Source organism: Silurus meridionalis, chromosome 25 (assembly GCF_014805685.1).
Source record: "Silurus meridionalis isolate SWU-2019-XX chromosome 25, ASM1480568v1, whole genome shotgun sequence".
NCBI lineage: Eukaryota > Metazoa > Chordata > Actinopteri > Siluriformes > Siluridae > Silurus > Silurus meridionalis.
The window spans coordinates 3,396,723-3,468,811 of record NC_060908.1 but is presented as its reverse complement, the minus strand read 5'-3'; the positions used below and the strand labels follow the sequence as shown (position 1 = coordinate 3,468,811).

Here is a 72,089-nt window from a genome sequence, read left to right as displayed (position 1 = left end):
ATGGCAAGGAAAAACTCCCTGAGACAACATAAAGTTTGTCCCTCTGATCGTCATCACTGTACCCCGCAACTTTGTATATCTGCTTCAAATGGACATTTGGTGCAACCCAGATGAGGATGGGTTCCCTCTTTGGTCTGGTTCCTCTCAAGGTTTCTTCCTTATGCCATCTCGGGGAGTTTTTCCTTGCCACAGTTGCTCATCAGGGACAAACTTACTTACAAAGAACATATTTACGTTTAATCACCACATTATCTGTGTAAAGCTGCTTTGAGACAATGTTCATTGTTAAAAGCGCAATACAAATAAAAATGAATTGAATTGAATTGAATAAAGAAGAAATCCTAAGAGGAACCAGACTCCAAAGTGACCCCATTCTCATCCTCAACACCAAATATTCATTTTTATACTTCCATCATTCCATCGGCTGTGATGGACATTTGAATGCAAAAAAGTTTCAATTCAATTCAGTAAAAAACAAATTTGTATTGCAAACCTAACAATAGACACTTTGTCCAAAAGCCACTTTACAGAAAGAAAATACTCTACTTTGCTACACTTTGCACTGACAAGGGGCAGGATTGCTTTCTAATTACTGATTGATTTCAGCTGGTGTCTTGGCTTTCCATGCCTTTTTGGTTTCGTTGTATGTGTGGGTTGTTAACAACATCTGGTAGAAATTTCATGTCAATAGCACCCTAAAAATTATATTTACTGAGAAAAAATAGTGAAAAATGTTCAATATTATTTTACCGGCTGTATATACATATATGGGGCAGATATAAATTTGGCCCTAATGAGCAAGCCAGTGGTGACAATGGCACGGAAGATCTCCTTGAGGCAACATAAGGAAGATATTCTGAAAGGGAACCAGACCCAAAAGACAAATTCTTTATAGTTCCATCATTGTTAAAGTTATGAGCTGTTCACTAATAGACAATTGAGTAAAAATAGTACTTATTGTACTATTATTATTTACTTAGTATTAATTTCTGAGAAATTTAGCAAACTGTTTATAATATTTATAGTCCAAATCCATCTTTATGTTTATTAATTCCTAGTTAAACTTAACTATGCAGGCCTTTCGTTTGCGTTTATACCTAGTCAGGGTTTCTGAATGTTGATGTAGAAACACATGTAGGTTTCTCTCTCAGTTTGTGGAGATTGTGTTCAATATGTGTGAGGTCAGAGCTTTATAGCAGGCCACTCCAACCCATATCTTCATGGAGCTTGCTTTGTGCACGGCAGCATTGTCACGCTGGAAGAGTTTTGGGTCTCCTAGTTAAAGTGAACTCAAAATTTCATGCATCCAAAACGTGTGCCTTTAAGTGTGTGGTACTTGTTTGGGGAAGAACCACATATGGCAGGAAAAAGACAGGTTTCCTTATACTTTTGTCCATGTATTGTATGTATGACAAAAAGTAAATGTGAGGTAATTTATATAGCAGGTTACTATTATACTGCTGAGCATTTAATTCACTATAAGAACTAAATTGTGCTACACTGAATGGTGTGTGACAAACAATTAGATGCAAAAAGAGTAAGCAACTAGTCCTGATATGAATGGGAAAATTGGGTGAAACTGTATCTTGTGTAGACTTGTGTACGTGTGTGTGTGTGTGTGTGTGTGTGTGTGTGTGTGTGTGTGTGTGTTCAATAACATGCAGAACCCTGTTAACTGCAAGTGTTTCTGAGGAGGTGAGATCAACCAGGACGGGCTGGAGTACATTAAAGAGATGTATGTGTCTAATCACACATGCACACACACACACACACACACACACACACACACACACACACACACACACACACACACACAACAGAACACAAATCTCACAAGGTCAGAAAACTAAAAGCTACCAAGATTTTCTTTCCCTTTTTGACCCGAAATTTGGCCTGTCGTTTCCATGTAGACTTTACACCAGCAGCTCAGAACAAACTGGAAGGGAAAAGCTGGCATCTTTTGGAAAGCGAGACCGGAAAACAGGATGGCAAGAGCCACGGAGACGGGGGAGCTTATTCACCCTGGAAACAAATGACTTCATCAGACGCTAATTCAATTTAGAAAGCTTAAATTTAGCACGTTCGTCATAGTGCATGACACTAGCCAAAAAAAATACAAAATAAAAAAAAAAAAACCCAGAAAGCAGGGCGGACAGGTCGAACATTTGGGATGTGTAGAAGATGAAATAGTTTGAAGGATTGAGAAAGGGTGTGAGAGTGTGAGAGAGGAGAAAAAAAAGGAGAACAAAGTGCTTTTCCCAGTAAACGTCACGAGTGGGTTGTGTGGGCGGGTCATTCTGCTCCGTCCGTATTGTCAGCATGACAGTTGGCAGGAGTCTTCTGTTGGAGGAAACGCTGCAAATCGAGACCAGCTTCTTCCCGTTTGCAAAGGCGTCAGTCTTATATCACTGTCAGATAAATTCTCACTTACAGACGCTGAAGGAAAAAAAACAGCGCTCACTTGTTGATGTGATTTCACTTGTTGATAGCAACAAGGAACCTCGAAGCCACAAGGGACAGAGAGATTACAAAGAGAGAAAGGGCTTTTTAATTGGCCAACATATGTTCACCTAAAATCAAACACACACACACACACACACACACACACATGATAATGTAATCTCAATGAATAATGAACAAAATGAAGGGCATGGCTATGAAACTCACGAATTGAAAAATCTCTTTAATGTCAACATAAACAGTCAACATGCTTCTTAGTATCAGCCTGCTCAGTTTCCTGATAGTAAAAATTATGCCGGAACATTTTGGCAAAAATGTTTCACAACCAGTAAGTTTGTTAGAAACAGAAGTAATAATTACATGAGAGCAATTATGAACTCGAGTGATGTAGCTGAGGTTGAGGAACTGTTCGGGTTCCTGGAGTTTCTACCTCTGGGGTTTTTTTCCCATTGTTTCAAATGTTTCCGTTTAGGCCACACCCACTGATTTATTTTTAATCATTATAATGAAATGGAAATTAACATTAGGAGCACTGAACAGTTACAGATACTGATTGTGACACACACACACATACATGCATATATTTATATATATATATATATATATATATATATATATATATATATATATATATATATATATATATATATATATACTATACACACACACACACACTCACAAAATCTTTCGCAACCAGATAAATTTTTTTTCCGAAAAAGTAGTAATAATTACATGAAAGCAACTAGAAACTTTAATGTTATAGCTGAGGTTGAGAAACTATTCAAATGATGGCTTTTTTACCTCTGGGGGTTTTTCCATTGTTTTGAAGGTTTCCGTTTAGGCCACACCCACTTAGAGTATTTTTTAAATCATAATACTGATATGGATATGAACATTTGGAGCACTGAACAGTTACAGATTCTGATAGTGATACACTCACACACACACACACACACACACACACACACACACACACACACAAAGTTGACTCTATTCCAAGGTGACCTTGTATAGGGAAGTTCATAAACACTGTAACAAGCTGAGTGAACAAGATGAGTCTCTACAGATATAGATTTTACACAATGCCATAATTCTCTGCTTTATTGATAGTTAGGAAAGAAACATTAGGCTTTAAAAGAAACCATGAACACATGCACCATGACAAAGCAAAGAACAAATGGCACAGAGGGACCTACAAATTTCAGATCTCCTCTGATCTTGACTCTTGAGACTTTCCCTCCCTTCATCAACCAGTTTTTTTCAGGCTTCATGGGATTTGGCTCGAGCTTTTCATGAGGGTGTGTTTGAGCTCATCGTGTTCCTGTGTGTTAAAGACTGTGAATATACGTATGGGTTTCACCCTGTAGGGTTCCTTAGGTTGTGTGTTCTCTCTGACCCACACATACACACAGTCACTGGGCATCTGCCTTGACTGTGTGGGCATCTTGGATTTCCAGACTTGAAAGAAACCCCACCCACCTCTTCATGCCAGATGGGTAGAAAAGGCATGAAAGAGTGAAGACAGACTTGATGACCAGACTTGGAGTGCCCAAGCTGGGCGGCACCGATGAAACCTTCGCCCACTCGCAGGCTCCCACGGACTCTAATGCCACAGCCATGAAGAAGACGGGCCAACAAGGTCTGGGGAGGACTGTTGCATTTTGCGTCAGACGCTTGGCTGTGACTGAGCGGGTTTTCTGTCGCAAGCGTGCTTCACTCAAAGTGCCTCCTTTCCCAGAAGTCAGTCAGAAATGTAGTGCCTCAGGATGATTTCAAATCCTGTGGCGTGTGATGCTTTATGATAAGATCACTCTGGCACTGGTGAAAGAAAACAAACTTGTTTGAATGCACTTGTGCAATTACTTACTGTGTCAGTGTACTAGCATGTCGGAGATTTCAACATGGCTTCCACGCACTACCCGTTTCCTGATTAGGGCGCGGACGATGTGTTTTTGAAAAGGAGCCTCATTATTTTAAACTAATTTCCTGTATCGTTTTCAATTTCACGAAATCACTGCTGATTCTTGCATCATTTATCTATCATTAGTATGAGCTTTTGTCCTCTGGGGAAAGCTTTTTAAAGCGTATAACTAGATATGACAGAACAGCGATGCAGTGGAGAACAAGTTGACATTTTATACCTTAAAGCTCTCAATCCTGAGTTTTACATGGTCTTTACATATTCATACAAACCCACATGATGTCCTATTCATGTGGGTTTGCTTTTTACTGTTCGAAAACAAAACAAACTATTGGCCAGAGTATCGGTGTGAAGTTGGAGTGGATTAGGGCTGTAGTTAATTGCATGATTGTCATGAGTCACCTTGTGATAATCGCAACTTAATCACTTAATCATACAATTGTATCTGTTCTGTACCTTAAATTGATACTCATAATCAACATGGGCATGGACGAATATGGATGATTTATGCAAATATATGTTAAATATTAGTGAAACCAAACTCAACATAGAGCATGAAAACTAGACACTAGAACTTCATGTCTATAAGACACATGACAAAAAGAACATACATTTCCCATTAAATTTCTCTTTTTGCACTGAGCAATGTATCTTCACAAGCCTGTTTACATTTTTAGATAAAAAAATAACTTGTTAATATTTTAATTATGGTGTTTTAAATTACATAAATCATCGGGACACCAAATAGAACTTTTGTTATGTTTCCACACGGACGGTTTCAATTGGCGGATGTGTGCACCAATTGGGGATTTTTGTTTATATATATATATATATATATATATATATATATATATATAGTATTTCTCTTTTTTATACAGAAACCAGGAAGTATCAGTTCATGATGCTTAAATCAAATCAAGCCAGAGAGATTTCCTAAGAATTTTTCATCTGCCTTTCAACAGACAAAGACAAAGAAAAGCAAAGAGATTTAAGAGGGAAATTAGAAAACAGAACGAGAGTGGAAAAGAGGAAAGGCAGGGTGAGAGAGGTCACATGCATACTGTACACACACACACACACACACACACACACACACACACACACACACATGCACAGACATGTATAACATAATGAACCCGTCACTATGCACATCCGATTGCAAACTAAAATGTCTTGGAGGAAGTCCATCACCTGAGGGACGAATTATAATAAAATAAAAACTAAGTAAAACATCATGCAGATACACGACAGCTCCGATTCAGCAAGAGACCAGCAGAAGATTCAGGAGTGAGTCAGGACCCAGTCATCTTCGAAGAATCCTGTGTGATCAGTGACATTTCCGATATTGTGTTATTCTATTGAATTTAACCCATCAGCAGTACAACATGATTGTCTGAATTTTTTGTAACAAAAATACATATAAATAAATATATTTCTTTCAAATAGTGTTGTCAGTTTTTTTTATATGATCTATGAGCATTCTCAAATATATATATATATATATATATATATATATTATATGAAAATAAAAGGTAAAATATGTAATATTTGAAAGCTCTTTAATAATCCGGGAATTATTTAAAAATAAGTAAATAAAAAAATCTAAATAACATTTTCTTTGTTGTGTTTATCTCTTTATTATAAATGCTATGCTATTACTAACCAGTGTAGATAATGACATCAACAGAGAAAGAGTTTTTAACAACAGCTGGGGGAAGATGCCTGTGTGTGTGTGTGTGTGTGTGTGTGTGTGTGTGTGTGAATTTCTCGATGGTTTGTGTGAAGTGTGACTAAACATCCATTTCCAGATGATGTGCTAGTTCCAGGAATTATTGTCAACAAAACAAGACGCGACACTCAACTTCCATTTTAATAGGACCACCTGGACACCGGCACGTGTGTAATCCAATGGCAGCAGGACATTGGTTGAAATCATCTGAGGTGAGAAATAAATTCTTCTCAAGTAAAAGTTACTGTTACATCCATGATATTGTACTTAGGTACAAATTAAGTTACTGGCTCAAATACCTAAACAAAAATTCAAAGTAAAAAGTAGCTCATTTAAAATTTAGTAAAATTGACTTTTAAAAATAAAAATAAAACCTACAGTCGATGACTTGAGTCTTATGTAAGTTATGCAAAATCTCAAACGCAGATTCAAAATTCAGACAGTGAGCACACGGGTAAAACAACTCCACGTTTTCCACAATAATGAATCAAAAACGCTTTTACTGGACACTGCATTCTCAAAAATGTAGATTTTTTTATTTATTTTTTTACTCATTAACAGCTATGATCTTCTTCTTCTTCTTCTTTCGGCTGGTCCCATTATGGGTCGCCACAGCGGATCATCCGTCCCCATACCACCCTGTCCTCTACATCCGCCTCTTTCACACCAACTACCTGCATGTCTTCCCTCACCACATCCATGAACCTCCTCCTTGGCCTTCCTCTTTTCCTCTTACCTGGTGGCTCCATCCTCAGCAGTCTCCTACCAATATAATTCATGTCCCTCCTCTGCACATGTCCAAACCATCTCATTCTCGCCTCCCTCACCTTGTCGCCAAAACATCCAACATGCGCTGTCCCTCTAATAAACTCATTAAGATAAAAAAAATTGTTAAGGGCAATACTCTACCCTTGAGAGGAATCAGGTCATTCACATCATACAGGTCAGACACAGGCCAAGAGCTTCAGTCAACATGAGAATTCCCTATGATTTTAACCAATGGTTTTTGAAGTCAGAAATGCTGCTTGGGAAAAGTACTTTTCCCAAGCAGTACTAATTTTCAACTGTGATAATCTGACATTTGTCCTCACAATGTATCATTATTGCAATAGCATTCTATATAAACACTAAGTGAAGCTCTTGATCTTTATCTGCATAATGTTATGCATTGTGCTGCTACATGATTGGCTGATTGGATAAATACATAAATGAGATTCTCTTATTCGCTCTTTGTAGGTTTCATATTAGAGAATCCACAACTTGTAATTTCCCATCTACAAGCCAGTAAAAGCCAGCAAAAACATCTCCTTCGATTGAATTTTTAACTTGGGAGTAGTCTGGTCAACTTCCAGCTTCTTTCCTGTTCATCGAATGGCACTGAATCAACAATGTAAAGTCTCCGCTCAGTAGTTTTCACTGGGTTTATGACAGTATTCGGCATATTTGACTAGAACAGTTGATATACAGAACACTGTACATAGTTAAATCTAGAACACTGACCACATATCAATTAAAGCTCTCAACATCAAGCCAGCTAACTTCATATCAAGCTACTTGCAATTCTTTGCTGTTTTTGCTGTGTTATTTCAGTCTAAAATGTTGAGTGAACATTTGATGTTCACTATAACAGCACCAGCACCAGGCCTGGAAAATTAGCTGTTTATGAACATAGCATAAGCACTTAGCAGGACAAATGACGCCTTTTCTGAAGAAAAATAAAAAGCGCTTTTGCTGCCACCTTTTGGTGGAATCTATGTAACACATTGCCACATCTACAGCTTGCTTTATCATTACATGTCATAGGATTGTTTTTTTTTTGCAAGTTTTTATTAAATCACATTCACTTCACTTCAGGACTGTAGAAATACACAGATCTGTCATAAGCATGTTATAAGTTTTCTTCCTCAAACACCTACGTGAGTTTTTCCTTCCCACAGTCACCCCCAGGCTGCTCATCAGGGATAAACACATCACTCATCTTAATTCTTAAATTCTGTAAAGCTGCTTTGAGACAATGTCCATTGTTAAAAGTGCTATAGAAATAAACTTGACTTGACAACGCTGTTATAAATCTTTATGACACCTATACTCAGTACAACAATCATGCTCTATCTCTTTTATAAGCATGTCACCAGACTCTTATAAGTCTGCAATAAACATTAATATCCAGTACACCAATCAACCTCTATTTCATAATCATGTCACAACACTGTTATAAGTCTTCACGAACCTCCTATACTCAGTACACCAGTAACACTATACCTCTGTCATAAGCATATCCCAACACTGTTATGTTTTCATGAAACTTGTATAATCAGTACACCAATCACAGTTCATTTGTCATAACCATGTCACAAGACTGTCATAAGTCTTAATAAAACGTCTACATTTATTAGACCAATCTCATGAAGACTCAAAATACGTATGCACATCTTTCTCATAATATCTCATAGCTCATAACTGTTCATTACAGTGACATACTGTAGCATTGGCATAATTAAAATGTATGTATGTCTTATAAGCAAAAATATAACAAAATTATATACAGAGGTACAAATTTGACTGTCATGAATTTCTAATATCATTCAGTCATAACATGTTATAATCTGTCATGAAAGATCAATGTCAGAGATGCTTAAACTGGGGCTCGGGGGTCACCTTTGATTTGGCCACCCATGCATTTATATGAGAAGTGAAAAAAAAAAAAAAAAGAAAATCTAAATGACACTGATCGTTTTAATAATTTAACATTCAACTTTCTTATGTCAACAGAAAGAAAATATTAAAAATGTAAATCAATTTTAATTTTTTTTATTTAATGAACAATAGCACACTTTCAAACCCTCATCGAGCAGCTTATTAAAGACAAGAATAGGAAAAAGTTTGTGCACCTCTGATCTATGCCAAATAACATCTTATCGTCGCCTTGACATAAAGCAGACTTTGGTCGTGTTCTACTGCACTGAATAATCTTTCCATGAGCTGATGCCTGCTTTAGTGTGTTATACTGAAGCTTTTAAAATATTCAGGTGGACACATGGGAGCACTTATGTGGGTGTATTTTAACCTTATGAACAGTGGGCATAAATACGCAAATGTTAACCACATCGTCGTGTTCGGATTTGACCTGGTAGAAAGTCAAAAAATCCCATAAACAACAAACACAAAACAGCTGCAAATTAGCGAAATATCAAAAAGGTGTTTCTAGATAGTTCTAGATGTTTTTAAAGGAAAATATTTTTTTTTTGGTCAACATCATTAAAAAAAGTATTTTTATATAGAAACTCACAGCTGGTCATGATTCTGGAAAATAAAATATTTCCTATACTGTTCTGGTTTTCCCCAAAGCTCACCCACGCATTTCACTCGAAATTTAGTCGCAAGCTTTCTGTGGAAGTTGAACTTTTCATTTCGATTCAGACGCTGATGGAAAATGCTCCGCCTACATGCTAATAGCTCACAGCTTTGCCTTTTACCCATATAAATAAATATACAGTCAACCCCCCGTTTATTAGCGGCTCGGAAAATTTGCGGGTTCTCGTTTGGAACCCGACTAACAGCAAGTTGCGGATTATCTTAAAATCCGCGGTGGGATCGAATCCTCAGGAACGTTAGGAATAAACGATGTATTTGCTCAAATACTGCACACTATTACGTTTATAAAGTGACATAATGTCTAGATGATTTCACTACAAAGGTTCTATAGGGGTTGCGGGGGAACGTCCAAAGTTTTTCAGAACTGATTACTGGGGACCACTGAATATTGCAAAATCAGATCAAGGCCCAGTTCCTGAAAAACTTCCATAGCCGAAGAGATAGCTATAGCACGCATGTACACATTAGATTTACTCAGTTCTCCTATGAAATGGGAAGATTGTATTTGCTTTAAACCCAATGTGTATGTGGGGACAAATTATATTTGGTTCGAGTCACTAGCAAAGTAACAAAATGTTGGATTGTAGTTTCATTCACAAAATACGATCATTGTACATTTTGTTCTTTCATATTATAAACAGTCATTTATTTCATTATTTATTTATTAAACAGACACTTGACCACCTGGTTATATTTTTTGGTATGTCCCCTTGTCATGTCCCCTTGACCTCCACCTTTCTGAGATGATGTTCCTCTAGATTTTGGACTGTGCTTGTGGAGATTTTGCTTATTCAGCTACATGTTAGTGTCATGTAGGTTAGGAGGCCTGGGGTGAAGTCAGCATTCGCATTCATCCCAAAGGTGTCCATTTAAAGCAGATCTTCATGAAGTTGGATTGTGCACAGGCTTTGGTCTACTAGTTTTAGGAGCAATGATTATAAGACTACCTAAAGCCTTGATTAATTCTTTTCAGGTACACTATATTTCCAAAAGTAATGGGACCCCTGCCCTTTCCCGCTCTATGTCGTTCTTTTGCGAACTGTTACCACAAAGCTGAAGGAACTCAGTTGTACAAGACGTCTTTAGATGTGCTGTAATAAAATTTTGCATTCGCTTGAACTTGGAAACCCAATACCTGTTCCAGCATGGCGATGCCCCTGTGCACAAAGTGAGCTACTTGAAGATCTGGTTCACATGGGTTGGAGAGGAAGATCTTGAGTGGCCTGCTATAGAGCTCTGAACTAAACTCAATTGAACACCGTTATGATGAATTGGAACGGTGACTGCACTGTAATTTATAATTAAATGATAATTTCATATTTTATTTATAATGTAATATTTTTTTAAGAAAAGGTTCAGAGGATTAGGAGGTTTTAGGACACATGATTAGGAGGTTTAGTTTTTGAAAAGAACTGAGGTAAATTTTTCGTTAAATTTAAAGATTTTATTTACGGAGATCTACTATATAAATCGTAAAAAAAAGTAATCTGTAATTGTCCGAAATGTTTCCAGACATAATAATCATACAGATACTAAGATACCTCAGTAAAACCTGGGGTTGTGATTCATTTGCAAGTGATCAATCAAGTGATCTGTGTGATCTAGGGCGCCCTCTGTGGGGCTTGAAAGAAACAACAAACTCTGGCAAATTTCTCAAAATTGTAACAATTTCGTTGTAGCACAACAGTTCGAAAGTTTTGGATCTTGCTTACAATCCCAATTTTTTAAATAAAAATAAATAATAAATAAAATGGCTTGGACCGATTCGGAAAAGCTCGACGATCGCAAAAAAATAATTCCTACTCGATTTTTTGTAATTTTTATTTTTTTAGTCACAGCTTGCTATTACAAAATACAATGTTTCTGTTTTAAACTTAAACGTGACTTCTATTTACAATTCGATCAGGAGCAAAGAATTTGTCAGATTCAAAGATGCTTTTCATTTTAAACATTTTTCTTTCATGCCAAGAAAAGTCAGCGAAGTCCCTTGTGTAGGTTTCATCACTTCAGAATTACAACAGCAAGTATTCGGCAATATCGATATATTAGATTTCTTGTATTTCTTTTTGTTTTTTAATTTTCTGGCTGTGAAATAAGCTCCGCCCCCAGCTAGAACAGTGCCATACTGTTCTGTTGCTTTTCCTTAAAAGGAACATTTTTGTAAAATGTCTCAAAAGATTACAAACTGCTACTTTAACTGAACGACTGACTTTTTACAATGAACATGTTATGAACTGTATTAACATTGTAGCTCCTGGAACTGGAGACTGGGGAATTCACATGCTGAGAGAAAAAGGCTGATTTTATTACGTTGTGTTTTAATGAATATAAATTCGACACAAGCCGAAAGGTACAGCGCGTCTCTGGATGCGGTAGCATGGTATTCCTTTTCCCCTCACTTGAACGACAGAGTTCCCAAATCTGTTTATGCCAATCTTCCTGTGTACAAAGTCAGCTCCATGAAGAAATGGGTTAAACTGGTTGGAGTGGAACATCTCCAGCTATAGAGCTCTGAATTCAACTCTACTGTACACCTTTGGGATGCTGATTGCACCTCAGGCCTCCTCATCTCACCGACATCAGTACCTCACAAGTAAGACCGATTTGAATTAGCGAGCTAGCTAGCGTTTATGTTTGATAACTACGGCAAATGTTTCAGTGACGCCAACGCCACACGCGGTGCTTTGCTAAATGTAGCTTAATCAAAGTTCACGAAGATCACCAGATTAAATGGTCATCAAGACAGCCAATCACAATAAATGCTCCTGAAACACACAAACAAGCTCAACCTCCTGCAGGCAGTATGTATTTTATATTATACAAGGACAGGAGCTCCACCTGACCTGTTATTAAAGCTAAATATTACATGACTCCACCTACACACACACACACACACACACACACTCTCATATACACACTCAGAGATAAAACTGTAAACCCGTTAGAAGTGGTTTTTTTTGGTGCTCAGCCGGCTAGCCTCTGCGTCACCACCTCCCTGTACATGATGGAGATGTAGATGAAGAGGAGGAGGATGACAAAGATGTCATCCATGAAGCCAAGCAGGCCGAAGAGAGCCTCTGGGATAAAGTCGAGCGGAGAGGCCAGATAGGTCAGCGCCCCCACCAGGCACAGCAGGATCCGGATGCGGAACATCCAGAAGAGTCCGCCGACAGAGAACATCTCCCTGAAGGCGTGGCGGAGAAGAGTGGGGACGTCACGCAAACGGTCCAGGAGCTACACCACACACACACACACACACACACACACACACACACACACACACACACACACAAAGCAGAATCAACACACATTATACTTATTCTAAATCATTAGGGGGCGCCACAGCGGATCATCCGTCTCCATACCCCCCTGTCTTCTACATCTGCCTCTACCCAACAACCTGCATGTCTTCCTATGCCACATCCATAAACCTCCTCCATGGCCTTTCTCTTTTCCTCCTTCCTGGTGGCTCCATCCTCAGCATTATTAAGTTATTTGGTTGTGTGGGACTTTTGAACAACCTGGATATAAAATAACTGATCAACCATCACCATCAGTGGTTTCATTCAACATTCTGGCTTCCCCCCTGAGAAGTTCATATGGATCACTACATGCTTTTCAAAAGCAACAAAACAGCAACAGGAAATGGTCCCACACTTGTCCTTTTCTTACAATGTTATGCCACATACAACATTTTTCATACACCCCAAACAACCCCGGCCCCACCCCACCCCATCCCATGTTCTACTAGATTGTCTGCGATCTCTAAATATGTTGTTCAGCAGAAACAGAGTGGTTGTTATCTATTCGCAGTGAGACAATGGACACAGTGTATAGGTTTCATATATTTATTTAATATAGTGAAGGAAGCTGAAGGAGACTCACGGATCTGGGCTGTCCTGAGAATCTGCGGTTGTAATCGTTGATGTCGTTGAGGATCAGGGTGGCGTCCTGCTGGCCATCTTGCATCTGAGCGTTCTGATGTGTGCCACGGAAAAGCGGGAGCAGCAGGGTCACCTGAGGAAGGGTGGGCGAGGGGGAAAAATGATACAGGGGGTATGAAGACCAAGCTTTCAGAGATTTTCATGTATTATCTTACAATAGAGCAGATTTAATACTCCATTATCTTCATTTATTTATTTTTTATTGTATTTCAATCTTTCATGGTATTTGAGACACAAGCATGTTTCTTTTATTTCTATACAACAAACTCAGTGAAAAGGCAAAAACACACAAAAATTGGACAGTGAAGGACTAGAAGGAAGCTGGACACGTTAGTCCAAATGTGACATCTAACAGAAGAACGTATAAGACTGAGAACGGGAGAGGAGATGTTATCAGACTACCTCACACCCACAGTCAAACCGAGATGGAAGGTTGGAGACTTGAACCAACATGGCCGCCATTTCAAACTTTACATTACCTGGTTTGTTGCATTAAAACTGGTAAAACATACATTTGTCTTACAAAAACTATAAAAGACTAGATGTTTCCACACTTTTTTTTTTACTGAGGGAGAACATGTATATATAGGAGGTAGTACCAAATGGTGCAGTGAAGATGGGGAGCCCCACTGGAGCAAAAGTATTGATTTTGTGGTTATAATTTTTTATATTAAAAGGGTATGTAATATGAAAAAAGCGCCAACATCGTAACTACTGAGTTTCATCTTCCCAAGAGGTGAACTTTCATCACTACACTCAGAAGCAGCTGTGAATCTCGGAGATGATTGTGCTTGTCCTCTTACTATTTGTCTGCAGATGGGACAGTTAATGGCTCCCAGCCACGTTCCGTAGCGCCAGTACGCAATAATACAGGAACCTGGATAATACAGGAACACACACTACATGGATCAGTACAAGATCTGAGCATGACTTGAAAAAAAAGTACTCCTTTTAACCTGATGTCGACCGATTCATCAGTTTTGCCGAATAATTGCCAGCGACTGCGATTATTACAGGATCTACTGGCAAAAACGTATACCAATACCGACAGCACAACAGCGGCCTCTAGAGGCGAATCACTGAATCACTGTCACTTTTTGCTTGAATGCATGTCTTTTATTTTCCTTAATAATTATTCATGCAAATAACACAATCAAGTCTATTTCATTTTGCGCATTTCCGTGATCCAGTACTGTCCTTTAATCTTTGTAATAAAGTTCAGTACTATTTTACATGAAGTCTTTTGTTTGTTTGTTCCAGTATTCATTTTAATCCAACATCGATATCGGTAAAATCCGCTATCGGTCGACCTCTAGTTCTAACACAGGACGCTATTCAAAAGGTTTTACCACAGAAAAGATGACCACAGTTACTCTCCACGGGAAGAACGGCCTGCTGGAGACACACCGGACAGGACATGTCTGAGTAGTACTGATGCCTCGGTGTTGCTGATGCTGCTTCCTGAAAGAATGAGAGAGAAATTTCAATTAAATTGCTCCATTAAAGAGCAAAACAAGTCACGTCTCTTAACTATATTTATGCCCCCCTCACCCTCCCCCAAGATACACATCACCCATTCTTTTGTTTAAAACTTAATTCAGTGTTTGATTGCAAGTGATTGACTTTTTAGGCAGCAGGGGGCAGTAAAAAGAACACTGTATCTTTAAGGTTACATAACTGAATAGGTGTGGGTAGGCAGACAGACAGACAGACAGACAGACAGACAGACAGAATTAGGTTTATTTTAGTTCCAGCCAACATTCAAATACTTATGCACTGTGTTTTAGACAGCTCCTGTATTTCTCACACACCTGCTCTGTCTGTAACTGCTGTCGAACTGCTCGCACGTGCTCCTGATTCTCCGGGTGGATCCTCTGCTGCTCATTCCTGAGACATGGAGAGCGAGAGAGCGAGAGAGAAGGAACACACAGAGAGAGAAAAGAGAGAGAGAGAGAGAGAGAGAGAGAGAGAGAGAGAGAGAGAGAGAGAGAGAGAGAGAGAGAGAGGAAGAGTGAGTAAATAAGAAAGAGAGAGAAAAGAGAGTGAAAGAGAGAGAGTGCGAGAGAGAGAGAGAGAAGGAAGAGTGAGTAAATGAGAGAAGGAAGAGTGAGAGAGAGAGAGAGAGAGAGAGAGACAGAGACAGAGACAGAGAGAGAGAAGGAAGAGTGAGTAAATGAGAGAGAAGGAAGAGTGAGTGAGCGAGAGAGAGAGAGAGAGAGAGAGAGAGAGAGAGAGAGAGAGAGAGAGAAGGAAGAGTGAGTAAATGAGAGAGAGAAGGAAGAGTGAGTAAATGAGAGAAGGAAGAGTGAGTAAATGAGAGAGAGAAGGAAGAGTGAGTAAATGAGAGAGAAGGAAGAGTGAGTAAATGAGAGAGAGAAGGAAGAGTGAGTAAATAAGAAGAGAGAAAAAGAGTGAAAGAGAGAGAGTGCGAGAGAGAGAGAGAAGGAAGAGTGAGTAAATGAGAGAGAGAGAGTGAGAGAGAGAGAAAAGAGAGAAAAGAGAGAGAGAGAGAGAGAGAGAGAGAGAGAGAGAGAGAGAGAGAGAGAGAGAGGGGAGGAGAAGGTAAATATTATATCAGGATTGTGTGTCAGAGATTTCTAAAGCCCATAAACAAGCAGGTAAGAAGATGTAGTGTGTGTGTGTGTGTGTGTGTGTGTGTGTGTGTGTGTGTGTGTGTGTGTGTGTGTGCACCTGCACAGCAGTGTGGCGAGCCCAGCCAGGAAAGTCACAGAAAAGATGACCACAAGCAGCACGGGGTCACTGACCCCTTCAATAAGAGAGTTCTGCTCTGTGACGGGAGGATTCACCTCCAGAGAGTCCGGGTTTCCCATTGCACCTGTTCATCTCCTTCTCATCTCTCACTGGAAACAAGCGCTGCTTCGGAAACGTCCCGAAAATCCTTAAAAACAGTTCGAGAATCCGGTTAGAGGGTAAAATGATTTGTTTAATATTTTTGAATATCGGTTATAATAATAATAATAAAAAATCATCATCATCTTCGTTATCAATTAGATTTTTTTTTATTTAAACAATACTGTACAAATGTAATAATACAAATTATTTTTTAAAATATGACTAACAACAATAAAACTAATAATAATAATAATAATAATAATAATAATAAAACAGCTGTATTTGACATATTTGTAATTATTATTTTTAACTTTTCAAATAAAAAAAATATATAAATGCTCAATCCTTTCACATTTCCTATAATGACAACGTGAAAGAAGTTTGTTTGAAATCTTCGCCAATTTAAAATAAATATTCCCAGCCTTTGCCATGACACTAAATAACTGCGCTCAGGTGCATCCTGTTTCCACTGATCATCCTTGAGATGTTTTTACTTGACTGGAGTCCACGGGTGGTAAATTCAGTTGATTGGACATGATTTGAAAAGGCACACTCCTGATATAAAAAGCTCCAACAGTTATGAAGTCCAAGATATTGTCTGTAGACCTCAGAGACAGGGCACAGATCGAGGCACAGATCTGGGGAAGGGAACAGAGAAGTTTCTGCAGCATTGAAGGTCCCAATAAGCACAGTGGCCTCCATCATCCATAAATAGAAGATGTTTGGAACCACCTGAACTCTTTCTAGAGCAAAGCCACCTGACCGAGTGATCCGGGAGAAGGGCCTTAGTCAGGGAGGTGACACTGATAGTCACTCTGAAAGAGCTAGCATTTCTCTGTGGAGAGAGGAGAACTTTCCAGAAGAACAACCATCCCTGCAGCACTCCACCAGTCATGCCTGTATGGTAGAGTAGCCAGATGAAAGCCACTCCTCTGTAAAAAGCACGACAGCCCACCTGGAGTTTGGCTAAAGGCACCTGAAGGACTCTCAGACCATGAGAAACAGAGATTGAACCCTTTGACCTGAATGCCAAGCTTCATGTCTGGAGGAAACCAGGCACTGCTCATCACCTGGCCAATACCATCCCTACAGTGAAGCATGGTGGTGGCAGCATCATGCTGTGGGGATGTTTTTCAGCAGCAGATACTGGGAGACTGGTCAGGATAGAGGGGAAAGATGAATACAGCAATGTACAGAGACATGCTTGAAGAAAACCTGCTCCAAAGCGCTTTGGACCTCAGACTGGGGCGAGGTGAATATCCTTGAGTGGCCAAGCCAGAGCCCAGACTTAAACCCGATTGATCATCTCTGGAAAGATCTGAAGATGGCTGTGCCCTGACGCTCCCCATCCAACCTGAAGAAGCTTGAGAGGTTCTGCAAAAAAAAGATTGGGAGAAACTGCCCAAAAAATAGGGGCCAAGCTTGTAGCATCAAACTCCAAAAGACTTGAGGTTGAAATTTGTGCCAAAGGAACTTCAACAAAGTTTTGAGCAAAAACTGTGAATATTTATGAACATGTGTTTCTTTTAATTTTTTTTTATTTCATAAATTAGATTTCAAACACACGCCTTTCGTGTTGTCATTATGGGGGATTGTTTGAAGACTTCAGAGGAAAATAAACAATAAATAAATAAAGCTGTAACATAACAATATGTGAAAAAAGTGAGGCGATGTGAATACTTTCTAAATGCACTGTATATATATATATATATATATATATATATATATATATATATATATATATATATATTTTTTTATGTTTGTATGTATATATACGCACAGTATTCGAGGCTATTAGTAAAACACAACAGCTACTATCTACTATCTATTAAACAGTAAACACACACTTACCAGAGTTCATAACGATCTGTTCCGCAGAGCAATTAACGCATATAACACTTTCTACAACCAAACTGTCCTGTAAACTATCAACCCGAACCGGCCGCAAACCAAACCACCACTTCTTCACTTGTCCAATGCACTACCTAGGGTGTATTCATTCAAACGTTATCTAAGAACTAGTGCGCCTAACCAGGGACTATGGAACGATTTGAAATTGAACCAATCGCAATTCACCAGGAACTCACTTCCGCATTTTTCTACCTGGTCCTGTTTTTCGTTGCAGTTCGATTTCGCCTGTTTAAATTTCCCCTCGCATTTTTAATTTTATTTTTCAGAAAAACAAACTGTGCATCCTTTTCTCAATGTTACTATTATTTGTAAATAAAAAACTTTTATTATACAGTTGTACGGATTAAAATCGATCTCGAGTATATATTTTTAATCAGGCGTGAAAACGGATACTTTTTACAGGGTGGCACCTGAAGGACCCCTCCAGCTAACAGTCTGAAAAATCAAGACGTTATTTTCTCCACCCGTATAGGATAAATAAGACCCGCCTTCCAAAATATGATTGGTTAATTCGTTGAGAACGAGGCTAACAAAGGTTCCGATTGTATTTAATTGACCAATCGCAGCTAAGAAGGCGCGATTTTGTTGAAAACGGGTAGGAGTTTTAAAAAAGCAGTAACGCGAATAGCGAGCGAGCCGTAGCTTCGCCGGTGGAGCGGTTGCGATTGCGTGAGTCTCCACGTAATTTGTTTCCGAGAGAACAGTTTCTTTTGTCGGATCTTTATTCATTCGGTTTTTACTGAATCCGGGACGTGTTTAAGACGTGTTCAAGTTGATCGGAAGGATCTGTTAGACGTCGCGATCTGTTTTTTTGTTGTTGTTGCTGATCAGATCGATTAGATTGGATTTTGGTGGGGGATCAGAAAACACGTCCTGTGTGTGGGTCGATCAAGGTGTGGGTTAAGATGAGTAATCTGGACGCGGTGGATCGAGTCGAGCTGTGTGAGAGTCTTCTGACATGGGTAAGGAATCTGTGTGTGTGTGTGTGTGTGTGTGTGTGTGTGTGTGTGTGTGTGTGTGTGTCGTTTTTCACTGGTCTGGGTTCCGTCAGATGTCTGGGTTCTTCCAGATGTTCAGTGAAAAGTCCACCATGGACACATCAAAAGCAATTCGACTAGAACGAATTGTCTCGTGTTTACAAATTGCACTTCTAACCAATTGGATCGTTTTGTCTTTCTACTATTGCTTTGCGAAGTCGTAGGTTGTGCCTTAATGACATCACTGGGCGACAGTAAACACCCCCCCAACACACACACACACACACACACACACACACACACACACACACACACACACAATTTGAATTGAACGTTTTGGTTTTGTTTGTTTTCATTGTGTTGTCGTTTCTTTCTTTCGCTGGTCCAAATATAATCCGCTGTAACTGTCTTAAATTTGAGTGTAAAACTTGCAGAAACCGCGTGTGTTGGTCATCGTTCCCCGGCGTACGTCCAGAAATCTTCAGTAGGTTACACTGGACGCCACAGAACGAAGTGAATCTACAGAACCGTACCAGACTGGAATACCAATTCTGTACGTGATCCTCACTTTCCTGACCAACTGCTTCCGTCACCACACGAGCTCTCCGGGTCAGAGTCTAAAGGTCAGACGGTCGAGCTCAGAAACTCGAACCGGCCATATGATGTGACTTTGTCATAACTGATGAGAGAGATGGCTATACGGTACTCGTCACTCTCCGTGCCACGTGAAGGGGAAATATCTGAGAGAGGCCATGTTGTGAACGTGAGCTCGAAATTCGTCTCGAACTGGATCACTGGTTCTCTAAACCAGCGTCTAGCCGTCACTGGCCATGTTTAGGAATAACAACTGTTTATTTTTGTTTTAACACTAGTAAAGACAAGCCGATGCTGAACGTATAACGTTTTGTCCTTCACTGCGTCCGACGCCTTTCTACACAGGCATTAGTAATCCAATGTTTCAGAAAGTTGATTAAAACTCTGGAGCCAAGATATGAGATTTCCAGCCATAAATATTTTTGCCATGTATATTATTTGCCTGTAATTTCACTAAGGTCTACTGAAATCTGATTTTTCGACGACGTAAAAGGACTTTCCTGTGGTGGAAAAACCCACACACTGGAGACTCCATCCTTTAGAAACATTTCCTCACAGAATATGTCACCATACCGCAAATCTTTTTTGGGGGGTATTAAATAACACCTGATTCATTAATTAAATATAATCTAATTACGTGGAAGTTACCTGTGTAAGATCTTTTCCCGTCAAAGCTGGAGCTGCCATCAGAACTGCGTTTCTAGAAAATGAATCAATCACCTTCTGATTTCTGATGCAATAAACAGGATGTTGTGGATTTGTTGACTTTCGCATTAACCACCTGCTTTCACAAAACCAAAACACTCAGATTGTGAGTCATGACAACGAATCTCCAGCTTAAAGTTTTGACTCTGTGAAAGTTGTTGGTTTAAAAGTTTGTCCAGAGGAACGACCTTCAAGTCTCGGGACCCTCAGATGAACTTTAATCATGGTCTTATGAACTTTAACCTCACTCTGTTACTCTTATCATAAGACCCTGGGATCAAATGGATGATAGACTGTTCATAAAGCCTTGTAGTTCAACAGCAGGAACCCCGGAGAACATTGACGAGAACATCGTCATCCATGTGTTCAACCATCACATCAGGCTTAAAATGAAAGATGCTTATCACTTGAACTTGTAGACCCAAACGTGTTCCAGCATGACACTGGCACTGTGCACAAAACCAGTCCCATGAACATATGCTTTACCTGGGTTGGAGTTGAAGATCTCCTGCTATAGAGTTCAATCCTATTGAACACCTTTGGGATGAATTGAAATGCTGATTGCACCTCAGGGCTCTTCACCTCACCTGCATCAATCTCCACAAGTACACAAAATTTAGTGGAACATCTTCCTAGAAGAGTGGAGATTACTACGACAGCAAATGGGGACACAGTGTGGAATGGGATGTTCAGAAAGTCAGGTGTCCACAAACCTTTTGCCCATATAGTGTATCTTTAGGTTGTGCATGTGGAATATATTTTTTGCTGCTTCAGCAGAAGGCCAGAAATAAAGATGGACAAGGAGATGGATCGCCTTGAAACCTAAGGGGTTGATAAACCTGGTCTTTTTTCTTTCTTTCTTTTTTTCTTTTTTATTAAATGAGCTACACAAATTTGTGTTAAAGTTCACCTGGCAAAGAGAAAGTTCAAGTTAGTCTGCTTTTTCAGCAGGAGAACATTCAGTCCACGCTGCTCCTGACCCGCATGTCTATTACCTTCAAACAGTATAAACGGGTTTATGGAGCAACGTGCTCGCTCGCAGCTGCTGAAGCAGTCTACGAAATTGTTTTCTATTACATCTATATATATTTTTCATTCTCACCACCCATGGTTCATCTTCCAGAGAGAATCCTGTCAGTTTGGTATGACACGTTTGTATCTGTGCGGTGGTGTGTCTGATTTATGTGCTCTAAAAAAGAAGTTGCTGTAAAAGGGACAGACTTGACACTCTGACCATCTCGTCTAGCACTTGACACTTCATTTGGAGAAGCAAAAAGAGGATGTTTGTCCTGTGATTCGAGGCCTGCGGCCTGCTTTAGTGCTGCTTCAGTGAAGTCCAAACATAAAAATGGCGTATGTCAATAATTTGTGGAAGGAGTCTTCAGTATCAGGGTTTCTCAAGACATAACTCGGAGAACAAACAAGTTTGTTTGGTGTGTAATCAGGACTGAATGTTCATTAAATGTAACTCTTAACAGGAAAACAGTGCGAGCTGGTGCTCTTTTAGTGACAAAATGGGTATGAGGAGAAAATAAAACACGTCAGGATGTAAAAAATATCAACCTTTCGATCAAATAACTCCCGAATTAGCACTTTTCATAGAGTTGTTAAGTGGTCACGTGACCCAAAAAAGTTCTGTTTTTGCACACCGAAGCCCATCCAGGGGTGCTGTCGGCACTTTTTTCCACACACTGCTGCTCCAGGGAATCCTGACATTCCTCCCGGTGCAGGATTGCGATGTGACCTGGGCACGCCCGACTCGCGTGAAGACGTCTAGCTGCCATTTTTGCTCTGCGGAAATAATGCGGCCGGCTCACATTCCTCACATAACCACCAGGCGACACGCCAAAGCAGAACTGCTGAGCCAAGCAGCTCCTATGCACCAGCTGTTGTAGCAGATGTGAACCCGAAGGTTTAAGTGTGTGATGCCGTGTCATAATAAACTCCCAAAACTGTGGTAAATACCAGATGTGGGGCGAATCAAAAAAGTTCTAAAAAGGACCCTGATTTTGTAAATTAATATAAGTTTCATATATCTTATTTTTTGTGCATATGCTTGTTGTTCCTTTTTTACCTCAGCTCACTCAGTTAGCGCTAGTCTTCTTTACCTCACATCACTCAAAAAAATATGATTTGACCATCTTTATCTCAGCTATATCGGTTATCAATGGTCTTTTTTTTTTTTTTTTTACCTTAGATCATATAGCTGATATTATCTAACCATCTTCTTTACCTCAGGTCGCTCAGATAGCCTCAGTCTTCTTTACCTCAGATCACTCAGATAGCCCCCGTATTCTTTACCTCAGATCATTTAGATAGCCTCCGTCTTCTTTACCTCAAAACGCTTAGATAGCCTTCGTCTCCTTTACTTCAGGTCGCTCAGATAGCCTCCGTCTTCTTTACCTCAAAACGCTCAGATAGCCTCCGTCTTCTTTACTACAGCTTACTCAGATAGCCCCCGTCTTCTTTACGTCATGTCGCTCAGATAGCCTCCGTCTTCTTTACCTCAGCTCACTCAGATAGCCTTCTTCTTCTTTACCTCAGCTCACTCAGATAGCCTACATCTTTACCTCAGATCACTTAGATAGCCTCTGTCGTCTTTACCTCAGCTCAATTAGTTAATATTATCTAACTGACTTTACCTCAGCTCAATTAATGTCAGTCTTCTTTACCTCAGGTCGCACAGATAGCCTCCATCTTCTTTACCTTTGCTTGCTCAGTTATCATGTTTCCTTTACCTTAACTCACTCTGTTTATATTATTAAACTGTCTTCACTTAAGCATAATGTTCTTGTCAGTGTTCTTTACCTCAGCTCATTAAAATTAATATTATCCTACCATCTTCTTTTCCTCAGCTCTATCAGTTATCGTCCGTCTTGTTTGCCTCAGTTCACTCAGTTTATATTATTTAACTGTCTTCTTTACGTCAGCTCCCAGAGTTTTCGTTTCTCACACTGAGTGAAGGTCAGGGGTGTACACTTCCTCTGAAGGATCATTGACTTCACCATTCTTTTGTGTAGTTTTGGTTCACAGATTACACGGAGGAGCTGCTTGTATTTCTCTAATAAGCCTATTGTTAACGTGGCAACACCGTCATCGTTCTGAATCACAGAGAATTGCAATCGTAGCAGTTTATTAAGTAAATGAGCAGTATAACGGAGTGTGTGTCACGGTGGGATTTATTCTCAGCAGACAGTTTGTGTGTGTAATCAGAGTTTGGATTTCGTAACCAGCATGTGAGGGCTAAAATTAACCTCTTACACAGGATCCACGGTGATCCATGTTCAAAGGGGATACGACTGGGATTCTGAATCAATTCATTATAAACAGATTGGACAGAATTCAGCATGCGTTCAGTTTATAAACTGCATCGTATTGATAATATTTATTAATGTTTGCATGTGATAACACAGTCTTTGTTTATTAATGTTTACACATTATAATTATTTTGTGCATTGGGCTTTGAATGCTTATTAAGGCAGCATTGGGATATGAATGTTTAATAATACATAATGAGTTTGTGAATTGGGGTATGAATGTTTGGAAATTCATTACTAGTTTATGAATGCATATTAATACACCACTGGGGTATACATGATTATTAATACAGCATTGGAGTATAAATGCTTATTATACACTATTGGTTTGTGAATTAATACACCATTGGGCTTGTCAGTGCTTGTTAAAACACCATTGGGCTTATGATTGCTTATAACATTGGGTTATGAATGCTTATTAAAATGTCATTGGGCTTGTGAATACTTATTAATACACTATTAGGCTTGTGAATGCTTATAAATACACCATTGGGTTTGTCAGTGCTTATTAAAACACCAGTGGGCTTATGATTGCTTACAACATTGGGTTATGAATGCTTATTAATATGTCATTGGGCTTGTGAATGCTTATTACTACACCACTGGGCTTGTGAATGTTTACAACATTGGGCAATGAATGTTTATTAATGAAGGCTTATTAACACACTTTTAGGCTGTAAACACTTGAGATATTGTTAATATATATTTGGCCTGTGAATGCTTATTATTTCACTATTAGGCGATGAATGCTTACAAATACAACATTGGGTTGTGAATGCTTATTCATAAACCATTGGGCTATGAATGTTTATTAATACACAATTGGGATTGTAAATGCTTATCAACGTTCCGTTTGCGACGCGAGTGCTTATTCAAGCCCCCTGATTGGTCAGTTCTGATTGGTGGACCCCATGGGACACAGTTGTTTATTAAGGCCCCACTTGATTGCGAATGCTTATAAACATGGCATTGTTTTACCAATGCTCTTTACACGTTATTTTATTGTGAATGCTTAATGCACACACCCTGATGTACCCTATTGAGTTGTAAATATCTTTTAGCACGTCTTTAAGTCGCTTTGCATACCTTGTGTCTAGTGTTTCTTTAAACCTGTTTTACTATGTGTGTTTGTGCACGTGTGCTACTCTGAGAAAGGTTCAGCATTTTGGTAGAGCTTTGATGCTACAGTTGACCCTTCTAGTCAGCTCCTGCACATATGATCATCCAAACCCAAACATACCATGGTAAGGAAGAAATACGTGGTATGACTAGTAAGCTGATATTTTGCATTCCATTTATGTAGGCTTTTTGGGCCTAGTTATTATTAGGAATCATGGTACCAACAGTACCTGATGGAACAGCATCATTATCATTAAGCTCATACATTGTGTTGAATGACTCATTCTATATGTATGCATTTTAGTAACAACAACAATGTTACTCTAAACGATTTTGACTTTGACTTCTCAGGGTGAATCCAAAATAATCCAGCACACTGTTTGTTTATGTGCTTGAGGTAAATTGTTAGCAAAGCGATTTAGGATAGAGGAGAGACGACTGACGTTTAGGGAAACATGAGGGCGTGGTGGGGATTATCGAGGCCTAACACTAACGTGTCATGCTGCTATGTTTACGGAAGCAGTGAGAGGAGACGCTGCCTCACAGAGTTCGAAGAAGACAGGAAGAGAAAGCAAGAGAGATCAGTGGGGTGTTTGGGCCTAATAAAATATGTGTATTTTCTCACTTTGTCTTGATCTCTCTCATCCTCTTTTACCCTTTTACTCTTTACCTCACTCCTACTGACTGTCTCTCTCACTGTCTCTATTTCTTTCACTCCCTTTCTCTTTACCTCACTCCTACTGACTGTCTTTATCTCTCGTTCTAATATTGACGCCTGGTACACACTCCATCTTTATTTTTCACTTCCTACCTTTATTTCTGACTTGCTTGTGGACATTTAACCATAACTATGGTATAGGCTTTTTAACAAGTTAAACACTAAACTTAACCCTTTCCCCATATCTTAATGCAACTGCCTTTGTGCACAAGGGCATTTCTATGCATAAAGGGACAATTTTATGCTACTGCATTCAGAGACATTCTGTATAATCGTGCGCCTCCAACTTTGATGATACAGAATAAGTAAAGAACCACATATGGACCACATATGGAAAAGTCGCTTGTCCTAAATACTTTTGACTATACAGTGGGCTGTAGTGTGGCGATTTTCCTTTTTTTTTTCCAATAAAGTCTGATGTTTTCTTTTTTTAATAATAATATCAGTTAATTAAAAAAAGAGGGAGTGGTGAGGAAACAGCTGTCGGCAGCTGTGCCAATTGTAAGCTGACTCGTTTCGCTCACGCCAGATGGAACTTGAAACTGATAAAAAATTATTTTATATATATATATATATATATATATATATATATATATATATATATATATATATATATATATATATATATATATATATATATATATATATACACACACTCATTCGTGTGGTACTTATAGGGACACTTACATTCATAGACACACTACGATTTCATGTCATTTAGCTGTGTGTGTGTGTGTGTGTGTGAGTGTGTGAGAGATTAAATTTTTTCCCCCATGATGCCAGAGTGTGAAAAAACGATTAAATCACCTTTTGTCTCCGCTTTTATTTTCAGATCCAGACGTTTGGCGTGGAAGCGCCGTGCAAAACAGTAGAAGACCTGACGAGTGGCGTGGTCATGGCACAAGTTCTGCAGAAAATGTGAGACATTCCTTCACACACACACACACACACACACACACACACACACACACACACACACACATTACATACGTACTCAGAGCATGACCTAACATGAAGGAATCTCTGTTCAGTGCGTTCTGTGTTCCAGCTGATGCATAAACACATAAACACACACACACACACTTCTCAGATGCTGAATCTGATTATCTTTTTCCTTCTCGTCTTCAGAGACGTGGTGTACTTCAGCGACACGTGGATCAGCCGTATCAAGTCTGAAGTGGGGGATAATTGGAGGTTAAAGGTGAAGGAGCGCGATTTGAGAAATGGTGGAACTCAATGCCGCTCATGCTTTCCTCGTTCCTCACTCCCTTTTATTTCCTTCTTTTTTAGATCAGCAACCTCAAGAAGATATTAAAAGGCATTCTGGATTACAATCATGAGGTAGGGACATGTTCCCACACCATAGTGAGGGATCGAGGGCACACCGGATTGACGAGTGTGTCCCCTACCTATGGAGCTGGTTCCTGATTGGACAACAATTTCTACCTCTTTCTTTTCTCATTTTTCTATTTCTCTCTCTCTTGCTTTCTTTTGCTCTGTCTCATTACCTCACTTCTTCTGTCTGTTATTTCTGATTGTCTCTCTGACCCTCTCTCTCTCATTACCTCACTACTCCTGCCCGTCTTTTCTCACTATCTCATTCTCTTTCTCACTGTCTTATGTTACCTCAGTACTACTGTCTGTAATTATTTTCTTTCTCTCTGTCTCATTTCCTCACTTCTTCTGCCTGTTGTTTTCTCTCTCTCTTGCTCTCGCCTCGCCTCGCTCTCGCTCTCTCTGTCTCATTTCCTCACTTCTTCTTGCAGACTTTCATCACTATCTTTTTGTTTCTCACTGTGTCTGTCTCGTTTCCTCACTTCTTCTCTCTCTTTTCTCACAAATTTTTCTCACAGTTTCTCTCTCTCTCTCTCTCTCTCTCTCTCTCTCTCTCTCTCTCTCTTTTTCCACTGCCTCATTCTCTTTTCTTACTCACTGTCACTCTTTGTCCACCTTGGTCTCATTACCTCACTTTCTCTTGCTGTCTTTTGTCGCTGTCTCTTTCTATTGTCTGTCTGTCCCCTCTCATTACCTCATGTATTCTGTCTCTCTCTTTCCCACTGTCTCATTCACTTTCTTATTGTCTCTCTTTCTCTGTCTATCTCACTACCTCCCTTCTTCGGTCTCTCTTTTCTCACTGTCTCATTTTCTTACTTTCTCCTTTTCTCTCTTTCGCTGACACTTTCTATATCCTTTGCCTGCCTTGTCTCTTACACCACTCCTCTTGTTTTCTGTCACTCATTCTCTTTGCCTTTATGTAACATTTCTGTCTTTTTTTCTCTTCTTGAAATTCTCTCTCTTTCTCCCCAGATCCTGGGACAGCAGATTAATGACTTCACACTGCCTGATGTAAATCTGATTGGGGAACACTCAGATGCAGCAGAACTCGGACGAATGCTACAACTCATACTCGGCTGTGCGGTCAACTGTGAACAGAAGCAAGGTGTGAGTGTGTGAGTGTGAGAGAGAGAGAGAGAGAGAGAGAGAGAGGGGTTTGAGATCACAGATCTGAATATATTGTTTTAGTAATTTGACCAGTATATGAAGTATACAAACCTCATTTAAACCCCACTGCATTTAACCCTGACTCTCGTTATGACCTTCATTCAGAGAACATCCAGACCATCATGATGATGGAGGAGTCGGTGCAGCACGTCGTCATGACGGCTATTCAGGAGGTAACATCAACACCAATTAACACAATCCACACTGACCCTGCTTTTAATAACACTCATATTCTCTATTTTTATACCCATATTTTATAAATTTTTTAATTTTTTTTATTTATACATTTCTTTGTTTGTAGCTCATGAGCAAAGAGACACCTGTTTCAGCAGGAAATGACTCCTATGCTGACCTGGACAGACAGGTATGCTTTTTTACATTTAGTTTTATTTATCGTCTCACTTCTAGACACCAAATTTTGACAGACAGGATCTCACCACTGTTCCATGTCTTTCTTCAGAACCTAGTTTTAGAGGTAGAGCCTCTCAAAGCACTTTCAAATTCTTGGTTAGATTGTGAGTGAAATCAAAGAATCTTTTTAGGCTTTAAATTTGATGCTTTAAAGGAATGGGGTATGATGCATTTATGCATCTCAGTTATTTATACTGTGAGAGTTGGAGAATTTCTTTATCAAATACATTCCTTCCATGTTTGTATAAGTTTTTTTTTATGAGTATGAAATTCTTTGTATGGACATTTTCTCCCAGAAGAGCATGTACGCAGCAAGTGGAGTGAGAGCACACCCACCACCATGCTTCATTCCGCCACTGATGTTGTCGGCAGCGCTGCACAGGACTCGCTTGGAAAAATGTCTCCAACAAAGTGTGTTTTTGGGTGTGAGGAAGAATAATCTTGTTCAGCTTCCCAAAAAAACCCAGCGTTACGTGAACATTTGATGCAATTTGTTTTTTCCTGGGTAGCAACTTGCAACTTTTTAGCTCTGTCCAATAATTGCCTTTAGGAGCTCAGGTGTTTTCTGAGAGAAGCGGTAAAGCTGTATATTTTATAAATCTGATAAAACTAAAGACTCTTCGAATATATAAAGGCTGAAGGTACTCCAGATTAACATGGGTTCCGACGAAACTTTGTGTCTTATGTCCCCTTTAAAGTTTGACCATATTCATATATAGTTAGTGGTCCAAGCATTTGTTACTGAAGGGTTACCGTGAATAAATAATTAAATAAACAAATTAAAACAAGGTTCCATCTAGCAGTCAAAGTTTTTTTTTATGTTCCAGAATGTTTCTTATTAAAAACCTTGAACAACCTACAGAACTCATGAATAAGATCTGTTAAAAGAAAGATCAAGGACAGTATGTTGTTAGGGGGTCCAAGCACCAAATGCTCCAAAGAAGGTTCATGAATCCCCTCATCGTCTTTAATACACCGGAATGTTCCATGTTTGTAAGATCCCTTGAGTGTTTTTGCAATACTGCTATATTTGTTGTGCTTGGACCCCGTTGATCGCTGCTCATCACTCCACAGCTGGATTTTAAACCCAGTAACGTTTTATCGTTCATCTCGTTTGCTGTCTCAGCTCAAGAAGACGGTGGAGGACCTAAGCGATGCTTTGGCGTCTAAAGAAGAGATCGCGCAGCGCTGCCACGAGCTCGATATGCAGGTGAGGAAAAAGTCATACGAACATCAGCTTGCGTAGAACTTCATTTGAAGGCTTTGCTTCTTTGGATATGCTCCATTTTATTGCTTAGTTTTGCTTGTATTTATTGATTTTTTTTTTTTATTAGTTTCTTAAGAAAGAACTCCAGCACTTTTTTCTCTCTATCCACTGCATTGTCAAATGAGTTCTTGAAAAAGCACAAAATGTCATGCTCTCCTCCTGCTATAGCAGCCATACTTCAGCCAATTGATAAGAATCTGGAATGACTGACAGGTGAAATCCTGATCAGTATGGTAGACAATTATACCTTAACAGAATTTTGCAGATCCCCTTATCCAGAGTGGTGTTATAATTATACATCTGAGGGCCCAGGAGTTGCAGCTTAGTGGTGCTGGGTCTTGAACTCATGACCTTCTGATCAGAAGCGACTAAATCTTAACGAAAACACATCAGCGGCAGCTTTTCTCACAGAATATACATGTGGGTCTATAAAGGTTCCATAAATCACCCTAAAGGCTTGTGTTTTATGTTCCAGAATGTTCCATGTCTGTATGCTTAAACACTATAAAGAACCCTTGATTGTAATCTGTCATTCAAGTTGCAATAATTCCTAATTATTTGTGTGTGGACCCCAAAAGCATTTCTACCAGAGGTTAACCCATATTGGATTTTAAAGATACCCATAGGTTGGCTTGATTGTACTTGCCGATAACCAATTAATCGGCCAATATTTATTTTTTTATGAATACTGCATAAAAAGATACTGCATAAAACCAAACATAGCGCTCCATGTAAAAAAATATATAAATCTGAATAATGAAAATGCACTAAATTAAATGAATATGAATATATGCATTATATCAATAAGTATTGAGAAAAAGACTCAAAGATTCAAACTGAAACAAAAAGTAACACTCCAAAAAAACTGAACTTGCGAAACAGGGGAACTTAAATAGTACTGTTAAAGAACTGCAGGCGATCCATTTCTAGTTCTACTTCTATTTTAATATTCAAAGGTTAGAAGCCTCAAATTATAATGTAGAAAACAGAGCTGGTGTGCACGGTGTCCAGTAAGTCAGCTCCTCTTCATCATAAAGCATGCCAATAGCACGTGGCGTCAGTGATTAGCCTCTAGAGGCCGCTCTCATACCGTATAATGAAAGCAGGCCTTCTCAGCTGCTTCAGGAACAGACGCAACCCGGAAAAAATATCTGTATGGATTTTTGCAGTTTGCCGATAGTTCCAGCAATCAGCCTTCAGTGCTGATTAATCACCAAAACCGATGAATCGGTCCACCTCTATTTTCTACCATATTCATTTGTACTTTACATGATTTTAATGCGCAGCATGGAGGTGAAATACCACCCGACACAATGCAGACTAATACAGTGAAGTAAATAATAAAATAATAATGAACGTTTTCTTCTCATCAAATTCATCTTGTGCCATTTCAAACCATTATTTAAAATCACCACATTCACTGTAGACATTGAGCAACACACAAAAATCATCCAGTTACCTCAGCAAAGTCGCTAGGAATTGTTTATAATAGCTGCCTGAGCTGTAGCTGTAAGTTACACTGTTCTGCACTTTGCAAAAAAAAAAAAAAAAAAGGCTGTATTTTGCGTTCATTTCCTATTTATTTATTTTCAGCTTCTTCCGTAATTTCCAAGTATTGAACGCAACAAACACGAGAAATGTCAGGCATTTTTTCTCCACCTCACACCACATTTGCTACACATACAGCGGATAAAGACTGGAAAAAATGCTGTAGCGTTTTTTTTTCCATTCAAGGTTTCCTTTCAATATCCTTTAAGTTCTGAGTAGAAACATGGCTAAAGAAGCGCTGTAGCTCCCGTCGCTGATTCTTTTCGAACACAATTCTGTACTTTTTCGTTCGAACCCCAGCAGACGGAAAGGCTTAGCTCAGCGCTTCTCTCTAGCTCCAAGCTCTGTGGCGCATCTCAGCCGTCGGCCATGTAAAGTTTCCGGAAATGTGTTTCCACGTGTTTGTTTCTTTGTTCTCTTCTTTTCTCTCTCCCCCTCTTTCTTTCTCTGTATCCTTTCTTTTCGGACCCCCTGCCTTGCTTTGAAGGCATACCTCGTCCAAGAGGAGCGCGATAGGCTGAGATTAGAGTTTATTGAACTAGAGGAGAGGGTAATGTTCCTCCCTTTTATTTCTTTAATTTCTCATGCTTTCTTTTCCCACTGACTTGTTCAGCCAGAGTTTGTGCCTTGCTTCGTATAACATCCCTCAGTAGTAGGCAAGCTCTACCGTGTGTGTGTCTGACTGTAGCTGCTTCTTAGTGGCACTAGTGTTGCTCCACAAACTAATCCCACCCTCATCTGTGTGCGACCTCCCCTGGGTTCCTATAGCACCAACAGACTGCTCTTACCCATGAGTCTTTGCAGCGATTTGCATCACAGATTCCAATGAGCCGGGATGTTGTGAAAATCAAGGATCAGGTTTGCTGTGCTTTACAGGCACTTTGCACATGTATATATAATTAGTTTATACAGGGTGGTGCAGGGAAACGGGACATTTTGGAACTAGGGCATGGGTAATTGTTTGGAACCATAGTGACCTCATTTAGAACCCCTTGCCGTTGGTTATGATGAAGCAGTTGAGTGATGCGCAACGAGCGTTCACTTTAAAACCTTTTATAAAAATGGTGATGGTGTGAGTGCTGCACAAAGGGGAATTTCTGCATTATTACCAGTCCAGACATCATGATCGCATAGGCAGACGTGACACGATCATGATGTCCTTACTGGCGTTTGACCAATTCACAGTTTTGCCGGTTAATCGGATATCCGCAAAAATCCATAGCGATAGTTTTTCCCGCTTCTGGTCTGCTCTCATGACAACAGCGGCCTCTAGAGGTGAATCAATGTTTTACATTGAGCGTTATGTATGTTTGTTTATCCAGTATCCATTTTAGAAACTAGCGATTGATTAATCGGTTATTAACAAGTACGGTTAAACCTAGCCATCAGTAAAATCCACTATCAAACTCTAGTCCTAACTGGTAAAATGTCGAAATTCCCTTCCTCACCATCACCATTATTCTAAAAGGGTTTTGCAGTGAACGCTCGTTGCGCACTGATCTACTGCTTCATTATAACTAATGGCAAGGGGTTCAAAAAGAGCTGTAAAGGGTTTCTGTGTCATCTGCAGTCAATGAAAATTTTCTCTTCCTGTTACTATCTGCAAATGTGTATACACCGTCATAGCTGTCGTGTTCTCGAGCGCATTACATCCACCTCTTTAATCTGCATGAAAACCCTTCAGCGTCTTTTTACCATTTTTGTCTGACATCTTTTGAATTTATGGGCTTGCTTTTTTTTTTTTTTTTTTTTTTTTTTTTTTTTCTTTGTTTTAACTTTGCTTTTATGTTTTAAACCAATCTCCAATCTTTTACACTACAGACCAGTTTCATTTTGAAAATATTCTTTACACATATCTTATACACACAATATGGACAAAAGTATTGAGACGCCTGACTTTCATAGCCATATGCTTTTCCAAACTGTTACCACAAAGTCCAGCTGCATGTAGGTTCATGTGACGTGCTTTGAAACTGAAACAAAAATAGCACCCCAGAAAAACCTAAAAAAAAAATCGTGGCATCAGCATGTGGCATCAGTGTTTTGCCTCTAGAGGTCGCTCTTATACTGTACAATAATCCCCCGCTTTATTGCAGTTTTTATCTCGCACCCCCCGGTTTATCGCGGAATTGCATTTGCCACATAACTAATTATTTTGGCTGATTTTTCCGGTCTCTCACGGAGAGCACGACAGACCAATAAACTTATAGGAAATTGTTTTTATGGAGTTTCATGTTGAAATAATGAAATTTATTAATAAAATCTAATTATTATTTAAAATACGAAGTAAAATGTTAATACAGTACAGAATGTAAAGAACGCGGTGACGTGTATCTTTAACTCAGTTTTTTTTTGATATCACAACTGTATGCTGTACAGTACATGTACTCACTATAAATGTGATACAGTGCACTGTATTAGCAGTATAACGAATTAGCACAAAGTTCATCTCGCTATATTATTGGAAATGTTTTCTGTGTGTGTTTAAAGTGTGTGGGAGGATGATTTATGGCTCAAGCTATAAAAAAATATTTTTGGCGTCCGTTTATTACGGTTTTTCGTTTATCTGCGGTTTTCAAACGTAACCACCGCGAATAACGGGATTACTGTATAACACAACCCGGAAAAACTATCGGTATGGATTTCTGCCGATGTTCACAGCAATCAACTAGTGTCAACAAACTTTTGTTCATGTAATTTGTGTGTGTGTGTGTGTGTGTGTGTGTGTGTGTGTATATATATATATATATATATATATATATATATATATATATATATATATATATATATATATATATATATATATATATATATATATATATATATTTAATATTATTATTTGGTAACATGAATAAAAAAATATAGTTCAGACATGATACACACTTTTACACTGGATATCCTGATTTATTAATGATGGTGATGGAGGGTTCTTGACTTTCTGTGTCTCTCTCTCTTTCCATCAGGTGGCGGCTCTACAGGAGGAAAAGAGCAGCCTGCTTGTCGAGAATCAGGTCCTGTTGGAGCGTCTTAACCAGTCCGACTCCATAGAGGATTTGAACAGCCCAGCCGGGAGGCGCCACCTCCAGCTGCAGGCACAGCTGGAGCAGCTGCAGGAGGAGACGTTTAGGTAAGAGATAAAGTGAGCTGGGGGACTGTTGTCCACCTCCTGCGAGGTGTTCCTCTAAAACAGTAGAGATAGCTAACTGCTTGAAGACATCCCACTGGTCATGAGCATATTACGGAGAGCAGAACTCCGGCCTCTTGGCCTACACGCTGATGTAGAGCTGAACGAGAGATCTGTGCTGTACGGTTTCCACTGACGCCAGTTAATTCGGCTTCTCGCCACAGGATGAGCGAGTCGGATCTCTCTCATCTGAGCTGGGACTGTCAGGCTCTGCCCTTCCCGTTGGCTCCTGAGGGCCTCAGTCCCATTCAGGCCCTGCCCCAGTGGAGGTAACTAGAGCCAGGGCACACAGGGCATAGACACCCACCCTCTCACTGGGGCAATTCACGGGCTCAGGGGAAGTTGATTGAACTGACGGTGGTATTTTTTTCTGCATCTTGGTCACAACTGGTCTGGTCTCGTCTGTCTGTCTGTCTGTCTGTCTGTCTATCTATCTATCTATCTATCTATCTATCTATCTAGTGTCTGTCTAGCTGATCATATTTATTTATTTGTTTTATTATATATTACTGTATTATGTTAGAATGTTTTTTTTTATTTATTTAAACAGTGGCTTTAGAGAAGTGTGTGTGTGTGTGTGTGTGTGTGTGTGTGTGTGTGTGTGTGTGTGTGTTTGTGTGTGTGCACGCCAGGCTTGAAGCGGCTAAAGACGACTACCGTATCCGCTGCGAAGAGCTTGAGAAGGAGCTCCTTGAGGTCAAAGGTCAGAACGAGGACCTAACATCTCTGGCTGACGAAGCTCAGTCACTCAAAGATGAAATGGACGTCCTGAGGTGAGACACCTGCAGTTCTGCGGTCATGACCTTTGTCTGTCTTTTCTCTATGTCTGTCTCTGATCGTCCATCTCTCTGATTCCCTGTCCGACTCTTTATCTCTTTCTGTCTCTCGTCCTGCAGACACTCATCTGATAAGGTGTCGAAGCTGGAGGCGCAGGTTGAGTCGTATAAGAAGAAGCTGGAGGATCTGGGGGATCTGCGGCGCCAGGTGAAGCTGCTGGAGGAGAAGAACACCAGCTACATGCAGAACACCGTGAGCCTGGAGGAGGAGCTCCGCAAAGCCAACGCAACCCGCACCCAGCTGGAGACCTACAAGAGACAGGTTCCCCCCACACACACTATTCTGAAATCACACTCCGCATGCTCCTTATCGCTCGAGATAATGATGCCGGGTCTCTGCAGGTGGTCGAGCTCCAGAACCGGCTGTCCGAGGAATCCAAGAAAGCTGACAAGATGGAGTTCGAGTGCAAGCGTCTGAAGGAGAAAGTGGATTCGCTTCAGAAAGAGAAAGACGTAAGAACGAGCCGTCTCGCATAACGTCTCCCAGACTCCCTCAGAGCGAACGTGAAGATCTGATTTAGAATAAAATAGAATGCGAGTGTGCGTCGAGAAGAATCATGGACACTACGTCCTCCACACTAAAGAGGAGAGGGACGATCTGTCCTGTTATCAGACCTCTGTTAAAAAAAGCCACGTCTTTAATGGTATGGCAGTGCATTAGTGTCGATGCGAGTGTGTGTCGACAGAATCAGAGAGTCAGGAGGAACCTGCAGATTAGCTGATTACACAGATTACTCCTCCATGCCGAGAGAGAGACGATCGCCCCCGCGATACATACGTTCCTTTCTTTTCTCCTTTTCTTTTTTCTTTTTGTCGTTTCCGTCCTGATGAGTTTCTTCCTGTGCCATTATCACACGCAGACACACACATTTCCTGTTCTGTCTTTTTTTTTTCCCTTCATCGTTTGTTCGGTCTTTAAGCCAGTTGATCTTAAAGCAGTTCAAAAAAACGAAAGAAAGAAAAGAAAAAGCGAAAAGAACAAAACTGCATCAGGACAAAGAAAAAAAAACATTATTGGAGAATATTATAAATTAAAATGTCATTAAAGAGCAGCAAAAACTACTCTTATTAATGAATACATTCTAATCCTGGTTCATTATGACCTGGACTTACCATCAGTACCATCAGAAAACTAGTTAAAAGAGGTTGGTCTTTAGATCAAATGCAAGTTCGTTCCACCATCTTTGTGCCAGAACAGTGAAGAGTCTGGAAGCATGTCTTCCTTGTAGCCTAAAAGATGTTGAGACCAGATGATGAGATGTTGGCGCCAGTTAAGCAGTGTTTGATGATCAGATGGAGCTCTGAAATCTAATGCCAGCGAAAGCTACGCAGCAGAACCGCAACGTCTTGTAGGCCCAAGAGTGGCAGCTTGGCTATAATCAGGGCTTGAACCCCGACCTTCTGATCAGTAACCCACATCTTTAACCGCTGAGCTACCACTTCTGGATAAGTTGCACAGCACTTTTAGAGGTGGAACTACCAGAAACAAGTTGCAGGAGTCCAGTCTTGAGATGATGAAGGACTCCACAAGTGCCTGAGTGTTTCTGAGAAATTTGACGTGTGTTAAATTAGCAGTGTTTAAAAACCCATGTGAGATCCTCCATTTATATACTTAGATTATTATAACTTGTATTGTCTTATGATTTAGATATGGGTTTATAATTGCAATTTGAGTATAGAGTATAAAGTGTGTGTGTGTGTGTGTGTGTGTGTGTGTGTGTGTGTGTGTGTGTGTGTGTGTGTGTGTGCGTGCAGCGGATGAGGACGGAGCGCGACTCACTGAAGGAAACGATCGAGGAGCTGCGCTGTGTTCAGGCCCAGGAGGGTCAGCTCACCTCAGGTCAGAAATGGTCTATACTCAATTATACCGCATTACAGGCGGAGTTTAATGGTGTGGGAGGAGCTTGTGTGCGCTTGCCGTTTTTGATGCGCGTCTGTTTGCGTGTCAGTAGGTCTGGTTCCACTGGGCAGCAGCGAGGCCTCGGATTCACTAGCAGCAGAAATCGTGACCCCAGAGATCCGGTATGTTCCACTTTATTGATACTTTTTAATGGTAGAAAAAACACACACATACCCTACAGCATGGGCACTCGAACCAGAAACTGGAAAGCATGCCTTCTGATAGATGTTCATCCAGTGTGTGTGTGTGTGTGTGTGTGTGTGTGTGTGTTTAGGGAGCGACTGATCCGTCTGCAGCATGAGAATAAAATGCTGAAGCTGAATCAGGAGGGTTCAGACAATGAGCAGATCGCGCTCCTTAAGAGTCTGCTGGAGGACGCAAACGCCAGGAAGAACGAACTGGAAACGGAGAACAGGTCTCTCTCTCTCTCTCTCTCTCTCTCTCTCTCTCTCACACACACACACACATATGTACAGGGATGAGGGTGAATAATGTACAGAAGGTGCAGTAGATAATAATTTATGTATATATGGTAATATACTGTGTAAAGACCATATAGTGTATGTATATAATGTGTGTGTGATCGCTGTATTTCTTCTACCTCTCAGGTTGGTGAATCAGAGGCTCATGGCAGGTCAGAGTCAGGTGGAGGAGCTGCAGAAGAATTTACAGGAGCAGGGCTCAAAAGCAGACGACGTGAGTGACGCTCCCGACATTTCACACTACTCACAAAATCACCGATTTTCACGCCTTATTAAAACGCTTTTAGCTGCTTTAAGGTGCGATGGACTTAACATTGCTTGTTTAGCTTCTTAATCGAGCTGAAATCGGCTGCAACTAAAGTAGAACGAATATGAGATGAATACGAGATGAATATTTATTATAAACTAAGAGCGAATTTGTTTGGATGCAGCACAAAGGGGGGGCCAAAACTATTTCACAGCAAAATGATTTCACGTCAGTGTATTTCGGTCACTCAGTACATCAAGTAACTCGCAATAAAACAATAGAACAACCGTATTTAAGAAGGTTCTAGAAAAAAATAATCAATAATTTAAAATACATTAAATACGAATGTATACAAAATGTTAAATACAAAAAAGTACAGCAAATCCAATCAGTGATGTCATAAAGCTTATAACTATAAGTTACAGCAAACTATAAGCTTATTATTATAAATTCTAATTCTAATTAAATTCCTTTTTTAGAAAAAGTCACATTATTATTACCGAAATTGCAATCTGTGAAAACTAAACCCATTTAAATTGCCATATTACCTCAAACTGCAAATTCAAGTAAATAAATAAATAAAAATTATAAATAAAACTATAAAAATCGATTTCAAATTACTTGCACGTTTTGACCCCCCATTTTGTGCATATGCCACTTTTATTTATGAGACCCCGAGCGGTCCAGAGTTTAGCGGATGGTGCGTCAGTAATAACAGTCCGTGGAGAAACATGGTGCTCCGTGTGTAGTTAAATAGACTGAACGAAGAATTTTTTGTATTCAAATTTCTTTCAGGCCTATAATGGAGTTCATTCTATTTAGCGTAAAGGTCATCTGTCCTTCCACAGACGTCTCTCTTCATCCTCTAGTTTGGCTCTCATTTGACTTCATCCATTCCATACACCCTCCCTCTGTCTCTCTCTCTTTGCCTCTCTTTTGCGGACAGGCCTGTCACAATCCGAGTCCTCTTTTCTCTATCTCACACTTGCTCTTCCCTCAGGTGATTGTAAGTACAGCATGGAGCCACTTCGTCCCTCTTTTCTTTTCCTCCATCTTTTGCTTCGTGATGCAGCGAGCATGCCGATGCTAAGACTCACCCATGGAGCAGCTGCATGATCGATTCAAGCTCCAGTCAGATTGTGTTTCCGTACATCAGTGTTTCAATATCCACATTTTGGAAATGTAGACGATTGAGTTGTTAGTATTGTATAAGACAGGATTCAGTTTGGTATTTCAGTCAGGGCTGAATGAATTATAGCTCAATTCATGTGAATTTCAATGATTTTATTAATACAGGGTGGCTGCAGGGAAAGGGGGAATTTTGAATCAAGAAGTTGACGACCCTGGGATGTGGGCAATTGTGTGGATTCAGTGTGAGCTTATTTAAAACCCCTTGTCATTAGTTATTTTGGAGCAGTGAAATGGTGCGCAACGAGCGTTCGCTATAAAACCTTTTTATAAGAATAGTGATAGTGTGGGATTGTGATTCTGATAGTTGTTTGCAGGAACTATCGGCTATCAGCAAAAATCCATACAGATAGTTTTTCCGGGTTGTGCCTGAGAAGGTCTGCTGTCATTATACAGTATGAGAGCGGCCTCTAGAGGCGAATCACTGATGCCACTGTTTTGTTTGGCACTTTTTTGACAATTTATTACATATATTTATATTTTTCTTTTTTTTTCTTTTGTAATAAAGTTCAGTACTATTTTAGTGTTTGTTTGTTTTTTTAATATAGTATCCACTTTAAAAACTACACAACTGTATTATAAAGCGTCGGTGAGTTGACAGTCTCAAAGAGCAATCGGTTTTTTTCGCAATCGAAAATCCCATTCAGTTTGGGGAGATAAACCCACAGGCAGCATTTTTTCCAGTTTGTAATGGTTTATGCTATGTCACACTCGGGTACACATGGTGATGAGGTCAGCAAACAGGCCTGAACAGTCAATCTGGTGCTGCTGAAACTGCAGTAAAAAGTGCACAGTGGGTTCACATGAACAGGAATGAATGTGTGCTGCCCCCTGTTGGCCGTCTGTTGGCCCTTTGCCCCCTGTGCTGCCCCATGTATAATTATGTTAATATGTATTGTATTCAAGAGCATGTTATACTACTGTATATAGTCATAATTTTGTCATTACATGTGGTAATGTGTTTCATCTCCACTAGAGGGAGCTGCTGAGTTGAAACGTCACTGCATGTGTATAAATGTATAAAAAATGTTTTTTTTTTTTTTTTTGGTCTCTTGCAGTCGGTCCTGCTCAAGCGGAAGTGCGAGGAACATTTGTGAGTTGTAAAGTTGTATATATTTGGCATGACTTTTCCATCTTTGCAAAGAAAGCTCTGGTTTTCACACTGGTTTCTTTGTTGTTTTTTTTACTCTGGATGTTTTAGAGAGAAACTGAGTGACGCCTCAAACGAGCTGCAGAAAAAGATCGCAATTATTGAAGATCTGGAGCCCAAATATAACGCAGGAGGTGAGCTCGGATGCGCAAAAAGGAGTAAAGTCCGGCATACGAATTTGAATCTTGAATAAAGTGTTGTTTATAACATGATTTGACAAAAAATAGAGCATGAAATTTATCCTGAAACCAGACAGATTTCCTCCGTACCATATGTTTTAACACCTACATCTGTTTCCAGCTCAGAGGATTGAGGAACTGGAGGAGGCTCTAAAGAAGAAAGACGACGAGATGAAGCAGATGGAAGAGAGATATAAGAAATATCTGGAGAAAGCAAAGAGTGTAAGAGACACCTCATGGTGTGTAGCCTATGTGATGATTTTTTTAAAGCCTGTGTGTGTTTTTAATGTGTGTGTGTGTGTGTGTGTGTGTGTGTGTGTGTGTGTGATCAGGTCATTCGAACACTGGACCCCAAACAGAACCAGGGTTCAGCTCCTGAGGTACAGGCTCTGAAGAACCAGCTACAGGAGAAGGAGAGGATGCTGCATTCCCTGGAGGTGCTTACACACACACACACACACACACACACACACACACACACACACACACACACATATACACACACACACACACACACACACACACACAGTGTCTCCATTATAGTGTTTCCAGTGTTTAACAGTGATGTGTGTGTGTGTGTGTGTGTGTGCGTGTACAGAAGGAGTATGACAAGGCGAAGTCTCAGCGAGACCACGAGGAGAAACTGATTGTGTCTGCCTGGTACAATATGGTGAGCATGTGAACATTAATGATGACCACAGCAACTTCCATTTCTCAAATCTGATTGGTCAAAAAGGTGGTTGAAGAGGCAGTTTATATCATATTCCTTTAATAGTAGAAATTAGTCACCAATAAGATGAAACACTTCATATCTTCTCTCGGATGCTCCTGTAGGTACAGGGTTCCTACTCATGATGGGAAAAGTATGAAAAAGTATGGAAATTGATTTGAGTGAATTTCCATGTCTGGATCAATATGGAAAAAAAAGAGTATTGAAAAAAGATTTATAGTATCGCCTTATTCGGTTTTCTAAAATATAACATTACCAGTTTGTTAAAAAAATTTATAAATTGTCCAAATATTTATTACAAGCGCTGTTTTTGTCTAAAAACGATCCACTTTCGATTCACTTTCTCTCAGTAATCAATAATGTTTAAAGCGATGGAGAGTTTTGTCCTATAGATGGCGCCATTGTCATACTGATCGGTATTCTCAAATTTAAACTTGTATTTAAAAAAAAACTTGTTAATGGATGTCATAAATCCAGAAACCCGAATTTTCTATCTATTCTCTTATGCTTGAAATTTCCTTTTTTTTTTTCTTTACTATGTTTTGACAACAGCAAAAAATACGTGAATCGGCTCTTCGGCATTATTTGATCAAACATGGAAGCTGATGTTGCTCTTTTGCCTGTTAGTTCCAGTGCATGTAATAACTCCTGCACCTGACTGTGCTTTCGAAGGAGGCGTGGCCTCTGTATCTGTAAGTCCCAGTGTAAGTGTGGCTATTTTACTTGTCAGTCACAGTAAAGGAGGCGTGGCTCTCTGGTTTTACCTGTCAGTCTGATTTAAAATGGGGTGTGGCCACTGTGCCTGTCAGTCTGATTTAAAGGAGGTGTGGACTCTGTACCACTCTGTCTGAATAAATAGGGGGTGTGGCCACTGCCTGTCAGTCACATTTGGAGGAGATGTTGCCTATGCACCTGTCAGTCATTTTGTGGGAGGTGTGGCCTCTGTACCGGTCAGTCACTTTGAAATAAAGGCCTCAAAAACTAAAAAGTCTGAATGAAGAGGGGGTGTGGCTTATGCACCTGTCAGTCACATTGAAGGAGGTTTGGCCTCAATATCTAATCTGAGGACAGTCAGATTTATGTCGGTCTGATTAAAGAGGAGGTGTAATCTGAATAGAGAGAGGGGGTGTGGCTTCTGCACCCGTCAGTCACATTGGAGGAGGCATGGCCTTGATACCTTTCAGTCAGAATAAAGAGGAGGCGTGGCCTCTGTGCCTGTTTTTGCCAAATTGCTACCCATTTTATCGTTATTTCTGTTATTTATTATGGGACTGTTGATTTATGTTCCTAAACTCACTCACTCTCTCTCTCTCTCTCTCTCTCTCTCTCTCTCTCTCTCTCTTTTTAAACTTATTTTTTCAGGGCATGGCTCTCCAGAAAAAAGCAGCGGAGGATCGTTTAGCCAGCACAGGCTCGGGTCAGTCGTTCCTGGCACGTCAGCGGCAGGCCACCAGCACACGCCGCTCGTACCCGGGCCACGTGCAGCCCGCCACAGCCAGGTAGACCCCTCCCCCCCTCCGACATCACCACGGCAACACTGTGGTCAAACAGGACGCCTGTCTCTTTCCCTGAGGCTGTTCCTCGCTATTCGTCCGTCTCTTTCTTCTTCTCCCAGCAGAGCATCAATACAGGGTGTTGAATCTTGTTTACAATCCCACTCTCCTTTAAAAAAAAAAAAAAAAACTCTGGGGGATTTTAAGTAGAGATGCAAGTCGGGGGTGAGGCTGATGATGATGATGTAGATGTAAAGGAGTGAAAGCTTGCTCTTACAGCAACCTTGACTTTTACATATCTTGTTATTCGAAAGTGTGTTTTGTTTTGTTCTTTAAGTGATCGCTTACTGGTGCAGTGAGTCTTCTGCAAGTCCAGGAAGTGGCGTAGTCTGTCGACTGTTACATAAACAACGCTCGTTTATTTGATTTTTATCATCACCACATCCTCACGCTGTCAGGATGCACAGGAGTCCTCCAGCAATTACAACGTCTCTGATTACATCCCTTTCAGTGAAAGCCTTATCTCAGAGCGCTGATCTGGGATCGGCTCGTTTTCCTCCATATCACAGTGCAGGATTTGTACAAATCCCAAACTAGCTGATCCCAGATCAGCGCCACGACTCGTCTCCAAAATAACCACATAAGGGAATACGAGCATTTATACACTCTCTCTTTTTAAACTTATTTTTCAGGGCATGGCTCTCCAGAAAAAGCAGCGGAGGATCGTTAGCCAGCACAGGCTCGGGTCAGTCGTTCCTGGCACGTCAGCGGCAGGCCACCAGCACACGCCGCCGTACCGGGCCACGTGCAGCCCGCCACAGCCAGGTAGACCCCTCCCCCCCTCCGACATCACCACGGCAACACTGTGGTCAAACAGGACGCCTGTCTCTTTCCCTGAGGCTGTTCCTCGCTATTCGTCCGTCTCTTTCTTCTTCTCCCAGCAGAGCATCAATACAGGGTGTTGAATCTTGTTTACAATCCCACTCTCCTTTAAAAAAAAAAAAAAAAAAAACTCTGGGGGATTTTAAGTAGAGATGCAAGTCGGGGGTGAGGCTGATGATGATGATGTAGATGTAAAGGAGTGAAAGCTTGCTCTTACAGCAACCTTGACTTTTACATATCTTGTTATTCGAAAGTGTGTTTTGTTTTGTTCTTTAAGTGATCGCTTACTGGTGCAGTGAGTCTTCTGCAAGTCCAGGAAGTGACGTAGTCTGTCGACTGTTACATAAACAACGCTCGTTTATTTGATTTTTTTATCATCACCACATCCTCACGCTGTCAGGATGCACAGGAGTCCTCCAGCAATTACAACGTCTCTGATTACATCCCTTTCAGTGAAAGCCTTATCTCAGAGCGCTGATCTGGGATCGGCTCGTTTTCCTCCATATCACAGTGCAGGATTTGTACAAATCCCAAACTAGCTGATCCCAGATCAGCGCTACGACTCGTCTCCAAAATAACCACATAAGGGAATACGAGCATTTATACACTCTCTCTTTTTTTCCTCTGGGGTTCATCCTTTCCTTTTATCTTGCAGTGTTTTGATCCTAGCGATATTATCTATGCATAAAAAAACAAACACATTTTATATTTTCGAGAAAATAATCTCAAACGTTAAGAAAATTATGAGAACTTTTTTTTTTTTGATTGTCATAGCGATTAGTCAATAAACGTTTTTCACAATATACAGGGCTTCAGATTTCCTCCATGCTGTAGCATCGATACGTTTATAATTTTAATCCCCCCTCCCCCGCCACCTTCCATTTAACGATTACATCAGGGCTTCGTTTATTCATACTCTCAGTCATGTCACTTTTTTAAATGAAAGAATGTGCATTACGTGCAATAAGAACTCAGGATAAGAAATTTGCTCGGCCCGTCTCGAGACGTCCTCGTGCCAGACAGACATCCGTTGAATCTATTAAAAATTGATGAAGTCACGTCCATTTAGAGTCATTTTGGGGGGAAAACGTGTGAAATTCTTGCGTTGCATTTGATAAAAATGGGGTGCAATGCCATTGCTGGGCCCTTGAGCGAGGCCCTTATCCCTTAGATAGGTGAGATAATTTAAAAGTCGCTCTGGATGTCTGGAAATGGCAAAAAAAAAACCTAATAAGCAGTGTGAAAATAATGCTATAGGATTCTATGGACCACCCAAAGTCAAATCGTTCACTGTGGATGAGATGAAGAAAGAAGTTACTTATTTATGAATAATAAAAAAAACATGCGCCGCCCACTAGAGCAAATTTATTGCGATTTGTTCACGTTTGTACGGGTCGACTAAATAACCCGTCCTGGCGGCAAAACGGTTCCGGCATCCTCGTGTTGTAACGCTGTGATGATGTCGACACCACGCTGGTGCGGAAAAAGTGAATTTGTATGGTTGTGACCTCCATGACCTCTCATTCGCCGCACCTTAATTCGTCGGATCAACCTCAGATTCTCAAACACACCAATCTGTCTCGGCCCATTTATTATTGCTACGTGGTGGCGCAATGGTTAAAACTTCTCCTCAGAAGGTTGTGAGTTCAAATCCCAGCATAACTGATTATAAATGTGATATAAGTATAGGCATTTTCTCGTAATTTTTCTATATATATGTGTGTGTGTTCGTGTGTTTGTGTGTGTGTGTGTGTGCGTGTGTGCGTGTGTTTCATTAAAACAACACAAACTTAATTTAAACAAATTTCAGAAATGCTGACTCATCGTTCAGTCTTTCACTCGGTTTTCTAGTAAACACTATTTTCAGCTTTATAGTACATATTATATATTTGCATTTCTAGTATAGGATTCTCTTTCGGAGGTTTTGCGAGGAGAAGAATGTAAAAGACGGTGTTTGTTTTAAAAAAAATAAATAAATAGGAAAAAAAACATGCTATAAATCTGCGCTATTACTCTTTAATCCAGTGCAACATACAGTTGCAGCATCGAGGCTTTTACTCAAAAACGTCAATAATAAAATAATGTTCTTGCTCAATGATAATAATAAATATACTTTTTAAAATGGACAAGAAAAAACCCAAAAAAGTCTGAGAAGGAAAAGAAAATATACACTGTATAAACAAAAGTATTGGGACACCTGACTTTTCCAGCATTATGTGCTTCTTTTCCTCAAACTACTCAGAGGCACACAATTGTATAGGATTCCTATGGATGCAGTAGCATGAAATTTTCCCTTCACTTGAACTAGAAGATCCAAACCTGTTCAAGCTTGGTGAAGATATTTTGTAAATGGTTTGGAGTGGAAGATCTCCTGCTTTAAAGTTCTGACCTCCAGGCCTCCTCACCTCACCTACATCAGTACTTGACTTTACTAACACCCTTGTCACCGAATAATTATTATAGCAGCAAAGGGATGTGGAATGGGACGTTCAAAAAGCACCAGAATCTGAAACCGATTAATCAATATCCAATCATCACTCTTCACGTAGCTTTGGTTTTTTGTTTGTTTTTATTATTCCCCCTACTTAATTTTTCACTTGAAGGCAACCAGACGTGATGTGAAATCGAAAACTTTCGTAGGAATCGTCTGCATGTGACCGTCTCGAACCGTTGATGTTGGCATGGTTTCTTTTTTTCTTTTTCTGTGCCTGCATCAGTAAACATACAGAAAATGATAATCCACTAACAGTCATTAACATTCAGAAATCATCATGAAGACATTTTGTTTGACCGCTGTCCATCTCCTGTCTCTCTCTCTCTCTCTCTCTCTCTCTCTCTCTTCCTCCGCAGTGATGTAAAGGCATGAGTGTCTGGGTCGAGGCAGTGCGGCTGCATGACGTCGCCGCTTGCATGACAGATTTTCCGCTCTTGAATAACAAAAACCTCAACACACACTAACACCCGCCCGCTTCCGGTCCCGTTTCATCAGCATGCACGTGTGTCACGCTTGTAATCCTCCGCTATCCCAGCATGCACCGGTCCGGGGCTCTCTGGCGGCAGGGCCTGCAGGTCACTGCACAGTGATGTAATAACCGTTATGACGTATCAACACAACGCAGGCCGGAACAACTGTCTTTAGGACCCAGCATGCACCAGTCAGTGGGCGGGGCCTGAAATTCACCTCAAAGTGATGTAATAAGTGTTAAAATGTATCAATAGGTCAAAACTTTTGTATTTTTTATTTTGCATATTTATTATCATTTCTTCTTTTATATCTTCAGTCCTTCTTCTTTGGAGCAAAGTGTTACTACTATTATTATTATTATTCATTTTATGAGCATCGTGAACAAATCGCGAGCTTCTGCACGAAATTCTTAATACTGTATTTTAAAAACCATCGCTTTTCTACCAGTATTTTCGAAGGGAAAAAAAAGGTCATTAAGGAGTTTACACGTGAAATGGAAAGCGTATAAATCATGGATAGACACCTAACAGGAAGTGCACTACTTAAAGGACAAGGATTTATTTCCAAAGGTATTAAATGTCTTTTTCTTCTACATATCTGATTGTGAAATACCACGACCCCCAATCAGATCTCCGCAACTAATATGTGACGTGTAAATTGTTACATTTTGAAGCTGAGGCTGCTTTCACACACTTTTTGATTTTTTTTTCTTCTTACGATAAAAAATGTTTTATGGGTAATTTTTTATAGGAAATGGCTACATGGTTTGAGCCTTTCATAATGCTACCGTTTTGTTTTTGGTCACCGCAAAGCTTTTCCATAGTAGATAAGTACAAATTATGAAAAAGAAAAAGTCGAGTGCTTTTTTTTTTCTTTTTCTTTCTTTCTAATTCTGACCAATCAGAACGCAAGTCAGCATGGTGAAATTTTTTATTTTAAATATATAAATTTCTCTTGACCAGTCGTATCCCAAGTTAAGAGGGCCAAGCCAAAACAAAGAATGAATGTGGTGGTGAAAAATTTGCTATATTCTTCTTCTTCTTTTTTTTTTTTTTTTTTTGTTAATAACCTTCTGACCAATCAGATCACAAGTTAGGGGGATCCAAGCATCAAAACTAAATTATTTGTAATAAAAAAAAAATTACTTTATCCGAGAAAGTTTATTTGAAGATAAAAAAAATATATAAATAAAAGCACAACACGTTAAATACAAACATTTTTGATGTGATCAGTTCACTTTTTTTCCGAAATCGATCTCCATTTAATTTACTAATGCTAATAATACGTGTCGAATTCAAGCTAGGTCAGTTAGGTATCTGATACTAGCTACGATTTATAAAATCATTTCCATTGTGACACTGAATTTATGCAGCATTTAGCATTTGTTTGTTTCTACAGAAAAAAAAAAGTTGAAAAGCAGCCTAAAAAAACTAGCTAGCTAACATAGCTACCTAAAAATCCCTCTAGTGCTCGGACTCTGAATTTTCTTAGAGCGTGGGTATCAGTTAACATTTACATAAAGGAAGGAAAAAAGTATGACATCATCAGCCTGAAGGTCTCTTATATGTGTGTCAAGGTTTACAAAAGGTCAATTGCCCAACCAGTAGTGTTGAAGATGATTAAAAGGGGCGTGTCCTGTTTTTTCATGGTGTTTTTGTTTGTTTTTAAACCTCCAATCAAACAATATCTCATACGGACTAATGCTGATAACCACATGCCCTTTATAAGTCCTGACACTTTCTCCACTGCTTCTTGTTACTCCACTGTTATGCCTCATGATGTCCATTTTATGCACCACAGCACCATTTTGTTTAAGATTTATGAGCGTGTTTTTGAGTTGACGAATGCACAAATAGACAACAGTGTTAGCGCGTTTGAAATTTAATCAATAAAAGAAATAAACTCGTATAACCGTCCATTAGCAGTGGATCTGCTCCAGTCAGACTCCTCAAAAACCCTCAAAAAATACAAGAAGAATTCAAATACGACATTTTACTAAAGTTTGTTTCACGGTCGGTGTGTGTGTTTTTTATGAATAGGAAGATTTTACGTTTAGTCAAAGTAGCAAATTATCTTTCCATTTTGCCAAGTTTTATATCGCTTGTATACAGTATGTACATACTCTGTGTGTGTGTGTGTGTGTGTGTGTGTGTGTGTGTGTGTGTGTGTGTGTGTGTGTGTGTGTGTAAGACAGTGGAGGATGTTCCTGCTCACTAGTTTCTACATATATATTAAAAAAAGGAAGATGATGGATAATTTTCAGACGAATTATTCGCTGTTTGAACTCTGAGAGGAAAAACAATGTGCTTCCTATGCTGCAAAAATGTACAGTTGGTAATCAAGTTGTAAATAAAGCTTGTATAAAAGTCGTGTGCATTTCTGTATTTTATACGTATATTTGCGATGATTGTGAATAATGTATTTGTATTTGATTATGATGTGGTAGTAAACCATAAATTATTAAACATGAACATGTACTTATGCATACATTCACACTGCAGATGGATAAATAAATAAAGATCAAGTGGACTTTTTTTATATATATTTTATATTCAATTATGGCAAATATTAAGGTTACTTTTAAATAATTTTTTTTTTTTTATTTATTTCATTGCCAAAAAATTCAGCTTTATAGACAGACAGACAGACAGACAGATAGACAGACAGATAGATAGATAGATAGATAGATAGATAGATAGATAGATAGTAAATTTGTCTAAATTTACATAAAAAAAAATTTGAACAGAAGCAAATTATATCCAAATAAAATATGGATAGAATAATATAAAAATATATTAAATATATAATAATAGTTAACTTTGGTGCCAAGATATAATGTAATTCTTGATTAATTTCACGTGTAGGTTTATTAATGTATGTGTTTACACTCTGTGGTCAAAAGTATTGGGGCACATGACTTTTCCAGCCAGTTGGAGACAAACAATTGTACAGGATGTCTTTGGATGTAGTAGCATGAAATTTTCACTTCAATTAGGAGACCCAAACCTGTTCCAGCATGATGATGCCCCTCTGCACAAAGCCAGATCCATGAAGATATGCTCTAGATGGTTGGAGATGGAATATGCAATAGAGGAATAGGTGTGAACACTGACTGCACCGCACCCTTGTGTCTGAAGGAAACTCCATGTGGAACTCCAAAAGTGGTGGTTATTATACCAGCCAATAGGGAAATTAATGTGAAATGAGATGTTCAAAAAGCACATACAAACCTTATATTCAGGTGTCCAAAATGTTTTGTCTGTATAGTGTATTTATATTAAATCGTTCACATATTAATTGATTTACCGTATGCTGAGAGATCACATCATCACAGCCTGAGATCAGAGTTTTAATGTGGAGTTATTAACAGGTCATGGCCTGAAAGAAAAGACACAAGATCATGCACAGAACTCTGCACTGGCTACATGATTTTCCTTCCATGGAGCAATCTGGAATAATCCAGACCGGAGATGAAGCAAAGAACTGAACACACTCTGATTACTATCATATGTGTTGGATGGATGTAGGACACCAATTTACTGTATGAATGGGGCCGGTTTTGGAGTTTCGGCTTCACCGTGTGTCTGTAGGTAAAGACAAGCTGGAGCTCGTTAAATACAATGACGTATGACCGGCGTTTAAACTTTGACCCCAAGGTCTCAACAATTTTATTCAGTAAACCAAATTAGAAAAACTCTGGACTCCGATTGGTCGAGTGTATGAACTTACCTACCAGACAGAGTTTGATCATGTGACTAATTTCACTCATCAAAATTTGTAATCATATCCAAAAACATCGAGGAGAAAATCCACAGCAATCAGGACGCTGAAGTCTATAATAGACATGTGATCTGATGAAGAGATCCAGCTGGTACCGAATACCCATAATGCCTCTTTTTTAAGCTGTTTAACAGAAAACAAGGTTTAACTGTTGAACTCTTGTAGCTATTATTTTGAGACCTTCTCAATAAATATAATGCAAATATGGTGATATTTTACATTTGTCGATTTTTCAATTGTGATTGGTCAATTACACGATCAAGCTGAAAATTATGGAATTATAACATTATGAGCAGTGAAGTGAATAACACTGATTATCTCTTCATCATGGCACCTGTTAGTGGGTGGGATTTATTTATAAGGCAGTAAGTAAACGTTTTGTTCACAAAGTTGACGTGTTAGAAGCAGAAAAAATGGGTGAGCGTAAGGATTTGACCGAGTTTGACAAATTATGATGTCTAGACGACTGGGTAAGAGCGTCTCCAAAACTCAGCTCTTGTGGTCTAATAGGGTCATGGGCGGCCGAGGCGTATTGATGTTCTGCTAGATTTTGGAGATTGTGTGTTTGTGGAGATTTATTTAGTGACAAGGGAGTTAGTAAAGTGAGATACTGATGTAGGTGTGGTGAGGAGGCCTGGGGTGCAGTCAGCGTTTACATTCATCCCACAGGTGTTCAATAGGGTTTAGATCGGACCTCTATAGCAGGAGATCTTCCACCTCAATGCATGTAAAGCATATCTTTATAGTTTGGGACTCCTTGTTGAAGTGAAGGGAAAATTTCATGCTACCGCATCAAAAGACTTCTTATATAATTGTTTGTCTCGAAGTTTGTGGAAACAGTTTGGAGAAGAACCACATGGCTGAAAAAGTCTAGATCAGGTGCTATAGTCATGTGACCATGTGATCCCTTTACTGATGTTAATACAGGTAGGAGAAAAAACTTCCAGTGATGGATTTTATCACCACTGTTTGTTAAAAAGGAGAATGCAATGCAAGAATGATGCGGCACGTTCTTTTCCTCATTCTCACGTGTGTTACAGTGATTTCAGTGGAGTTAAAAAAAATTCACAAAGTTTCCATAACGTCTGCTGCTGCAGACTACAGACTGAAATATCAGCCATGTGCTGTTTACATTATGAGCACACACTGCAGACTGTGGCGTAAATACTGTAATTTGGACTATTTCTATTCAAAAACCTTGTCTGTGCCACATGTTCTATGTGCTCTCAGTGTCCAGAGGGCGAAAGGCCACTTTGATTTTTTTCGTTTTTGGAAGTTCGCAAGTTCTTCCACAGCTACACCTCAGAGCATCATCTCCACACTTGCACAAATAGTCCTGTGTCTAAAATCGTTCACTTGTAGATTAATCCCTATCTGGTGCAGGACAGTTAAGTTCAGTTAATTATGGAATGTAAATGCATTGAGACAGTGATCAGTCACCAATGATGGTGGTGGTTAGTGATAGGCCAATTTGAACTCTAGTGTTTATGGATTGTTAAATGAGGACAATGGAGGTCACTGATTGGTCAATGAGGACAATGGTGGTCAGTGATTGGTTGAAGAAAACGACAATGCTTAAGTAAGGACAGCAGAGGTTGGTTTAGTGAGAACTGTGGTGGTTGCTTGACAAGAATTAGTAGATCATTTATTAGTAGATGTATGCGCTGGCGTTCAGATATTTTTACTTTACTTCACCACATTTCATATCAAATATCGTACTTTTTACTCAACTACAATTTGCTAAATCAGTCGTTCTTTTTTATTAATGAGTTTATAAAATCTTAATTGGTCAAACACGCAGCAAATCACCAATCACTTATTTAAATTGGTGCTTGGTGGTATCTACTTATCAACAACATACAATTCAGCATAAGTTCAACAGCAAGAACAACATTTTGAGTGTATAAACTCCTGACTCTTACTTGCCACAACACCTGTGGCCTCATTTGCGTAATTTTTTTTTCAAGAAGGTTTTGGGCTCATGATTTGGTGGTCTGTGATTGGTCAGTGAGGACGGTGGTGGTCAGTGACTGGTCGATGAGTAGCCTTTCTCCAGCTTGCTTATTTGTAATCTTTAAGGTGATGACTGAATTCTGCCAATGTACGCATAAAGAGAAAGATGTGGCAACAATTCCAGCTATGGCAGGAATTAAGTGGTCAAGTGGTAAAGCAGACGTTAAAGCCTTGACTTCGTGTTAAAATATGATTCTCATCAGCCGACGCACTGCGCAATCAAGACCACCTGCCAAACCTGACGCGTAACTTTGGGCTGCTTTCACTTACCCTGACTCCCTATAGGCCTATTGATGTCATTTGGAAAACAGATAAATTATCCCTGCCACTCAAAGCAAGAGTATAATACTTATATTCTGGTAACCCCTGGGGAAAGTTTGACCACACAATGTTTTCATTAAAAAAGTCTTCAGTTTGAATTTCAAGTGTGGTGTAGCGATGGAAGGACAAAATACTCTAAGGGTGAGATTGTCGGTTTGTGGTGGTGGTGGTGTGGGTGTGTGGGGGGCTGTTGAATTAGAGGGGTCTTCAAAATCAAGCCTGAAGAATGTACTTCTCTGAGTCACTTAGAACTTCATTCAAGTGACTGCACCTTTTTGGAAAACCATGACCTTTGAACTTTTGACGAAAAGCCAAAGCAGTGACTTCAGTTTTAATTGCTGAAACCCCATTCCTCTGGAGCGCATCCACTTGATGCAGATGTCATATCCAATAACTTTTCCATCTCTTGCTTAATGAATGCAATCGTTTTAAAGACTGATATATTCAGATCTGCGTTTTTTTTTTGTGTTGTTGTGCTTGTGCTTTTTGTCTGGGCCTTAATTAAAAACACAAATGAGGTGACACAGCATGTGACAGGAGCCATCCTTCACTTTTTAGAGTAACTGATTTATGTGCAATTTTGCGGACGCCCATGCCGGATGACGTTCCAGTAAAAAAAAAACAGGGAAATTTTCACAGAAGCGTTGAATAAGCATAGCTAACCAGTAAAGCGTGCAGGTTCGCTGTTCACTGAGCTAGTCCTGGCGAGCTGGGATCGAATATTTTGGACGTTGCTCCATTTTTGTTGGATGTCTTGAAGTTAGCCATAAGCTCAATTAGCTTTAGAATTGCCATCCTTGTGGAAATGTAATGATGGGAGATAGAAGGTCTAGGGTTACATGTGTCTGATTGATTGCTGCAGTTTTAAGTAAAGCTCTGGTATTTTCAGTAAATTTGGATTAAAATCTCAGCACTGAGATAGGACTGACAAAAGTATTGGAACAACTCAACTTAAATTTTTGAGGCCCAAAAATGCTCCAGCATAAAAATTCCCCTGTGCACAAAACCAGCTTCATGAAGATATGCTTTAAATGGATTGGATTGGAAGATCTCGAGTGGCCTGCTATTGAGCTCCAATCCTTTTCAACACCTTTGAAATAAATGTGACCGCTGACCGGCTCGTCACCTCACCTACATTAGTACCAGACTTTACTAACACCCTTGCTGAATGAATCTCCACAAATCTCCACAAGCACACTTCAAATACCTTCAGCCGATTTTATGGTTAGTCCACAAAACTTCTGAGCATATATTGTATTTCTGGATCTTACCAATCATTTCAGGCTGTTAGTAAAATTTTTCTTTTTTGTGAGGCAGAGAATTTAGCTTTTCTTTTTACAAATAAATGCTAATAGAACAAGCTTTTTGTTTTAAATATTTAGTTTACTGTTATATCAAGCAAAACTGGGTAAATTTGATGTTTGTTTAAGATATTTCTACTTCTTCGCATTCTTAGCTACTTAAATACAAAAAAAAAGAAGAAAAGTCCTGCCGAATGAATCAAACGATTGCGGCCAAAGAGCATGCCGAGTTTGCACTTGCAATGCTCAACTAATGTGAGGTTAATAACTGTTCAATTTGGGGTTTAAATCAAAGTTTTACACAGAAAATAGTTTTATTTTGAGAGTAGCTGTTACGCAACACAAGGAGCTAAAGCCGATAAACAGCCTTTTTTAAAATCCACAGCAAATAAATTTAAATCAGAAAGTTCCAGAAAAATGTGGACAGTAACCCAAAATGTGACAAATAAGAAAAGGTAGAACAATAAGGCTTGGAAATGTCAGTCATATGAACGTATTAGCAGTAAATACTTCACTTTTAGTGTTTGAATCTCATTATATAGGGTGCGCATGTGTAATACCTGGGCTTAGTCAGCAGCTGGATAAATGGAAATGTGGTTCTTGGTGAGCATATTAGATGGTTGTGGTGTTTCCTTGTAAATGGATTATTAATTGTCCAATTATTGCTTGTGTGGAAGTCCTAAAAGCCCATTGATTGTCATTTTTTCTTTCTTGTCTTCTTGTGATCATGACATAATTTTCACAATGGCGGATGAAACAGCACTGAGTCTGTTAGAGATTGTCAATTCACACATGAGTGTCCAACACTTGAGAAGGGGGCTGTCAGGTCTGCAACTTTATCGACATAGACAATTTAGCGACCCTGAATGTGTAGTCAATTTCATATGAAGTCAAGATCACGAGAAAATTAGTTTGTAATCATGAGAAAACAAGAAAGAATAAAATATTATAAGGCATTGCGTCTTAAGACTTCCGTATGCTTGATGTAGATCATGATAAATTGCCTGGATTCATTAACTGGCCAAACTGAACAATCGGTCAACCACTAATCAAAGAAATGCTTCTTTCTGGATCGGAGTTAACAGTCCATGAGGTTGCGGTTGTGCTTTTCCACCACAAGGTTCCAGTAATTAATTTGCTAGAAATTCTGCTTGAGCAGAAAACCCAGTGCTGGAAATCCTGGACCTTCCATCTCCACACTTTTCCAAGAGAAATGGGAAATTGAGGTCATTTGCATTTTCTCTTTCCATATGTCCTTATATGCTTTTTGTCCTGCACATACAGTTCATTTCCAGTGTCTATCTATTCAGAAGATGTGTAGATGGAGCAATGGATCCAAAACTCGGTGTCAATTTTTCATGCAGATGGATAAGAATGTGTAATTGGAACTACGGCCTCAAGTCTCGACAACCGTGATTTAACGAAAGAAAAGAACTCTGAACCGAACCGTGCATCCCAATTCTGTCTCGCTATAATGTGAGTCATTGTGTCTTTGGGAGTGTGGAAATAAACGTGTAAAAATGAAACCGCTATAGATCACGCTAAATCTATAACCGCAAAGGTGTGTGAGAATCCCAAAAGGGAGGACAGAAGAGAGAAGATAAAGCCAGGTTGAGCAATAGTTCATTCTCCTTCACTAAGATTGTCTCTACATCCATTCCGGGTCCAAATCAGTCACATTCTCTCTCGGAAATATCGCTCCCTCCTGCCTGTCTGGCCTTCTGGAGCACGCCTCAGCCAAAACAGCAGAGGCCCAACTCTAATTACTCCATCAGTAATTACACACATCAGGCCCACAGCCAGTGCTGTCTGTTCCAAAGTTCATATCGTTCTTCTGACAGAAGTGTTATTATAATTTACTCTCATTCACCATTTAATCGTTTCATTTTTTCAACCCGCCTCGTGAATACACTCTCAACAAATGGAGTGTTTACATCATGTCTCAGTTATGGTAATTACAAGCTTCTGAATGAGTAGTTAAAAAAAAAAACTTTTGGAATATTCAACATTTTTTGTTTAACATCTAGTTATCATTTGGGAGTGTTTTGAATTTTTCGGAAAGCTCGGATTTGAAATCTTGACAGGAAAATTGTTTACAATTTGCAACAGAATGCCGGTGTGGAAAATGTATATTATAATAGTGATTATCTTTTTATTTAAAATACGTTATGTTTTAATTAAAGCCAAAGAGATGGACAGCTCTGGGTCTGTGGAAAGTTTTTTTCATGGAGCTTTGTTGACAAAAAGACAAACAACTTTGAGTTATGGTGTAACATTATTCGCAGTCTATCCTAAAAACACTGGATATAATGTGGGAATACACTCTGGACGAAAGTTCTGTCCATCTCAGGGCAGCATGCACATGCAATCAGAGGTAGGGGCAATTTGTTGAAGCCATTGTACTGGCATGTGATGGGAAGTGAGGAAACCTGTGGGAAATTGGAAGAATGTGTGAAAGTCTGCAGTGACCTAAACTCAGGATCAAGCCAAGAGACCTTGGGGGTCAGTACTACAATGGTGCCACCCAACCATTATAGAGACTGGACATAAATTATACAACAGAAAAAATCTGATTGTTCGCGTGAAGCCACGAGTGAATCGAAAGATCGGAGTAAAATTTCAGAGCAGAGTTTGTACGAATAAATTACATACATCACAATAAATAAAAAATCGTGAATCTTGAATCCATAACGCTAGCACTATTGATTGTTTAGCGTTTTCATGCATGTGAAAAAACAAATCTTATTTCCGGTATGGAGTAAAAAGCCACAGTGGCTCAGTGCTAACTCAAGTCTCATTCTAATACCCTTGGCATTGTTGTGTATGTTTTGACGTTAAAACACTAAATATCTCAAAGCGCTGAAAAGTGCGAGGAAGAGACTAAACAGACTTGCGGTCCGCCACTTTATACGTTCCTGAGGAAACTCAGATTTTAATTATGTTCCACACGTAAAAAGTATTGCATTTGGTACACAACCGAAAGCCCTGTACCAGAAAAAATCTGTATGAACACGTGTACCATTACACCCCTAATAGATATATTAGGAGTGTGTATGTATATAATATAATATAGTATATAATATACAGTTTAGCATCAGTTCAACAGCAAGCAAAACATTTGGAGAGAAAAAAATGATGGTAGAAACTCCTGACTCAAACTCAAACAGGGATGAAAAGAGGATTTTGGGCTCATGATAATTTATTAGATATCAATCAGTGTTTGACTTATTAATATCATTCTATTAATAGAAGTGTGTGTTTAAAGTAACATTAGAGTCTTTTAACATAAACTGAGTTTATTAAGCAATAAGTCTTGTGACACAATTTATTATAAGACATTATTATAGCTACAATAAATCATAGAACTTTGGATACTCAAGCACATTTAAAGGCTAATACTTTTGTACTTTTACTCAAGTGAAAGTTTAAAGGGACACTTATCCTTTTACTGTGTAATATTTGACAGAGTTTATCTCTACATTTACTCAATTACATGCTTTGTGTACTTCATCCACCACTGACTATAACACCCATATGTGGTTCCTCTCCAAGCTGTTGCTAGAAATATTATTTATTTAATTTATTTTACATTGCAATTTCTCTTCACTGGAACTAAGACGACTAAAACCTGTTTAAGATTGATAATATTTCTTTGCACTATGCAAACTCTTGCTTGAAAATCTGGAAAGCCTTTCCACAAAAGTGGAGAATATTGTAAGAGCAAAAATGGCTCACAAAACTTTGGTATAAAATCATTTTAAATATCAGATCATTACTTCTTGCCGGACACCACCATTTGTTGCCAAGCCTGGTTGACTGACTAATTGCAACTTCTCGTAAAAGAGGTTGGTGCCATGACCCGTCACAAACCAGTGCTGTGATGGATCCTTTTCAAAATAAAATAAAAATATACTGAAATTGTTTCTGGCTGGACACTACTATTCCCAAGTCCACTGATACCATCAGGTGTCCTTGCCAAGCTTGACTAACTTCTACTCCAGTTCATTGCCCATCTGGACCTTCTGATTCACGCTCTTTACTGGAAAACTTGTTTCATGTGGTTGCATGGTCTGTTGCAGAGGTATGACTGTCTTAAAACTGTTGTTCTATTGAACACTTCCTCACGCAAGACTTTTGGCAAAACAGTATAATTTGAGTGAATGAGTAATGTTTAAAAAATGCCCTTCCCAGTTTTTACAAGTACAAACTGCCAAAATCGATTGACCAACTATCTTTTGAGGGGCTTTCTCGGTCAGACCTCAAGCTCAACCACGTTTACATTAGTGAGAGATCCAATGGCTCCATTGCAGCTGTATGGCAACATTTCAGCCTTGTTCGTTTTCACACGGCCAATCAGTATTCAGTAGGGCTGCTTTTGCTTTGTCGTATTAATATTAACGGTAACGGAATACGGCTGTAAACTGCCCACCGCCTCGCTTTTTCACCCTCATGCTGCGACTCTTTTTGCCTCTCGGTCTTTGAAGAGAAAGCCTATACACCTCAGACCACATTAGCATGCCTAAGGTCTGCTGACACTCCCCGGGACTCCTGCGGTCCTTGGCCTCCACTTCAAGCGTTGCTCTCAGAGCAGGAGGTTGAGTAGGTGTGTTCAGCGCAGCAGAAATGGCTCCACGGCATCCTCTGTGATCTGCTCAGACACTGACTCTACCCTCTAAGGGACTGTGGTGGAATTGGGTGGAAACCTCAGTAAATAAGGAATGATAAGGTCTGGGATTTTATACTGAAATGGTGTGATACAGCAGGAACTCTGTTTTGATTTGTGCATCAGCAAATATTTATCGTTCCATCTTATTTCTGTTCTTTCACTTTTCTTTTTTTCATTTACTTTCCATTGTTTTGAAATCTCTCTTTAAAACGTTATGGTCCTTTATTTTCCATTTGTTTTATTTTCATTTTCTTATTTTGTACCCTTTTTCTTTACTTTCTTTTCTTTTTTCATTTCTGTTCTCTACTGGACTTTTTCCCATTCTGTCCCATTTCTGTTCTTTTCATTCTGTACTGCATTTTTTCCCCCAGTTTTGTCCTTTTTGTTGTTTTAATTTCATCCTGTACTGTCCATTTTCCTTTCCTGTCCCTTTCTTTCCTGTTCTGTCCCCCTCTGCTCTGTTATTCTTCCCTGCCCTGCCCTGCTCTATCCTTTTCCTTTCTTTTCTTTTCTGTCCAGTAGTATTCGGTTTTATGCTGTCCTTTCCCGTCCTGTCCTGCCCTTTCCTCGTTCTTTTCTGTTGTTCATCGTTCCTTCCTTAGCTGTAGTTGGTCTTGTGAGCACAGACAGAACACTTTGTCATACATGTGATGTTTAGGTTTAACAGCACTGATTGGCCTTCTAGCCACAGACGAGCTGCCGATTAGATCCACCATGATGCTGAAAGGATTTTGAACGCTTTAATGAGGACCAGAGCTTGGCTCCATGCGTTTGGGAAACTGGCACTGCACGCTCACACCAGAGCCAAACGATGGCCCTTTCAGATCGACAAACAAGTGAGCATATGTCTTACCTGTTTAGTTTGGAATAAATCCTGGCAGATTGGCCCGGAGACCCGCTTTGATAAAAATTACACTCGGATCTTTGGCAGTCGAGCGTCTCTCCTGTCTCTTTTTCAAAATAACTAAAAGAAATGGACTGGAGGTGAAATCATGTTCATGTGCAGATTTGGAAAGTAGATTTGTGTCCACCTGGCTTGCTGCTGAAGCGCTCAGTGGTCAGAGCAATCGTTTTTTACGAGCTGGAGTGGAAGATCGAGAGCAGATGCGATCAACATATGAATTAAAAGTGCGATGAATAATTTATCAAAGCCACAGGCCGACTTCCTCAACCTCAAAGGAGGGGTAGTGTGTGAGTGTGTGTGTGTGTGTGTGTGTGTGTGTGTGCGCGTGTGTGATAAAATCAGCTCTGAAATGGATTTACTGCTGATGAAGGAAAAAGATCTGTAATAAATATCCTTCCCGAGAAGTCACACATGAATCATCACATAATTCACAAAACGTGTTTTTTAATTCGAAAATGAAAACCAAATGATAAAATAATGATGAATAAAAGAATTTATTGCTCAGAACGTTTAATATTTACACATTTTTTACGTTTGCTTCACTTATAGTTTCTTGGCATCTCATTGTGTGACTTTGAGTTATTTGGGTTTGTGGGACTCTTAAACAATCCAAATATAAAATAACTGTTTAACCATCAGTGGCTTCATCCAACACTCTGAATTCACTCTAAGAAGTTCATATGGATCACTAGGTGCTTTTTAAAAGCTTGAAGGGAGTGACAGGAAATGGTCCCACAATGTCCTCTTCTTACAGTGTTATGCCACATTCAAAATCTTCATACACTCATGGCAAAACAACTCTGCCCTGCCCAGCCCTGCCCAACTTTGCCCTTTCCAACTCTGCCCTGCCCAACCCTGCCCTACCCAACCCTGCCCAACCCAGCCCTGCCCAACTCTGGCCTGCCCAACCCTGCCCTGACCAGCCCTGCCCAACTCTGCCCTGCCCAACTCTACCCTGCCCAACTCTGCCCATCCCAGCGCTGCCCAACTCTGCCCTGCCCAACTCTGCCCTGCCCAGCCCTGCCCAACTCTGCCCTGACCAGCCCTGCCCAACTCTGCCCTGCCCAGCCCTGCCCAACCCTGCCCAACTCTGCCCAACCCAGCCCTGCCCAACTCTGCCCTGCCCAACCCTGCCCAACTCTGCCCAACTCTGCCCTGCCCAGCCCTGCCCAACTCTGCCCTGCCCAACCCTGCCCAACTCTTCCCAACCCAGCCTTGCCCAACTCTGCCCTGCCCAGCCCTGCCCAACTCTGCCCTGCCCAACCCTGCCCATCCTACCCTGTGTCCTACTAGATTGTCTGCAATCCCTGAATATTTTGCTCTAGAATGTATCATATTATTCATTATTTTGGTGGAAAAGACCACCAATGAAATTCCATTTTAGATGATAGATTGGAAAAATTTTGCACTTTACTGCATTGATCAGTATTTGGTATTGTGTGATTGTGTGATGACAACACTCTGTGTGTGATTCACCATATAGATAAAATAAATATATAACAAATGTTCTCCTTTTTCTGCTTTTAATATTAAATAAATAAATAAAAAAAGAAAAACATTGTTTTTAGCTGCGAATTAAGAAACAAAGTACACAGACCAGTCACACATCTAGACATTTTATACTTTATTTTTTATCTTATTTATCTTATTTATCTTATCTTTATATTTATCTTATTTATTTCTAATACTGCACATTTAAATTTAGATTTTAATACATGATTTTTACAATTACTATATTTGTAATATTTTTTAATTGATTACATTTTTTTGTATTTATTCAGTTTCCTTGTGCTACACGTTTGGCCGCGTGTTTCTTTTTTGCATGTAATTCTTTTTTTTTATAATTTCCTTTTATTTTTTTAATTGACGATTCATTGTTCACCTTATTTATATCATGTGGTTTATTTTATATATATATATATATATTTTTTATGTCTAATTGGATTTCACAAATGTTTTTCTCTACATGCTTTATTTATCCCTTTAATTTATTATTATATTTTTTTTTTATATCACGTTTATTTTTCAGGTTATAGAATTTTATATAATAAAATTTCTTCCACATTATTTAATTTTTTTAATCATTACATTTTTTTTTCTTAATTTTATTTATGACATTGCATTTTTAGTTGTATGAATTTTTTTATGATTATCACGTTTGTTTCATATGATTGTATTGTGAAACGATCACATTTATTATTCCACGTGATTTTGTTTTCAAATGATCCAATTTATACGATTTTGCATTTTTTTCTAAACGATTCGAAAGTTTTTTTGCTTGTGATTTTTTAAAACATTTAGAGTTTGGGAATGTTGTCCCTCGTTATTCCCATGTGTGTGTTTGCTTACATTTCAGGCCACATCAGGTTCATCATCAAGTTGCTTGTGATTTTTCTGTAAAGCTTTAAAAAGCATATGATTGATTTCTTTTAAAGAGAAACGTTGCTTAAAAAAAGCGCGCAAATATTTGCTAGTTTCCTGCTGAGGATTTCCTCAGTGCCAAATCACAGAGAGCAGACTGAAGAGCGTTCCAGAAAAACTGTGTGTGTGTGTGTGTGTGTGTGTGTGTGTGTGTGTGTGTGTGTGTGTGTGTGTGTGTGTGAGCCAGAATTCACAATCTCTTTTCCTCCATCAGTTATCTCGTGAAAACATGGAAATGAATCACAAAAAAACAGAGAAGAAATGAGGTCACGTGCTCCACAAATCAACATGACATCTGTGGACATTTTTGAGATTAAAGGAGGAGGAGGGGGGCGAGTGCAGGTGTTTGCACTCACTCTTTTCATACACACACACACACACGCACGCACGCTCTTTCTCTCGCTGATTGTGTCCTTGTTCGTATGTTTCATATCTCCTTTTGAAGTGAAGCTCAGCCTCAAGCAGCTGTAGCTACAGGTGAAGAACATGCGTCCACCTGGACGACAAACATGAAGCCCCGCCCACCTTCTCATCTTCAAAGACCTGCTGATGATTCATTTACGCTCATACAGTGAGCAAAAGTCTTGGTGAGTCTGCTGTGAGATTCCTCACCCCACACTAAATCTTCTGACCAATCAGAATCAAGAAGTGCATTACTTACCTTCAGATCTTCCTGTCTTATACACCCTTGATGATGCTGTGTCTGTTCTTCTCTATATATCTGTTTCTTTGCCAGACGCTACACATGTCTGTGTCCCGTTCCACATTTAGTCCGCATTTGCTGTTATAATAACCTCCACTCTACTGGGAAGATGTTCCACCAGATTTTGGAGTGTTTATGTGGAGATTTGTGATCATTTAGCCACAAGGGCATTAATAAAAGGAGGTACTGATGTGGGTAAGGAGGCCTCAGTCAGCGTTCACATTCATCCCAAAGGTGTTTAATATGGTTGAGGTCTGTGCTCTTTAGAAGAAGATCTTCCACTCCAACCCATGTAAAGTGCATCTTCATGAAGCTGGCTTTGTGCACAGGTCTGTATTTGTAATGCTGAGACAGGTTTGGCTCTCCTAGGTCAAGTGAAGGGAAAATGTCATGCTACCAAACCCAAATACATTCTATACAATTGTGTGTCTCCAAATTTGTGGAAACAGTTTTGGGGAAGAATCACATAAGGCGGGAAAAGTCTTTTTTTTCCAGTCATTACAGCAGCTTTAAAGTTGATTAGACCGACTGGTCAAATATAAGAATAAATACAAGAATTGGAAAATGTACGAATGAGGTTTTATTGTTACATTTGTTTGAAATAATTATCTATAACAATTAAGAGACGTATTCATTAATTACGGAATTTTAATAGAAGCAAAACAAAGTTCCCCAGGACCAAAATCTACATGAGTCAAAAGAAATTAACAAATGATGTGTGTGTGTGTGTGTGTGTGTGTGTGTGTGTGTGTGTGTGTGTGTGTGTGTGTGTGTGTGTGTGTGTGTGTGTGTGTGTGTGGAAAGAAACTGTTTAGCTGTGAGGGCCCCATTGCTTCGGTCCTCCTTTCCAGACGGCTGGAGATTGAAGATTTTGTGTGTGTGTGTGTGTGTGTGTGTGTGTGTGTGTGTGTGTGTGTGTGTGTGTGTGTGTGTGTGTGTGTTCAGCCACAATGCTTGCTGGACACATCATGTTGTGTAAATATCTATGATGGTGGAAAGAGAGACCCCTGATCTTCTCAGCCATCCTCACTTCATTCCCAAACCGAGCATTGATGCTCAGGATTTTGTCGATGGTCCATCTGTAGCGTGAGCATGACGAGCATGATGAGGACAGGTGGTAGGAACTTTACCTTCAACAGCATTTCTCAGGAAATAGAGATGCTTCTGGGCTTTCGTTCGATGCAATGTCTTCTCTATATATTTGATCTTCTGTACATCGTGACTTTAAAATGTTACGTGTTGTTTTATATTTGTATAAATCGCAAAAGACAGATTTAGCATTTTATTGCTTGTTTGATAGGTCTCATGTTTGCATTATTATGTCTTATTTCTTTTCTTTTCACGTGTGTGCTCACGTCATCGTGACGTGGATCGTGTCATTTTGCTGGTGTGCATTTAAAGTGCGCACGTAACGTCATGCTAAAAACCCAAGTACAGTAAATCCGTTGCAAATCGGTGTAGCGATGCTGTAAGAAGAGTTTGAGCTGTCGCACACACACACACACACACACACACACACACACACACACACTGTACATCGTCATCCGTGGTGCTTCACGTGCTGAACACGAGTCAATAACATGAGAGCAATGAATTTGACTCAGTGTAGCCATAAGGCATGCACGTCCATAAGAAGCTAATTACGCGCCTCCAGATGGGATCGCTGCGTAAATGGAAACAGAAACCCATGAAAGTGTGTGTGTGTGTGTGTGTGTGTGTTTTATTCACAGCAGACGTTTAACATAAGCTCTGTACAGCAGGGTCATTTGTCCTGCTCTTGATTACGCATCTGCTGTCAAGCCTCAGCTCCCGGGGCCTGTGTGCTGGGAATGGCCACCTATGTGTTTTTTTTTTACTATAGTTTGTAAAAATAAACTCCAGAGTGTGTGTCATAGCTCAAACCAATACACACACACCGCACACCCACATCGATCGATTCCAACCCCCTCAAACAGAACGCTGTAAACATTGCCGCACGTGTGTTTGATTGATGACGACGCTGACGTCGGGATTAAGGTACAGACAAAAACAATCCAGTGCTGGTCATTGTACAACGACTTTATAGCCAAATTATGACATATTTACCTTTTAGGGGGAAAAAAACGCAAGCAGGGCGATGTTGTATAGCCTTGCGGTTGTGAAGCGTAGAACCTGAACCGAGAAGTAGAAAGGAGACTTCCATCGTCATTACGCTCAACGCAGAGGCGCTCGCTTTCAATTAGGCCGCTGACGCGACCGAAACTCGGCACGGCAATGAATCTTAAACTCTCAGCCTAAACACACCGCTCAGTATTCCAATCCAGTGACATTCTGTGATTAATGACACTTTCACAATAGTTTGCGTATTCTTTTTCATCAGGGGTAAAAAAACGCTGTTCGGTCGTGAATTGCAGCTTTATTCAGACTCCGATTCAGAGGGAGGAGGTAACAGAATGCAATTATTTGATTTACTTGAGTTTTCTTTCACCTTGAACGCTTTAGAGTTTAAAGGCTACAGCATCATGACCATATATGGTCAACGCTTCTTGTTAAAACCCACCAAAGTTCAAACCAAACGATTAAATTGAAAGGCATTGTATTGTGTTGCATTACATTTTTTTCCATCAGCGCAACTGAGAGGTCCAAACTGTTCCAGCATGACATGACAACGCCGTGGACGCAAATGGAGCTTCTTGCACACATAGTTTGAAAAGGCTGGACCCAAAGAAGTCAAGAACCCTGACCACAACCACAACAAATAACTTTAGGATGAACTGGAAGACGGACTGAAACCCAGACGTTCTCAGATTGCTTCAGTAATGGTTTTATAAGACGCATGAAGGTTATTATAACAACAAAAGCAGGTATTAAGTCTGGTATCAAAACCATATCTTCATGGAGCTGGCTTCATGCACAGCGGATCGTCATGCTGGAACAGATTTGATTCTTCTGGTCGTTTTACACCTAAAAGCATTTACATTTAACGCATTTGGCAGATGCTCTTATACTGAGTGACTTTCATTTTCATACAACTGAGCAGCTACAGGGTTAAGGGTCTTGCTCAGGGGTCCAGGAGTGGCAGCTTGATGTGGCACGGATTTGAACTCACTAAGGGTTAAACTACCACCTCCAGATGTGCTTTTGTTTATCCCTTTCTTCATTTACTGCTATGAGCAGCAGTATTACCCTCCATTCTTCTGTGAAGATCTTACACTAGATTTTTGGAGTTTATTTGTAGAGATTTGTGCTTCATCCACACGGCTGTTAGTAAAGTCAGATACTGATGCAGATGAGGGGAAGAGTAATCAATAGTGTTCAATAGAGTAGAAGTCAGAGCTTTATAGCAGGAGGTCTTCCAATCCAACCCATGTATAGCCCATGTTCATGGAGCAGGATTTGTGCACAGGGGTGTCATCAGGCTAGAACAGGTTTTAGTCTCCTAGTTAACGTGAAGGGAAAATTACATGCTACTGCATCCAAATTTGCAATCGTGCGCCTTCAAATTTGTAGCAACAGTTCAGAGAGAAACCATATGTGGCTGGAAAAGTCAGGTGTTCAAGTAATTTCGTCCATATAGTGTACATTCTTCATTATAACGCAAACCCGTGCCATTCCATTTCTTTAAAAATACATTCCTTCATTTCTTTACCCCCATTGGGGTGTACTAACTTTTGCATTTGACGGTAAATCCCCCCTCTCAGATCCCTATTACCGAAACCAAGTGACCTCAAGCAACTGTAAACTGACTAAGAGCTTCATCCTCAAATCATGATTGACACAACAAACCTTAAGGATCTAAAAGGAAATCGTGTTTGCGGCTGAACTCCGTGATTCACCATCCTCGATCCGAAATGTCCATCTGTGCATCGTCCACGTGTCTGTGGCTGGAAAAAAGGATTTCAAAGCTTTTTTTTATTTTTCCCCCTTTTCCCGCAGGGGTAATTCACCACTCATCTGGCACCTCCATTTGCCCCACGTCATTTCATAAGACCTTAAACGTGTACCGGCTGTATATCAGCGCTGCATCGTCTGGGTTTGACGTTTGGTACTTAAACCAAGGCAGTGTGTATGTGGAACAGAAATGTGTGTGCGACATTATGGATGACATGCAGAACTTCAGCCGATATGACAAAGTTTTATATAAAAACAAATAAAAAATAAAATTTCATCGTGCATGTTCTAGCTGACAATAAACACCCACATAACTCATCAGTTATTCCGAGATATAAAGACAACGCAGCATCAACGCATGGATTTATGTTCTGATTTTGTATGAAGTGTCATGTGTGTGATTTAATATTCACATAAATGGACGTGAATTCGGTATTTCTTTGCTTTTTTTATTTAATTCTCAATTCTGATTGGCCAGCAGCTCTGTGAGTAATTCCAGGTACAAGCCAGATGATGCTAATGTGTTATTATATTATAGTTTCCATAGTGACAGCGTACACAGGGACCTTTGGAGACTTAAGTAAGTGGATGAAAAGTTGTGGAATAGTGATGATGATGAAATTTTCCCCTTTCACTTGAGCTAGGAGACCCCAAACTGTTCCAGCCTGACAATGCCCCTGTGCACAAAGCCAGCTCCATGCCAATATGCTTTGCATAGTTGAAGTGAAACATCTCCTGCTATAGAGCTCTGACCTCAACCCTACTGCACACTTTTGGGATGAATTGAAACACTGACTGCACCTCAAAGCTCCTCACCTACATCAATACCTGCCTTTAATAATACACATGTGGCTGAATGAATCTCCACAAATCTCCACAAGCACACTCCAACATCTAGTGGAACATCTTCCCAGAAGAGTGGAGGGAATTATAAGCGCAAATTAACTCCACGTACCTCAGACCCCAGGCAAGAATAGCTACACCAATGGAGCCTAAACATTCCCAAGATAAATTTCTCCCTTTTTTAACCAACGCTTGAAATGTCTCCATGAGATAATAAGGAGCATGCTCGCCAGATACCGGGTCATGACTCTTCCGCCTTTTTTCTTTTTTTTAACATCTGGCTCTTCATGTTCCGCAAGCGAATCGTGGAGAATGACTCGGGTTCTTGCGGGTGGAATAAAAATGCGAGCCATCTGGTGCCCACCATCAACACCATCGTGTTGAAAGCCATAGCCTTTTCATTCAGCGCTCGGAGAAAAGCCGTGAAATGCTTCCGCTGTACGCGCTGTTGACCTGAGCAGATGCTCCAGATGTGCCCTGGAACACCTGATCATTTTACACCTAAACACAAACGTGCTTTTTAAACACCCCCTTTCTTTATTTACTGTTAAAGCCTTTAATAATAACTTCCATTCTTCTGGGAAGATCTTATAATAGATTTTTGGAGTTTGCTAGACATTTGTGCTTAATTAGCTAGTAATGTCAGGTACTGATGTAGCTGAGGTGAGGAGGCCTGTAGTGCAGTCAGCGTGAAAAGTTCATCCCAATGGTGTTCAATAGGGCTGGAGCTCTATAGCAGGAGATCTTCCACACCAAACCATGTAAAGCGAATGTTCATGGAGTTTGCTTTGTGCACATCGTCATGCGGGAACAGGTTCTGGTCTCAGAGTTCAAGCGAAGGGAAATTCCATGCTTCAAATCCAGAGACGTTCTATACAATTGTGTTCCGCAAGTCCCAATAGTTTTGTCGATACAGTGTAGGTCTTATACGCAAACACGGTTTCACGTTAAAAGAAATTTGATAATCAGGTAATAAAATCCAATTGCAGCCAAGCAATTTGACACAATCAATAAAACAAACCATTCCTGATCTTTTTTCTCTTTTCAAACACAAGACAGCAACTAGATAAATAGTTTATTGCTTTCAATCGCATAAACAAACCAAATCTGAGTAGCAGGTACTGCACGTTACTGGATTGTGTACTACCAGATGACGGTGATATGGGAATGTTTAGAAAGCGCGGAAAAGAAGAGCGTAACCATAAAGAGCTGTCGGAAAACGTACGGATAATAATAAGAATACGCTAAAGCTATATATTTAATAAATTAAACATAAACTCCTTGTAATAAAACAAAAACACATGAGAGGATGGAAATAACAGTGACGCGCTGTTTTCCGCGAATAAGGGAGATCTGAGATATAAAAAAAAATACAAAATGTTAGTTAATACCTCATATAGTCACAAAAATATAGAGCAAATCTTATTTCTTTTTATATAAAACCGAACCAAAAAAAAAAAACATAACAAAGCAGCCGTCTTTATTCACGTCTCTAAATTACATCTATGATACATTTGGTATTTACAGATCCTGCAGTCGATTGCAGTGAATCGGTCATCCTTCAGAAAATGAAGAATACATTCATGTACAGCAGTCTTTTTCGTTTTCAGTCTCTCTCCTAATGCCCTGCAAAACCTTTTTAAAACATCTGAGGATGTCTTAAGGTCGAGGTGGAGATCATGTAGAGGCTTTAGAGGCTTAAGCCAAGAAGCACGATGACCTGAAGGCACAATATCAGCATAATAAAGGAAGCCCCTCGCGTTGTAGGGGCGGAGCCTGAGAAAGTCCTGTCGTGATCGGATCTCCCGTGCTCTCGCGAGTCGGACCGGACCGCGATGTAACCATTTATGATGCGGACGACGGTTGGAGGTGGTTCCAGCGTCGTGCTGTAAATAAAAGAGAAATCAGATTATGAGCCATCCTTGTTTTGTTTTTGTTTTTTAATAGGATACAGATGATGGTTACACAGTAAATAAAATGTACTTTGAATTATATTGCTGAAGGTTGGAGGTCTTTTGGATCTTGCTGTATTAATTCCGGTTATGAACGAGTGGCTGTATGGAAAAATTGTTTGACGTGTCTAATGTGTTTGAATAAAAAAAAAAAAAAAACATGTATGGATTTGCAACTGAGTTTTTAGAAGATCTATTAGCGGTGGATGAGCGAAATTGGTTCCTTGAACAGGCTCCATACACACATGACACACATTTCAAGAATGTCTGGAGGTGGTTGTTAAGGCATTGAAAGTGTTGGGGTTTGGATCCTAAGGTTGTGAGTTCAAATTCCAGCAACACCAAGCTGCCACTCCTGGGCCCCTGAGCAAGGCCCTCAAAGTGGATAAGGGCATTTAGATGCCATCAATGTGAATATGATTATTGTCCTGGAGGGCACCGAAAATGATTTGGTTTAGCTAAATATTTTATTACATTGGTACTTACATTTTACTTATATGGACCTTTTATACAAACTGGAGACTTGCAACTGATACAGGCCCCAGAGGCCTTTTTATGACAGGTTGGAGATTCCGGGATATGAACTCCAGTTACGATACATTTCTGTTTTTCTGCTCGCTATTAACAATCTAGAAAATTGTGTTATTTCGTGCTTAGTCTTTCAATAAAATTAGTTTTTTTGGGATTCGATTGGCAAAAGAGAAAATAGTAGCCATTTCTTGGGAAAAATTGTGAAACAAAATTCTTCAAACATCTCTGTTATTGTAGTAGCTTTCGTTGCAATACATCAGTGCTTGATGTCACATTTTCTTTTCTTTTTGCCGTTTCATTCTATTTTCTCCCTTTTTGATTTCTTTTTTACTCTGAATAAAGGTTTACTTAAGCTTGATTTGAGTCTCCTAAAGCTTTTTGACAATAAGCATTCGGCCATGCTTTAAAGAGATAGCGAAACAAACAAAAAAAAGCAGCTATTCATCCGCAAACTGAGGGGGTGGAAAAGGGGTGGGGCTGTGGGCGTTTAAAGATACAAATTTCATTTGACGATCGCAAATGCACATATTCGCCACCGACAGTCTCCAGATGCTGGTAATAATCCATCACAGCACTCTTGTGATAGTTGCACATGGATATGCAGCAAGCAGTCATGATCAATAGAGTTATTCAAATGCAGGGAGAAAATATTTGAGGCTGTTGATTTTTGGGTAAAAGTCTGGCATGAGACAAGGTGAGACTGCTTTGAGAAAAGACTAGCAAATTCTTTTAGTCCCTTTTTTCCCCCCAAAATTGAAATCACATCAACTTTCTTGGTTTCTGTCAACAGTTTCTGCAGACCGGTGGAACTCCCACGTGTTTCTCCCCCGTCTTCAGGAGTCCAGCTGGTGAAACCACCACAGCTTGTACGCGTTAGTTTAAAATCGTAGACAAATTCATTTGACACGTTCTCCAGAGTCATGGGATGATGACGGACATATGTTTGTGTGGAGGGGAGAGGGGGTGAGGCTCTCTATAATCAAGACCCTGGACAACAACTTGCTGGCCAAACGTTCAGGTGCCTGAGTTTCTTTGCTGCGGGTAAAAATAAATGTGATGTGTATATACTGTACATATTCCGAAATACTGTTTGCTTTTACAGTCTGGGTTTCACCTGATGCAGAGCACCAACGTATATTTTTGTATATCTGTTATGGGGCTATTTTCTTTTGCACTTGTGTAGGCGAAGGCAAAATATACAGGAACCATCAGATGGAGTTTTTAACCAACAAGGTACAGGGATTTTTTTGTTTAGGGGAGTTCAGTGGGAGTTCGGTGGGAGTTTGGTAGAAATCCTTTAAAAAGAAGCCATAGACCAGGGGCTTGTGTCAAATTTATACTTACACAATAATAAAGAGTCCCTTAACTCCTTACAACAGTTTATTATTAAACCACAATTAATGTGGTTTATTACCACTGATTTAAAAACCTCTCAATGTTTAGTCACTTGTGTAAATTATAAAAAAAAAACACTTCATGATGGATGCCTTGTCCTTCATTTTCTCAGAGGAAGTCCTCAGGTTTCAAGTGTTGGTCCATGGGCGTTAACACGAGGTAAAGAATCCCTCTGAATGACAGACCAGTCCAGACAGAGGCAGTGCTGCAGGGGGACGATGGGATTGCAGTCTCATGTGTATGTATGCATGTATAAAGCGTGAGATGTGATAGCGCAGAAGCCTCCAGGACTCTCCGATGAACGCAACACCTGCATATCAGAGACGGACTGCTTCCTGCCAAACCGTGTCCTCTCTTGCCATCGCCTCAAGCTAAACACCTCTAACCAACACTATGCACCCTACATCCGGAGAACAGTTAGACCAGCTGCCTCAAGCACTCTCTTCGAAACAGAAATACTAGGAACCATCCAGAAACTCCTTGCGTGATGGAAACAGATAACGTCCTGTTACAAGAAATTCTCAAATTTCACCTGGAGAATTTACGGAAATCGTTTACGGGCTCTAACTGGAACCTTCCAAGTATGATGAACTTTCAGCCTTTCTTTGTGTTGCATGTCAATTGTTTTCTTTCTGCATATTCTCACACGCAAAAAGGAAGTCGAACTCTCGGGTGGTCTTTCAAGCGCCTCTCAAACGGTTACAGGTTAAACTACCTTGATCAGTTGTTGTACCTTGTAGCCCTGGTTCTCCTGTGGACCTCGAGCTAATGGTTCATTCTAGTCATAATTCTGCTACTTGAA

The 72,089-nt window shown here is 39.8% G+C and overlaps 3 protein-coding genes across 4 annotated transcripts in view; 1 reads left to right on the top strand and 2 right to left on the bottom strand.

Moving 5' to 3' along the window:
* Positions 1-11,769: 11,769 nt before the first annotated feature.
* Positions 11,770-18,268, bottom strand: rnf170 (ring finger protein 170). Its single transcript, XM_046838600.1, has 7 exons — positions 18,134-18,268; positions 16,121-16,328; positions 15,241-15,316; positions 14,779-14,890; positions 14,233-14,306; positions 13,371-13,502; positions 11,770-12,719 (listed from the first exon to the last, which is right to left on the bottom strand). Exons 2-7 carry the CDS (start codon positions 16,258-16,260, stop codon positions 12,450-12,452), a joined length of 804 nt encoding a protein of 267 aa, XP_046694556.1. The 5' UTR covers positions 16,261-16,328; positions 18,134-18,268; the 3' UTR covers positions 11,770-12,449.
* A 533-nt stretch (positions 18,269-18,801) lies between these two features.
* On the top strand, positions 18,802-48,953 carry hook3 (hook microtubule-tethering protein 3). Of its 2 annotated transcripts, none has more exons than XM_046838598.1 (23): positions 18,802-19,155; positions 26,456-26,541; positions 26,752-26,824; positions 26,914-26,964; positions 27,931-28,063; positions 28,231-28,298; positions 28,427-28,489; positions 29,663-29,746; positions 34,315-34,478; positions 35,168-35,308; positions 35,432-35,633; positions 35,714-35,824; positions 37,127-37,211; positions 37,321-37,393; positions 37,546-37,686; positions 37,880-37,967; positions 40,247-40,281; positions 40,390-40,472; positions 40,639-40,739; positions 40,850-40,954; positions 41,116-41,187; positions 42,610-42,746; positions 46,473-48,953. In XM_046838598.1, exons 1-23 carry the CDS (start codon positions 19,099-19,101, stop codon positions 46,486-46,488), a joined length of 2,169 nt encoding a protein of 722 aa, XP_046694554.1. In that variant the 5' UTR covers positions 18,802-19,098; the 3' UTR covers positions 46,489-48,953. The 2 variants fall into 2 exon arrangements, with proteins under 2 accessions (XP_046694554.1, XP_046694555.1); XM_046838599.1 differs by having other exon boundaries at positions 18,803-19,155; positions 37,324-37,393.
* Positions 48,954-68,472: 19,519 nt separating this feature from the next.
* The window catches only part of trabd2a (TraB domain containing 2A), a 60,608-nt gene continuing 56,991 nt past the window's right edge, over positions 68,473-72,089 (bottom strand). Inside the window, exon 7 of the mRNA XM_046839918.1 lies at positions 68,473-69,295. Within this exon, the coding sequence (XP_046695874.1) occupies positions 69,100-69,295 (196 nt within the window). The 3' untranslated portion in view covers positions 68,473-69,099. The remainder of the gene's footprint in view (positions 69,296-72,089) is intronic.

Bases quoted from the DNA above. Each gene is read 5' to 3' on its own strand.
- rnf170 (XM_046838600.1), bottom strand. From the start codon at position 16,260: ATGGGAAACCCGGACTCTCTGGAGGTGAATCCTCCCGTCACAGAGCAG. The intron at 14,891-15,240 runs GTGTGTGAGAAA...TCATTCTTTCAG, and splicing joins AGCAGTTACAGACAGAGCAG to GAAGCAGCATCAGCAACACC. The intron at 12,720-13,370 runs GTGAGTCTCCTT...TGTGTGGTGTAG, and splicing joins TCTCAGGACAGCCCAGATCC to CTCCTGGACCGTTTGCGTGA.
- hook3 (XM_046838598.1), top strand. From the start codon at position 19,099: ATGAGTAATCTGGACGCGGTGGATCGAGTCGAGCTGTGTGAGAGTCTT. The intron at 28,490-29,662 runs GTATGCTTTTTT...TTGCTGTCTCAG, and splicing joins ATGCTGACCTGGACAGACAG to CTCAAGAAGACGGTGGAGGA. The intron at 35,825-37,126 runs GTAAGAACGAGC...GTGTGCGTGCAG, and splicing joins CGCTTCAGAAAGAGAAAGAC to CGGATGAGGACGGAGCGCGA.